The sequence below is a fragment of the Solea senegalensis genome, linkage group LG4, assembly GCF_019176455.1.
Source record: "Solea senegalensis isolate Sse05_10M linkage group LG4, IFAPA_SoseM_1, whole genome shotgun sequence".
NCBI lineage: Eukaryota > Metazoa > Chordata > Actinopteri > Pleuronectiformes > Soleidae > Solea > Solea senegalensis.
Window position 1 is genome coordinate 26,361,290 of NC_058024.1, and position 60,948 is coordinate 26,422,237.

Consider the following 60,948-nt stretch of genomic DNA (forward strand, 5'->3'; position numbering starts at 1 on the left):
TATTATCTGGAACTGAAAAATATAGCATGTCACAAATTCATCCTGCAGGCCAGATTGGACCCTCCCATGGGCCAGTTCTGGCCCACAGGCCATATGTTTGACACCCCTGGCCTAGTGGTTGTGCTTGCTTTACCTCGCATTATTAAGTATAAATTATATACGACGCAAATGAAAAGATTAGTCATGAAAGGGCCCTTGTGTCGGCTCCACACAAGTCCCAACAATAATAATAATAATAATAATATTAATAATAATAATAATAATAACAATAATAATATTAATAATAATAATAACAATAATAATTATAATAATAATAATAATAAGATAGACGTGTTGCAGGTCGGTGTCTCGTGTGACGTATGAGGTTCCGTGACAGTCGGTCAATGTACGGTGACGTTATAGGGCACTTCCTGTTTGGTGGCAAATGGTCCAAAATACGCCAAACTTCCCGATGGTTGCCATGGCCACTCCCCTTAACATTATGACTTTGATGTGTCTAGCATAAATTGGTGCAGGTTTTTTGGTATGTACAATAAACTCGCTCGTTTACGTAGCGTGCTAATCGCCAAGATGGACGCCAAATTCAATTCAAAATGGCCGACTTCCTGTTGAGTTGAGGACATAGTCCTGATTGACTTTTTTGTTCGTCTTGGGCTTTAACAATCCCACCAAGTTTTGTGAAATTTGGTGTAACTTAATCTTGGCTTGCTCCATCAGGGCGTCACCGTAGGGGGGTGCTATAGAGCCCTTGAGCAACGCAGGTTTGGGAATTATGCCAATATTGCATTTCCACTAAACCTGACCTCTGTGCAAAGTTTCAAGCGTTTTTATGCACGTTAACCCCCTCAAACACTGAACAATGATGATAATCTGAAAGCCGTTTCGGCCCCTAGCCTTCGTGCTCGGGCCCTCATTACATCCTTTCTGTCACACAAAGGCCACCATAGTTTCAGCACGAGGGGCTGCTGGGGATCAGGTCTGACACCGTGGTTTAAATGTGCTCCGCCGTGATGATCCAGCAGCAGCAGCAGCAGCAGCAGCATCATCGATGATGCTTCAATGATCAGGCTCATCATGGAGCCTCCGCTGCTCGAGCTAAACACAGACACAAACCATTAGCACTGAAACCTGAAAATGATATCTTTCTCTTTCCAGATACACAGGTGCATCCATGTCTCCTTGTTGTTTCCATTGTTTAAATGTTGTGTTGTCAGAGATGGAGCCGATTATTATCATTATTATTATTATTATGAGTGTGCAGATGAATGAGATCACAAGAATGTCATAAAAATGCTGTCATTATCTCTCGGGAAAGGAGTTTAATGAAGTGAAGTGAGAGTGAGGCAGGCTCGATGTCGCCGCCGACGTCTGAAGTGTTGGCGAATTGTCGGATTGTTGTTTGTCGCCTTCTCATTTCAGGAGGGAACAAAAACAAGCTGCTGACTCACGACGTGGGAGCACAAACCTGCCCCCACTTAACACTGCAGATGCTCCGTCTGCTCCTCACTCAGACTTTCATATATAATTGTTTTAAGTTGACAGCAAGGGAGGAACTAATCCCATTTCTTCCAGACATTTGTTATTATTCTAGATCGGGAGCATGAGTCACTTAGTGTATGTGAGGGTCTAATTGTTTGTGTTTACCACAGATATGATGTAACCTGTTTTGAAGTGTCACAAACACAGCACAGGTTAATGATTTGCTGTGTCATTTGCAGGCGTGGGTTTTAAGTTCAACTCATACTTGTAGTTGTCATTCAATAATGTACATTATTAATCATTACTCTTTGGTATAGATTACGCCCAGACTGCACCTTTGGCCTGCTGTAAAATCATACTCACCACAATACAATTAAAAGCACTATGTGAAGGAAATACAATGAAAATGTGTTCAATTTGAATAACTTTTGTTCTTTTTTAACCCTTTTTAAAAGGGTTTTATAATTTGCTTGTTTGTCTTAACCAAAGGAAAGTGAGTGGCTGTGTTGGACTATGACTATTTTATCAAGACGTGGACAGTTTTTGTTATAATTGTTTATTTGTGAATGAAATGCAATAAACTCAATTGGAAATACTCAAATGAACAAATTAAATTATCTTCATAGATCGAATGCCTTTTGTCTTTTTTCAGGGTGTATTTTCTAGTTCCACTGCTGTGACAGTCTCTGCTGAAGTCAATGATCGTGATTTACACGTTCCTTAGTCAATTATACTCAGAAACAAATGGCTCTAGTATAATTTTGTGAACTACATTCTAAGTTGTAGACGTGCATCTTTGGAACAGTAATTTTGCGAATCCTCGCGTAAAATTGCACAGGATGTAAGAAGAACCCGACTGCTTTAAGGATATTCCCCACTTGCTTGAGTTCTTATTATTATTGCATGTTATTGTCTTATCTTGTGTTGTCATCAACCAAAGTTTTCTACCAACCACTAAGTTTCTTATCACTGTCAGCAACTCAGAGGGAACAAAAGCCATGTTTTATTGCAGTCATCTATATCACCATAAAGTTTTTGGGGAGTGCTGCACTCACCGCCTGCCATCTGTCGTGACACACACACACACACACACACACACACACACACACACACACACACACACACACACACACACACACACACACACACACACACACACACACACACACACACACACACACACACACACACACACACACACACACACACACACACACACACACACACACACACACACACACACACACACACACACACACACACACACACACACACACACACACACACACACACACACACACAGAGAGAGAGAGATTACTAACCAGAGTCTTGCTAATAATAGTGAAGTTCCTGAATAGTCAAGAAAACAACGTATGAGGTAAAGGCGTTAAATATCGCCGTTATATTGGTGAGGTGACGTTAAATAGAGTAGAAACGTGGTGGAAACAACATTTGCAGGTGTTGTTGCTTTCACTTAATTCAAAGCACTCGCTGTCCTGAGGTTTGATTCGTCTCCACAGGGAAACACGTTTCTTTTAATCGCCTCTCTCTACATGAGCACCATTAATCACAAGCGATAAATGGACAGCTGCGACGATTATGGGTAACTTCAAAGGATTTATAGAGTTTCATGGAAGAGTGATGATTCTTATTTGACAAATATAAAGCAGTGGCCTCTACTGGCTGTATACGCTATGACTTTAATGAATAGATTTACATAATTATCTATTTAATTATTGGCTAATACTTCAGTACATCAGTGCTCATACACGACTCATCTTTTAGTAGTATCAGTTAATGTTAACAGAATTATTGTTATGAATCACTTCCAAGCAATAATCCCATAATCTCTGGCATGACTCCTTCAATGAGTTAAATGCATGTGAACAAATTCATTTTAGGAAGAAAAACACACCGATTCCCTGTGTTCTTTTTCCCCAAACAACTTTCCTCTCGCACGTTCTCCCTCTGTCTGTTGTTGATGCTGTGCTGAGTGGTTTCAGATGTGTTCACGGTTATTAAAAACTAACGCCATGGCGCCCTCTATTGATAGTTTATGGTACAGACGTAAATAAATCTTTTATTTATTTTATATTATTGTAAAAGGAGAGTTTATAAACGAAAGCAGTGCTGTTTTACAAGGAAAACAAAAGTAATAATTCCAAATCTTGACAAAAAAATAATATGTACAAAATGACATCCACATTTGTTTATGCATACGTTTTGTCATAAGTGGTTGAGTTAAAGTTTTCATTAAATGAATATGGAGAGAATTATATGTAAACCTCAGTCTGTATTTATTAAACACATAGCATTTTATTCTTTTTAGTTGTTTTTTTTAAAAAAAGGGAAAAAAATAGTGACTTTCAACATTCATCTATCCAAGATTTTAGGGCCAAACATAAAAAGACAGACTCATGATAGATATACTGTTGATGTATTTGGGGAGAGTTATTAGATTATGATATTTGTTATGGACTTTTATGATTTGAGATGTTTAACACGCTATTTTGTGGGCGGGCTGAAAAGTTCATAGGCTGAACTTGATGCACTAGTCGACTTTGACCAAAGTAATGTGATTTATTTTATATCTGCATTGAATGATCGTCTTATATTTTGAAAGACGTCAGCCGGAAGTGTCAAACGGTTGTTGTCGGTGTTATGCCGAGTTCTGCGCCTGCCGAGAATTGCATGCCTCTGACGAGAACGCGCACAGCTGAAACGGAAACCATAGGACTTCCGAAAACCTGGCGATACTTTTAGCGATTCATTAATGACGATACGTCATCCGAGAACAGTAGTTTCGGTACTTGCGACTATAGTAACGTTTTTTTCTGTATCCAGGAAGACATCCACATATAACACGAGCACCACCATTTCATCCCAAAATACTATCCCGTATTTGATTACACACACACACACACACACACTGACTGTAGCATACCATTCCTTTACTCATGGTTCAAAATGCATTATTGAAAACTTCATTCACTCCAAACATGTCCTTAATTTGTCATGAATACAAAAAATAAACAAAACAAAACAAAACGACTCACGTGAACATAGGAATTATCACTTTAATGCCATTTTAGACATGTACAATATTTCTAACTAACCATGTTATTTATATTTTAGTAAACACTTTAATATGGGAATACTGCAAACTGCTGAAATACTACTACTGAATGAAGTGATGCTAGCAGAATAATATTCACATGAATACTAACTGAGATTAAAAACACACAATAAAACACATACAGACCTTGTGTCCTCGTCAGCCAGGTGCTAAAACAAAAAGGAAAGTGATTAAGACTCCGTTTGCGGCCTTAATTGGCACTTTTATATCGTTTTTTCCTAATTCCCGTATTTTACCCTTTCAGAATAATAGCACCGCATTTGAACAGGATGGATGGATGGACATACATACCACAATAAAAGTAAGACAACATAATTCATTTACAAACATGTGTGGTGTGAAATGGAGTTGATTTCACGTCTAACTAAGCGTCCTGGTTAAATAAAACGAGGATGTTGAGAAATGTTCGTAACAAAACGTATCGCCTTCTTGGCCGTAGCGTACCATAAATAGCGTTAGCTTTCTCGAAGCTTCAGCTGTGCGCGTTCCCGTCAGAGGCATGCAAGTTTCGCCAGGCGCGCAGAACTCGGCGTAACACCCGTAAGCGGAAACCACGTGCTTACACACGGCGACAGCATGAGCAACTGCCGAATGAGTCCAGATTGTCCACCGTTTTGAGGCTGTTATCAGACTGTGGCTGCCCGGTGAGCTCAGCATTTACTCACACATAATCGCGTGGCAGCCGTTTCATTCATATACTGCGTCAGTAGCTTCAGTTTACGTGTGTTTTTCCTCGTCGTATCCAACTTTTTAGCTCCCGAAAGCTAACGTTAGCCAGCTGAGACCCCCGCTAGTACTCACTTGTAGCTGGCTGCGGGTTGTTTGTTGCACGCGCACTCGGGTGTAAATCACGACCAGGTTCTTCCTTAGTGTCATTAGTGATATAAATTATATCAATGATTTATTTTCCATTTCCATTAATCGTGCATCTTTCTATTTCCAATAAACAAATCCAAAACGTGAACCCGAGCACAGTAGAAAAACTGCTTGCCTCTCAATCAGCAACACCTGAGTAAAGTGACAGGTGATTTAAATAACCAAGCGTGACCCAGGGCCGGTGTCAGCCTCAGGCAGAATATAAGAAAATAAATAGAATCCCCCTAGTGGTTGGGGGGAAACTCACAAATAAAAAATGAGACACGGCTCCTACAGTAAACAGTTTCATGTCAATGTACATGAACGTGATTTACAAATGACTGTCAATGTACCAATGTACAGTATTAAAGTTTGAACACCTATCTCCCAGGTGACTGAAGCTGCCACACCCATCACCCGGTTACACGTGTTTGAAGTGAGGAGCCCACACACAAGACGCCATGTTGTCCTCGTGTGGAGACGAGGAAGCAAAACAAGGCGCTGAAACAGCCGAGTCACCACAGTGTCCCTGCACTGACGCCACCAGTGCGGACATCTTCACTGTCACCATAGGAGCCACCGTCCCCACGGGGTTCGAACCCACTGCAGCCGAGGAGGTCAAGGAGAAGATTGGAGTGGATGCAAGGATCAGCAAAGATCGTGGTCGTATATATTTTCCAGTATCAACTGACAAGCTTTTCCAGGTAAGATACAAAAGACTCAAAGCCAGGGGTTTTGACCTGTTTCGTTAGGTGCTGATCCTCAGAAATATAAGAGTTTAAACTATTCTGCCACACTTAGGTTCATCATCTGAAGTCTGTGGACAACCTGTTTGTTGTGGTAGAGGAATATGATCATTACCAGTTCAAGGAATCAAAGGTAACCAACTCATTTTTGGACCACAATAATCCAACTGTTGACCTTACTTTGGAAAAGACAACATTTAAATTGTGTTTACATGGGTTTCTAACAAAATGACTCACATGTCTGCTACTGCACTGCTACTAAAACTCAAAGAGGATGTTAGTGTTTTGATTAATACCCCACATTTGTCATCAAAGTATTGCTTATTCTATAAGAGCTTATTCATGTTAAGATAATGTCAACATGGCAGAATATATTTCAAACTTGGGTCTTAACTGGGTTAAAATCACAATGTTGCTGCCCATGGAAACATAGTCGGTGTCAGAGCTGCAAACATTGTTGTTTTCTTTTTAAATACAGGAGGAGGCATTATCTGAGTTTCAGCAGCTTGCCTCTAAGCTTCCCTGGACGAATGCCCTTGAGGTCTGGAAACTAAATGGAGCTCTAAAAAAGAAGAAAGGACACCGAAAAGGCGGGAGTGGCGCCAAAGTAAAACCCAACAGTGAGACCAGTGACGCAACCACGGCCAGCGCAGAGCAACAAGAGCTACCTGAGGCTGTGTCCGTCGCTGAAGGCCAGATAACATCTGATGGCTCACCTGACGTAGAGTCCGGCACACAAGAAGAGGCCACGCCCAAGGCCAAACTCATTAAGTTTCGTGTGACATGCAACAGGGCGGGTGACAAACACAGCTTTTCCTCTAATGAGGCGGCCAGAGACTTTGGCGGAGCCGTGCAAGATTTCTTCCAGTGGAAAGCGGATATGACAAAGTTTGACATAGAGGTATGCGTTGTTTGTTTCGAACGGGACTGACGCAAAGTGAATTCCATCGCAGCCAAAAACAACGAAGGGAAAACCTAAAGTATAGTTAAGGGAGTAACAAAACACTAAATAACGTCTCGGCTGCGTCATGTTTCCCAAAGAGTTGATCTTTTTTTGGTCCACATGTGCGTTTGTTCCCCTTAATTAAAGACTAGAGTAGATGTCAACGTTGCTGAAGTTTATCCATTATTGTTTTAGCGTTACAGTCTAACAATAGTTCATTTTTATACATTGCACTGTGTGTGCTTCTCTGCTGCAGGTTTTACTGAACATCCACAACGAGGAAGTGGTGATTGGCATCGCACTCACCGAGGAGAGTCTTCACAGGAGAAACATCAGTCACTTTGGACCCACGACTCTGCGGTCCACCCTATGTTATGGCATGCTCAGGTACCCGACTGTGTACCTGTCTGCCGACTGTGTACCTGTCTGCCTTCAGCCTCTGTTTTTGCTAAGAACTTGCTGAGTTAATACACTTCTCGCCGTGTTCCCACCTGCTCACCAGGTCAGAGCTTTAGGTTCTTCAAAAACAAACACTCCTGTTGTTCACACCTGGGCAAAGGTATGAGATAAGAATGACTTTATTCATATATCCTGTAATTTTATATTCCTGGAGTGAAGTGCACCCGAGACAAGAATTTGGAAAGCACACATTGCCCTGACTAGAGTAATACTAGAGTATCCAATAACATCGCACATGCCAAGAAAAACTGTTCTCTGTCACGCTGAAGTATTTGTTTTAGGGATTAACCAAAGGGACAAATTATCCACGTACGAAGATTTTCCATGAAGAAAAAAGCAGCAGCATGACGACTTGATTCCATAGATAATAATAGTATGAGAGATGTTTGAATTTTACTTTTTAATGTGGCAGCTCATATGCAAGCAGAAAGGGAACTTATCTTGTGACTGAAAGGTTGCCAGTTTGAGCCCCTGCCTTGTCAAGGACGATCATTTGTCTAGTACAAATTGACACGTCGTTTTTGATGACCACTTTGTACATTCACGAGCTACGGTGCTACTTCCTGATCGTCGCTTGCAAACTTCCTGTTTCGTAGCGAAATGGCAGCCAAGTTACGACGGTTGCCTTGGCCACAGCCCTTTTGATCCACAAAACCTTTGATCTCTGCTGGGGAGTCGGCTCAGCACAGGAGAGAAACATGTTCAGCATAATTGGTTGATACTGTATTCAGACATTTTCCATTGTTTTCATTCATGTTCTCGTTTCCGCTCGCAGGCTGTGTAACCCCCAACCATCCGATGTTATAGTCGATCCAATGTGTGGGACTGGAGCCATTCCTCTGGAGGTGAGACTTAACTTCTAACCATGACCAAGACTTAATAATGTACATATATATATATATATATATATATATATATATATATATATATATATATATATATATATATACACACATGCCTTGAGATAATGCATGTTATGATTTGGCGCTATACAAATAAAATTGAATTGAATTGAATTGAATTGAATGATGAGTTGTACAAATATAGGCGCACCTACCTTTCACCTTTGCTGTTGCCTGGCTAGTTTACTTGAGATAAAATGCGGAGTCACGTCTGGAAATGTCTTATCTTATATTAAATTAAAAAACAAAAACAATCTGACTCCCATCCAACATTGTATTCAGTGTTTGCCAAGCTCTTGTGCAATTTCATCCATGCACAATGCCACTGTGAAACCTTGGCCCAGCCCCTTCTGTGGATGAATAATACCCAAATACTCTGACTACTGGGTATTGCCAATTGTGACTTGTTCGTCTTCTGAGGAAGCACATTTCTTGTAGAGGCCTTTTAATAACAATAATAATAAGAATAACTAACTCCAGGCCACTAACAGTGTAATGCTTGTGTCATTTATCCAGGGTGCCATTGAATTCAACAGTGCATTCTACATCGCTGGCGACAACAACGACATGGCGGTGAAGCGCACGGTCAATAACGTGTGTCACATCCAGAAAAGGAGGGCAGAGAAGGGGAGGTGAGAATGGACAGATTAAAATCCTGTACGCCCTGTTCAGACCTGGGATAATCCAGATTGTTTTCACAGCCCACACAGAAGTTAATACCAGGTCTGAACAGGGTCATGAGAGTTTGTAACTGACGATCATCGTCATGTTTGGTATGTTTCTGGATTCTTCCAGTGTGTCTGCGTTGCCCATCGACACAGTGCAGTGGGATTTGTGCAGTTTACCCATACGGACCAGCTCTGTTGACATCATCATCACTGACATGCCCTTTGGGAAGAGGTATGTCAGGGAAGTCTCTGCTTTTGGACACGTCCATGTTTCAGCCATGATATGAGCCAAGTCTGCTGTAACCACAGCGTTGGCTGAGCAATGAAGAATGTGAAGTACGTTAAAGCTGCAGGTCCAACACAATGCATTTATTCCTGTTGTTATCTTAAAGAATTGGCTCCAGGAAGAAGAACTGGGACCTTTACCCGTCCTGTCTGAGAGAAATGGCTCGCGTGTGTCGGCCAGGCTCTGGAAAAGCCGTCCTGTTGACCCAGGACAAGAAATGCTTTGCCAAGGTAACCTTATTACAGATGGCAGGAATTTCAACAAAGGTACACAGTTTCCAGGAAAGTAAGTTTACACGGAGTTGAACATTAGTCATGTTGCCAGGACTGTTGGCATACACCGATCTATGGTCCCAGCACGCCTCGACTCGCATCGGCACGGCACATTTTAGGTTGGTTTTCCTCTACAAAAGTAGTACCCACTCAGCTTGGGCGGAGTCATCACTGCACAGCTGCACGATGAAACCGCCGCGACTTTGTTTTACACGTGACACACACACAAACGAGAGACCAGTGACTTGTAAAGCAGTTGTTTTCAGTGTAACTGAATCTTTAGAATCAAGTTTATTAACACTTTTTGTTCAGTGCACTAAATACACCAGACTCCTCTGTTAAATATGGAGATTTTACACATTTCCCTGGTAATCGTTGGAGATGAACCCATGTTTTTTAGGATTGTTAAGTCTTTTTAACTGACCTACAGTTCGGCATTGTTCGGCTTTGATTCTTGTGTCGGACGTCTCTTCCTGTGACGGCACTCTGACCAATCAGTGGCCGGTAGTCTGGCGACGTCACGCACTGAAAAAAAGTACCTGGTACCAGGTGCTATGCGAGTGGAAATGCAACAAGCCTACGCTTACCTTGTCAGGACGAGTCTTTACAACGGGCTCTATTGTTTAAAAAAGGAGACGGAGACGCTGCTGTGGCTTCACGCGCCTAAAGAGATGAGAAAACCTTTGATTGATGTGATCTGGCACATTGTCTTGTTGATGGTTAAATGTTATGAAATGAAAATGAAAAGGATGAACATGGAGATCAACATGAACACAGAGAGGTTGTATTATTTAAACGATGATTGGCTGATGTGGGCCCAGTGTATGTCACTATTCCACCACCGCAAGCACAGGTGTTACTGATCACGTTGTCAATGGCTGTGTTCACGTTAGGACAGTGAGCCAGCGTACACTCTGAAATGGAACTCATCCATCGTTCATTTGATTCTTTACACTAAAAGACACAATGACCTGTCAAAGTGGTTGCTGCACAAAGGGCCCATTGTGTCTTTTAAGAGGATTTTATAATCACCACAGTTGTGACAATGATCAAAGATGTCACGTAAAAGCATTTGTGTATGTTTACTTTACAATGGAGTGACTACATTCCTGTTCCATTCTTGAACTGGCTGAAATTCTCAACCGGTGTTTGGGGGTCATGGGTCTCAACTTATCTCGAGACAGGTTTACTAATAACCCGTGTAGAATATTTCCAAATGAGCTTTTTAACCCTTAGAACACAGAGTGTTTTGGCTGCTTTTTTTCCCCATTACTGTGTTAAAACATACATTATATACCGAGGTTATAACAATGTTCAATATAGAGTGTCTTATATCCTTTTTTCCGCACAACCTAGGCAATCTGATGACATATTTATTTAATTTTCACCTACTATATAAACACACCTGAGTGAAAAGTACTCATAATGTTTCAAATTGGATTGAATTTGTGAAATCTGCAAATACGTCACAGTTCAAAGTTCACTCGGCTCGTTTTTATGAACAAAAAGAAAAGAAAAAGGGTCTAACACACTGAATATGTGACACACCCCCAGGATGTCCATATAAGGAGTTGTGTATAGTTCCCATGGGTGCGCCTGCGGCACAGATCCATGCCGTGTGAGCGCTAAGGGTTAAAATGATAAGTTTAATTTGTGGAGTTGGAGTTTATTATGAAATGCTTTTTTTAAGTTCATGCACGCTCTATCCAGTCTTCTTTAGGCTTCTGCCAGTACGAGTTGCCACAGTTCAGCTGTAGATTAGTCGTACTGAGCAGGTTCCAACCTTCTGGTTGGCTCTGCTGATGTGCCCTTGGGCAAGACACCAAACGGCTCCTGGCAGGTGTGCCAGCAGTGCGTCAGTTCAAATGATAGACGTGGGAAAGAACAAGCGCTGCATGGATCTGCAATGTGAAGCACTTTAAGTGGTTGAGAGGACTAGATGAAAAAAGTCTGTTCAAAAGAATCAGTTTACCATTTAATCGTCTCTAAATAAAACCACTACAAGTTGAAGTAGTCAGACGACGCGTCACGGAAATGCTGTTTCACATGAAAACAGATGTCTCATTTGTTTAGTTTGACCTCACAAGAATGATGTCGTCCATAGGCTGTTTCCAGGATGGGAGGACTGTGGAGGAAGCTGTTCACTGTTTGGGTCAACGTCGGGGGTTTACACGCCGGCGTCTACCTCCTCCAGCGGACGGGGGCCGTGTTTGGCCAAACCCCCGAGGACGTCTATGAATCACGGGGGACAGTTAATACACAGGTGGACGAGAAGCAAGAAAAGGAGCGCTCCTAATTCTCACCCCAAGTTTGTTTGAGGCCGTGTGTGATCGTCAATGTTTTGTTTTTGAAGCCACCGCTCGTTCAGGTCGTCTGTAGCAGGTTTGGTTTATAACATTTTGTATTTCACGTCTGGTGTAATGTGACAAACGGCTACTCAAGAAGACGGAAGCCACGTGTTGGGCAGCAGTTTACTGGTTCTCATACTGTTCAAACCCCACTGAAGTTTTCATTTCATCCCTCAGGTCGGCCGTGATCTCTTTACAGGAAGTGCACTTTGTGCCATTTGTTCTGATTAATAAAGGTTCTAACAAAGTGTCTGTGTAAAAGTTCATTTAGTCGCCGTGTGAGCGTGACGCACTAACGTCGCAATGCCGTGAACACAAGGGAGTAAATTTCCATCTATTTGAAAGGAAAGTAGGTGAAAGTCGCCCTGTGTGAGTGTGTTCTTTATCTTTGTGTTTTTGATGCCTGTCATGCTTTCACACCTTCATATTTGCCGTGTAACCATTTCAGACCCTGGAGACGAATATCATCTGTCAAAACAGAAATACTGTACGTATGTGTGTGTGTATAAATATCAGTGACTCAATCCAAGTGTCATATTTTATGAGTATTTTGAACTTCCTGTCGCTTTAATGAGAATAAGCCCAGACACACCCAACCCAATACCACACACACACTAAGGGTATTTCCAAGCAGGAAAAAAAAGTGCAGACAGACATGCTTCCCATCACAACAACCCGTCAATTACTAAAATACTAGACACAAGCTATTATCATTGAGCTTTGTTCATGATTAAAACAAGATTTCTGACTGTTTCAGCTTCTTAAATGAGAACATTGTCTTTGTTTCTTTGCTTCATATAAACAGAACTTAATTAAAACTGAATCATTTTAGTTTGTGGACAAAACGAGTCAATCGAGAACATCATCATTTCAAGGTTTCCTGACATTTTATGGGCAAAGTGATGACTCAAGAAAATAATCGACAGATTTAGTCGATATTATTATTATTATTTGAAAATATGAATCATAAAAACATAAGTAGAGTGAATTGAGGGCAAGGTTGCGACCTTGCATGTTGTGTTTGATTTAAAATAAGAGTAATTTATTTATTTATTTATTGAATTCTCTTCCAGGTTATGTTTGCTTCTTGACTAGAGACTATTACAAAACGTGGCAAGGTGGCACTTTAGAAACAAGTTTTGTTTCGGTATCTTAACATGAGTAAAATACTAACTTTTATTTATATGAATGTACAAAGATAAATGATAAAAAGTCAACTTGAGTTAATGTGTTAAAGCTATGTTTGATCTCATATTACTGATTTTCTTTAATTACTTCTGGTGAGAGAACATAATGTTACTCATGACACAATAAGGAAACTACAGGCGACTGAAGAAGAAGAAGAAGACTGAAAAGGTGCAAGACTTGCGACTTATAATCAATTACGTACCGCGTGTCGTCGTCTACCGGAGGAGGGAGGGAGGGAAGGAGGGAGGGAGGGAGGGGGAGATCCTTTAAAAGTCCTGCGAGAGCCGAGTGGAGACAACACACACACACACACACACACCAGTCTGCGGAGCCGGAGAGAAGTCACGCGAGATGATCTGGACCGTGTTTCTGCTCGTGCACGCCGTCCTGCTTTATTTCATCCTCACACACAGAACCAGGTACGTGACCACGCACACACACACACACACACACACATTCAAGTCTTTCCCCTTTAACCAGCTCCTCAGAAATGATTTTCTGCCTCATTAGAACCAGGTTTTGGTCTCTATGTGGACTACTGTGGTTCTGAACAGTGTTTATGTTTGAAAAAGTACGCAGGAGTTAGCGCGCGCGCACACACACACACACACATACACACACTTTTATGCTAGGCACGCTGACACTTTATCACCCCAAAAAACGCTCTGTTGTGATAAGTGACGTGTTTTTATATTTGATATTTATTATGTGTCTCAGTCTTTAATGCTGTCAATGTGTCACGTGTTAAGTTATTGTGTTACCATCGATCACACACTTGTGTATTGACGTGAACAAATGTCTCGTAATATTCTGTTTTAAATAATTAAATACAAACAACAACAACAACACACACATACTCTGTGATGTTTAGTGACAAAACTTTCCTCTTCTTTGTGTTTTTGTTGTTACTGTTAAATTTGTGTCATTCAAATCTGTACACTGAATTCAACAACAATAATAATAACAGTAATAGCAGCTAATAATAGGTTATTAACTGTGCGCATGGAAGGTGCACGTTTCATATCACCACACCTGAGTGAACCTATTTTACTTCTGTCACTTTGGTGTCCTGCAGTCTGAGGAGGAATGTGGTCCAACGAGAACAGTGTGTCTTTCTCTCCGTGTGGACACTTTGAAATTAGCCTACTTTTGAAAATTAAAGCAGAAAAGTGACGTATGAGGAATCTAATGATGCACTTCTTATGACATTGTTAAAGAAGTTCACCTCCATAAACACAGGTTTGCGGTCACACGACGAACCGCAGAAGCAGGAAGAATAAAAACATCCGTACTGTAAATGACAACACAGCATGTTGTCGCTCTGTAAATTAAGATTATTAGTGTAACTGTCCGGGAACTGAGTGTTCAGTAGTATCAGTGTGTTCTTTTTAATAGCTACTGTCATGTCAGGAGGAAAACATACGATACATCAGCCACATCAACCTCTAAAGATAATGATTTGATCATTTTAAATGTATTATTATTTTTCTTTTTAGGTCAAAGAGTGAGCCGCCTCTAGACAAAGGAGTTATTCCATGGTTAGGCCATGCTCTTGAATTTGGAAAAGACGCATCCAAGTTCTTGAATCGAATGAAGCTGAAGCATGGCGACATTTTCACAGTGAGTAGAGGCAAAAAATCTGAGCAACTTTGCTGCATTTACAACTCTGAAAATATATTTACTGTATATATCCAAACGTTAAAGTTAGACAAAACTGTCTCCACTGAAAACTGACTGGGGTCACATAAACTCTTATGGATAATGTCTGACAGAAAGTGCATCAAACAACCAAAACAACACCGGGCAGACACATGTCAAGCCCCTAAACACATAAAGTAATAGAAATAAGTATTCGAATGACAAGAAAACATAATAATAATAATTGAAATAACGAAACTACAGCTGCAAAACATAAGGAATGAAAAGTCCCGTTCCTCCTTGTACTGGTGGTGCATCACAGCAGAGAGAGACACACACACACACACATACATGTAGATAAATGCAGTGATAGAGCAGCCACTGAATGGACTTTGTGTTGAGATTATGTTAAAACCAGATTATAAAAGTGAGGAGTTGGGATTGAGCCATGGTGGCTCAGTGGTAGGGCGAGGTGTCTTTCAACTGGAAGGTTGAAGGTTAAAAACCCTGGCTCAGCTAGTCTATATGTGTCCATGAGCAAGACACTTAAGCACTATATAAATACAGACCATTGCCAACTCTTCTTCTTCTGATTTTATTTGGTAGTAACGAGTAACTACGGTAGTTAGGGCTAAATGTAGTGGAGTAAAAGTACAAGTCGCTACAAATACAAATACCAGAGTAAAGTAAAGATATGTTAACAGTGATTTACACATTTATCTTATGTGATTGGAGTTTACTGTGACAATAATAAGACAATAAACCTCGTAGCAAACATGTCAGAGCTCAGAGACTGGAATGTGATATTCATGTAATGACTTGTCGAAAATCTCATTGTGAATTTGCATCAAAACACTTTGTGATTCTCAGTTGTAATAGTGACATAATAAAAATATCGAGTTCAGTCAAACGTCATCATATACATACAATAATATAATGTGAACGATTGCAGGTGCGTGCGGCTGGACGTTACGTCACTGTGCTGCTGGATCCACATTCATATGACGCAGTCATCAATGACCCCGAGTCCCTGGACTTCACACGCTACGCGCGTGTGCTCATGGAGAGAATCTTCAGCCTGCGGCTCCCGCATCACCAGCCCAATACTGCCAAAGCCATGATGAGAAAGTAAGTATTTATACTCCAAACTCAAAGATATTTTCATTTTCATTTCATGGGCAATGTGAAAGCGAAATTGGTTTGTGGAAAATCACCAACTTTCCCCATGTTTGGAAATGCATTCTTACAGCGTCATGTTGATACCGACAGTTTTTACATTATTCATTTGGGTTTTTTGAGCTGGAAAACAACATATGATGCTTCTCCCTGTGAGATCGCGACTCATTCGGGCTCAGAAAAAAGAGACATATTTGTCCTCTCTTTGTATGTGTTTGTGTGTGAGTCCGAGTCATTGGTATCAAACTTTCTGAATTACAATTCAGATTAATCAATGCTCTGAAACTGAGGACTTAAACTGAAAAATAAACAAATGTCCGTTCCGTTCGAACCATTTAATCAAATGAGTTCACAGCAAATGCTGATTAAGCCGATCAGCTCCAGAGCTGTGAATCACCCACGAAAAGATTCCTCATAATCCGGACTCTCTCAGGAAAAATCAGGAAAAGTGCTCTGTGCGCGGGAATGTAAGGAAAGACAAGGAAAAACTCCATATGAGACAAAACACACAGAGAAGGAAATAAACCAGTAATACAGTATCACTATACTTCAGTGAACAGGACTACAGTGATTTAATAAAGATTTGAAATCACTCCCCGAGGACCCGAGAGGTCAGAACCAATTAGTGATTTAAAGACAGGCTTCGTTTGAAATGACTTAAGATTGCAGCACTCGACTTCGGGTGTTTTCATTTTCTCTGTCTCACCACGTCACACCTTGTTGTCACAACAGCGACAGTCAACGTGATTTGATTTGTACGAGTACAGAATTTCACCCGTTCTTCCTGTGAAAACTTTCCTGTCCGCAGGCACTTCATGGGAGTGAATTTAACCACCCTCAACGGCACCATGAGCCGACACCTGCGGGCCCTCCTGACAGCTGAGATGCCTCCCAACCAGAAACACTGGAAAGACGAGGGACTGTTCAACTTCTCATACAGCTTACTCTTCAAGTACGGAGGAGCCCACTCACTTTTCAGCTAAACAGTTTACACGCGGCGGTCAGTTGTGACGTCGGCTGTTTGTCAACACACCGTGATAAATGTGGCGTCTATTAACCCTTAAGTTCAGAGTCGCCTTTCCGGTTTGTGCGTGCACATAAATAACCTTTTGGCAGAGCGGACGTGAACGTAACCGTCGCTGTCTCGCGCTCTCATGACGCGGCTCAATTAAACAAAGTAAAGAAATCCTGTATGACAGCGACGTGAGGACTTCTGTGTGGAAAAATACCAGCACACAGCGGATTAAATACGAGTGGGACGAGACAGAATCGGCCAGGTGTCTTTCACCAGCCGGGGAGTCCCACACATTCCCACACCTTGTCTCTGTGTGTGTGTGTGCTTTCTCTGCAGGGCGGGGTACCTGGTGCTGTTTGGGGGAGAACAGAACAACAACAACAGCCCGGATCCCTCCAGCGTCTACGAGGAGTACAAGAAGTTTGACGGACTCCTAACCAAACTGGCGAGGGGCACACTGAAGCCAGGTAACGACGCGGAATTCAATTTCTCAATTCCAAACTTTTCCATGACCCAAAAGGTCCACGAGAAGCTGAGGTCTGTCACACTGATGAAAAGTATTGTTCATCACTGATCCAAACCATGAGTCAGCAAAAGTGCTCTTACATCATCTGCTGTATGTATATGTTTGCCGTTCAGTTTGTTGTGTGGTCGCCATGGTGACGCGCACTCTCGCAGGTTGCTTACGGAGCATAAAGGAGTGAGAACATGTGCGATTCATCATCCAAACCTGATGTAATGTAGTCTTCACTGTCACAGCATGCTCCTTATGTCATGTCTCTGCTTGTGTGTCATTGTTAATCGCTGCACGCCGTTCCACCCAATGCGAGACAATGGCCGCGCTTCAATGTGCGCAGCGTTCTCCGTCATACGTGAGCTATTGTTGTGTCTCCCGTCCCAACCCAGTAATATCCAGTCTAACGTTATTTATAAAGCACTTTAAGAACAACAACAACAACAACAACAACAACCGCTGAAACAAAGTGCTGTGCATCAAAAATAAATCAATAAAACAAATAAGCATTTTGGACAAGCTGGACACGTGAGAGGGACGTACGTTAGGCGAGACGTCGTAAAGGCGTGTGTTACTGTCTCAGTGCTGCTCACCTGTCTACTTTACTTGTCTATCCTTTTTCATCATCTGTTATGTCAAGTCTTGGTCTTGTAATGTGAGGAAAAGCTCCCTCAATTCATTTATTATTTATCGTTTTTATAATTTTATTCCTGTTTTTCTTTCCAAAGCATCTCGTAATGTCTTGGCTCCAGAAGCTGCTTTATAAACAAAGTTGACGTATGTTTTGCCAGTGACTCACTCACTCACTTACTGATGTTTATCTGTGTGTCACAGAGGAGAAGAGGACGGCCCACAGGGTTCAGCAGAGACTCTGGGACCTTCTGGCTCCAGCAGGTCTGACTGAGGATTCAGGTTCAAGCCTTTGGCTTCACGGCTACAGGCAGCTCTTAAAGGAGGAGGGGGCGGACGTGGATGCGCAGATAAAAGCTCTACTGATGCAACTCTGGGCCACACAGGTGAGACGAAGCATTCCGTTTACACACAAAGAAAGAATGTTTTCAGATCATTTGCAGAGATTAGAAAGGTTTTCCCTGCTGAACTTGAGATGAACCTGATGCCACCGTCACGTATGTTTGTGCTGCACATTTTCTCACACCATACCTGAACTCCTGAAGGGACCAGGTTATAAACACACAGTCGCTGCGGTGCAGTACTGGTGTCTGGCACACGAGTGCGCTGTTCACCTCTGTTTATGAGCAGGTAACACTTTAAATGACAGCACAGTAACAAAACGACAATAACGTGGTAAGAATGTTGTTAAAGAGAGGTCATCTTGTGGTGATACCGTCTTATTAAAACCCTGTTTTAACTTTAAAATGAACTAAAAATGCAAATAGAACACAACACAGGGTGGAATAAAAAGGAGCTAGTTGATATCTAAGGTTAGTGTGTTCCAAAGTTTAGGAGCGTAAGTAACAATAAACCTCCAATAAACCAGCAGGGGACGATCGCAGTGTTCTTTGCGGTCGGCAGTTGGCGATGTAGCTTGGTCCTAGCCCATGAAATGCTTTGTATACAAGGAGGAGGAGCTTAATTAAAATCAACTCTGTAAGTTACAGGGAGCCAGTATAGAGTAGATAAGACTAATGTGCACTCACTTCCTGGTTCTGGTTCATAAACGAGCAGCAGATTATTATATTATGCCCCACACACATCTCCCTATGTTGTTTACCATCATGAATATACTGTTACCACGTGTACCATCTTTTACTGAAAGAGCCATTAGACTTTTTTATGGTGTCGGAGTTCAACGTTTTATTCAAAATGCTTTCATCCTTTGCTTTAATGTATATTTTAATATTAAATATTACTACTATAGTTTTACTGTAAGACAGAGAGAGCTTCCAGAAGTGAGGACTAACTCTCACATCTACCCGTGTACAATATTGAATCATTCAGTGTTTCTACAGCACAGCTGGGGGGTAATGTCGTACTCTGCAGAATGTTGACTCATCCTTTTTTTACCCTTGTTGCTGTGATCTGAGACATATCTTCAAGCTCTTCTGGAGCTACTTTATCAAGTTCTTTACAACACATACAAATTCACATGCACTATTACGATCGATGAGGTAACTTGTTGTGAGGCATCTTTTAATGGATACACAAGTTCAGTCATCAGCGATGCTTATGATTCAGTAAACAAAGTGCTTGCACGTTGTAGTGACTCCGTAGGCAATTTCAAGTTCATTTATTCTCCGTGTTGTGTTTCCATAGCGTTGGCTACTTTGTGTTTGTGCTGCTGGCAGACAGCGCCGCCGCGCTTCGCCATAAATCTTAATCGCTTTAGAAGTTCTGGCCTTGGATGGAGGCAGATGGCAGGTTCCTGTGGCTTTTCCTTTTTAAGTAAACCATTATCACACTGTGCGTTTGCCAGGAGTGAAACTATCCAGAGTGCGACTGCCCTCATTCCAAACACGTGGAAAGAAGCCGCTCTCCTGTGTCTCATCAGCACCGGAGATTCATTCGTCTTTTTGGTTTAACGTTCAGTGAATTACACGTTTGTGTCATTTTGTTTGTCGCCAAACAACCAGTTGCGTCGTCACTATGCAACACTGCAGTGTCAACTTTATTAGCAGCATGGTCATGGGAGTCTTTTGTTTGTTTCCAGGGTAACGTTGGTCCTGCTGCATTCTGGCTCTTGGGTTACTTGTTGACTAATCCTGAAGCTCTGATTGCCGTGAAGAAAGAATTCAGCCACGTATCACAGGCGGCGGCGGCGGCGGCGTCAGAGACTCCACTCATGGACACACCTGTCGTCACACCTGTGTTTGGTAAGGATGTAATCCCAAGTTTCAGAAAAAACACAAGCTACTCTCGTATTCACTGTGTAAATAAACAGTATTGAGCATGAAACGCTCAGCTTTAACCCTTTAACACATCATCACTTAGACACATTTTGTGGTTTTGGCTTTTAATTTCTGGAATATTTCATGCATATTGTGAAACATTTTATCCCAGGTTGTGCATTTTTGAGTATTCTCTATAACTTTTTTCACGTATTTTCTATTTTTAGTCTGTTGTAGATGACGTTAACTAAAATACTCACACTAACACACCTTACGCTCAAAAATGTCCTCATTGAAACCCATTCTAATCACTATTTGTGACGCATCATGACAAAAGCTTGGAAATTTAAGGGTTAAAAACTTTAAAAGTACATTAATGTTTGATGATGACTGATAATATATAACATCTGATAATAATTATTTATGCAATGTTTATGTGTTCATGCAAGTATTTTACCAAATATTTCACATAAATAATAATAATCAAATCTTTCACATAAATAATAATCCACATAAATAATAAGATGCAATAATCAAACCAAAAAATAATCCAGTTTGCCTTTGACAACAGACATTTCTAAGCACTACATTGTCCAAATAAAAGTGTTATTTGGACAATTAAAAGCATAAATATTTTGCTATCCTGGTGCTTATCCTTCATAGTTATTGATATTTTATTTTATTTGTCCCCTTTTGCAGATAGTGCTTTGGAGGAGGCAATGAGACTCACTGCTGCCCCCTTCATCACCAGAGAGGTGGTGCAGGACAAGACCATCCACCTGTCTGACGGCCACGAGTACCTGCTGAGGAAAGGAGACCGGGTGTGTTTGTTCCCCTTCATCAGCCCTCAAATGGACCCTGAGATTCACCGTGAGCCGCAGGTTTGTTGTGCTGACTTGTTCAAACAAGAGCTCCCATGTTACCAACCTTTCCACCCCCACAGTGCTGCCAGTATTAACAGGAGTAATTGTCCTAGGGACTAGCTGGAGGCAGACTTGAGTGTAATTAGCATTGGGGGATATTTATATAAGGCGGGATCAACGCCTACACACAGCTGACCCTGCATTACCCAGTGAAAGGTCAAACCCAGAGCTGTAGACCAATGAGGGATTAGCCAAGCAGAGGGAACAGAACCACAGATAATCGCCGTGGGAAGGACATTGTAAGGCTCCTTGAAAATAAAGTCTGTCCAACAGACAGTTAAACAGTTATTGCTTTCATTTGTTAATAAAGATGCGTTTCCTTTCACAGACGTTCAAGTACGACCGCTTCCTGAACGACGACGGATCGGCGAAGAGCGCTTTTTATAAAAGAGGGAGACGGGTGAAATATTCCTCCATGCCGTTTGGCGCGGGGACCAATGGCTGCGTGGGGAAGAAGTTTGCCATCCACACCATCCGAGAGTGAGTGTCCGAGAAACGTGTTCCACAGTGTTCTTCAGTGTTCCTCAGTGTTCCACAGTGTTCCACAGTGTTCCACAGTGTTCCACAGGAAGTTGCTTTGTTCTAATGCGTTTCACCTGTGTGCTCACAGGTTTGTTTACCTGATGTTGACTCACTACGACTTGCAGCTGTGTGACCCAAACGCTCAAATGCCCGAGGTGAATGCCAGTCGTTATGGATTCGGGATGCTTCAGCCGGAGGGAGACCTGCGTTTCCGATATAAACCGAGGCTCACGCACAAAAGCTTTTCTTAAAAAGAAGCAAAAAAAAAAAACATCTCTATTTTTGTACATTTCACCACTTACATGTTGTTAATATGCCCCATTTGTACTTTTATATTCTGTATTTATATTTTACAGTATGTAGTATTTATGAAAATGTGTAAATAGTGCATTTTGTGATGATGTTAATATCTTGGTGTTTGGTGGTTTAAGTACACGACGGCCACAGACACGGTGTTTTGTGAGTAAAACTGACTTATTGTGACTACGATGATCAGAGTGTGTTTCTGTTTGTTGAAAACGAGCGAGAGCATAATGAGGAGGGGACGACATGTACTGTAAACAGAGCCGGCCACAAATCTGTTGCACTGACACACACACACACACACACACACGCACGCACGCCTGCTGTTTGCAGAGTTTACTGTATGTTTATCATATGGAGATCAGCTGATCCCTGATGATGAGCACGAGTGAATTCACCACAGGTTTTGCAGGTTTTTTTAGGAGAAACATCAACTTACTTTTAATTCCAATCACATTTTAACCCTTAGAACACAGAGCATTTTGGCTTTTTTCATCACAATGTTTCAACATACAGTACATACAGAGGCTATAAGAATATAGAGTGTCTTATATCCTTTTTTCAGCACAATCTAGGCCAGGGGTGTCAAACTCATTTTTGTTCAGGGGCCACATACAGCACAATTTAATCTTAAGTGGGCCGGACCAGTAAAAATAGTAAAATAATAGCATAATAACCTATGACCAACAAGAACTCCTTTGTTTTTTCTCCTTTGTTTTACATTTAATGAGGGATATTTTTACAAAACATGAAATTTCTTGAGAAATATGAGTGCAATTTCAACAATATCATGCCTAAATTTACTATTTACGCATCTTCTATAAAGGCATGAACATTTAGTCACAGGTATCTGGAATTTGACCCTACGTTTAGATTGTAATCATAGTGAGAAATTTTGACAAATTCATCCTTTGGGCCAGATTGGACCCTCTGGCGGGCCGGTTCTGGCCCCCGGGCCGTTTGTTTGACACCCCTGATCTAGGCAATCAACTTCATTTTCACAAATTATATAAAAACACCTGAGCAAAAAGTACTCAAAATGTTTAAAATCAGATAGAATTTGTAAAATACGTCACAGTTCAAAGTTTACTTGGCTAATTTTTATAAAGAAAGTGTAATTTTGTGATTCCCACACAATTATTGCTACTTTATATTGCAACTAAAAATGTGATATAAAATGAATCATAACTTTGACTCAACAACACTGTTTAAAGACTGAATATGTGACCTATAAACACACAGCCCCAGGTTGTCCACATGAGAAGTTGTGTATTATTTAATCCACAGTAAATTTACTGTGGGTAAACCTGTGGCACAGATCATATTATCTATTATTTTGAACATGTAATGAATACAAAGGACAAGAAAACAACAGGTAGTGCAAAGGGAATCAGGCTGAACTGACAACGCTCAACAACAGACTCAGTTTGAACAGAAAAAACACCTTTTACTGGTCCTGAACAAAAACAGGTTTCTAAAAAGCACAAGGCAAAAAAACAAACCAAAGAGGTCAAAAAGCTCATGAGTAACTGGTTTTAAATACGGGTCAGGACGCTCACTGGTCAACAGACAAGACGAACTAGCAGGAAACACGCAGGCTAAATACACAGGTGAACAGGTAACAACTAACAGGTGAAACACATCAGGGCGGGGCAAGTAATCACAGAGGAGGGAAAGTCTACAGGAAGCAGACACTGAAATGAGAGGTGGCTGTAATTGTTTCAAAATAAAATGGGAAACAGAACACAAGAATACTCAGGATGTTACAAAGGGAGAAAAAAGGACCATATTTCACACTCGAAAAGGGGTAAAAACTTATTTAATCCGACCCCTTGAACTGTATTATGTTCTGTCTTTGACCCCAATATCTATCTTTTATTAGGTGTAGGATATTCACAGCTGATATAATGATGAATTGTTGTCCATATGATATTATTAACATATTACAAATATGGACTCTTCATAAATAATGATCTATATTATCTTATTAACATATTAGAAATATAGAAGGCTATTAACGGCAACTATAATATCATCTATATGAGATTATTACAGATAGAACTGTCAAAACTAAAATATAGAACATCTTTAGACAAAGTATTTCCCAGTTTAATAAGCACTCAGAGGATTTATTTAGGACACATCTGATATTTGTAGTGTTGCAGAGACATTCACAGATGTTTCCTTCGGTCATGTTGCTTATGAGTGTTTATTGAGCACTTTTAAAACAGATTTGCATGAATTACAGTAACATTTGAAATGGATTGGAATGGATTCCTGTGATGCAGTGGGTGCTGTTGAGAGCTGTGCGGCTCTGTGAGGGTTAAACCCACACAGGCTGCAGCTCGAGGAGCCTCAGTGAAATCAGCTCCTCCAGGATCCCGCTCACACTCACACTCACAGGCTCAGACTCAGGCCAGCACGCATCCACTCACACACACACACACACTGACTGACTGCAGGTGGAAGAAGAAGAAGAAGAAGAAGAAGAAGAAGAAGAAAGAAACCGAGAGCATCTCAGAAGAAGTGTGTACTTGTTGATTCACCGCGGGGGGGCTGGACACTGAACATTCCCAACATGTCGGTGTAGGAAGCTCATGATCATGAGCCTCCATCAGCGGACCGGAGACTGACGCGGACCGAACAAGTTATGTTGCTGCTGCGCGTCCATGAGGTGAACCTGGAGACGCGGGAGACGCGTATGTATCACATTTATTCAGCGTGTCATGATCGGACGTGTTGGATGTGTCTTCTCTCTGTCTGTCTTTGGTGTGTCCGGACACCGCTCCACGATATATCTATGCCCAAATGTACTATTCAGTGTTTTTATTTTACTTAGTCAACACGTTCTCGTGATGAGCGATGTGACGAGTAATGAGTTGATAATCGGTGGTTTTAGCTCCGTAAAGTCAAAAACTCTACATGATAGTCTTCAAAGTCCATGGATCGATGGCTGTCCCACACGAGCTGAGGGAGACGTTTCAGCACCGGAGTCCGTGGACAGCGACAGAGCCCGGGCTGCAGGGTGACTGACAGACAGACAGGCAGGCAGAGATGGACAGCGTTTCAGCACCGGACAGCGCTCACCATCAGTGCAGTCCACGCAATTAATCTTTCTGTTAAATTCAAATTCAAAAAAGTCTTTATTGTCAATGGAAACATTGTGTTTCCATTGACAAAGCAGATGTGACGTACAACAAAAAAAATACACATGTGCACGAATTAAAAGAATAGAAAATGTGCTTTTATTATAAACATGTAGCTTCAGTTTAACGTGAACACATGAACAGAAGAGAAAAAAGTAACAGATAAATATATAAGTGGTTTGCTGGTGGTTTTAGAGAGTTGGACTCCCTTTCTCTCTCCCTCTCTCTCTCTCTCTCTCTCCCTCATCCCGGTCAGCAAGAAAAGCGGCTGTGCCTCTTTAAAGCTGATTAAAATATCTATTTGCTTCTCTGATGAGTGGATAAACCACCTGACATTGCTGCTGTAGGACAACGGCCGTGCTGTTCCAACAACAACAACAGCATCCATCCATAGTTGACTCCTTATATTTATTATATAGTTATTATATCTGTCTCACAGTGTGGATATAGTCCACGTGGGCTAGTAGTTCTTAGTTAGCACCTTTTTCCAGGATTCCTGGTTACTAAGTAGGAACTTAAGTGGGCTTGAAGTGGGCAAATTATGCAGGTCCCTTAAGGGCGGGGCCACCATGGAAACTACGGACAAACCCACCAGGGACCCATACTGCTCGAGCCCAAATAAAGCTCACATTAACTGCTGACTGGGAAGTGTTACCATACTACTATTGCTAACTGCTAACTACTACTAAGAATGAAACTAACTGACTGACTATTTTTACTATTATTAATATATTATCACATTTCTGACGTAATAATTGGATTCTACTTGACTGTATTATGTGTACACACGGAATGATGGCGCATATAATTTATAATCACTGTTTTCACCTTTTTTATTTTGCACTTTAAGACATTTCTTAAACATTTTTTTCTTTGCCTCAGTTTCAGCCACAGAGACGGTGCTGGGACCCTGACGTGGTCGTCTCCAGGGTCATGTCTTCTTAATCTTCTTCTCAAGCGACCCCGTGACTTCAGGAAAGATGATCAAAACAGGATTTCGCTCAACAAACGCGCTGCCACCGGACACGGTGGACATCATCCGCACCAAGACCCACTCTCGCCGAGTGAGGCTGAACGTCGGGGGCCTCATCCATGAAGTCCTGTGGAGGACGCTGGACAGGCTGCCCCGCACCAGACTGGGCAAACTGAGAGACTGCAACACGCACGACTCCATCATGGAGATATGCGACGACTACAGCCTGGATAGCAACGAGTACTTCTTCGACAGACACCCGGGAGCCTTCACCTCCATCCTGAACTTCTACCGCACCGGGAAGCTCCACATGATGGAGGAGATGTGCGCCCTGTCCTTCAGCCAAGAGCTGGACTTCTGGGGCATCGACGAGATCTACCTGGAGTCCTGCTGCCAGGCCAGGTATCACCAGAAGAAGGAGCAGATGAACGAGGAGCTCAAAAGGGAGGCGGAGAACATGAGGGAGAGGGACGGAGAGGAGTTTACCACCACGTGTTGCTCCGAGAAGAGGATGAAACTCTGGGACCTCTTGGAGAAGCCAAGCTCATCGTTTGCTGCCAAGGTAGAGTCACCTATGGGTTAACGTCCTGGGCTGTGGGTTAGACACGTGTTACACAGGTCCACTCATCATCACTGATGTAGTAGGAAGTTATAGAAGAAGAGAAAATGAGAGAAATTAGAATGTAAATATATATATTCATCTTATTGCCCCTATGTATACACACAAATTAACCAATAGAATATACCGTATGCAGTATATATTTAGCATATTCAACAATCTCAATGCACAGGTTTAATTCAAAAATACGTAAATAAATACATAAATAGATGAGAATAAAAACAGTAATCAGTAAAAACAATAAAACATAAAAATGTGCATTTGCTCATTTATAAATCATGTATCATGTCAAATTCAATAACAGAGGGGGTTGACATCATATTGTCTTCTCCTCAGTAGAACAGCACAAACAGTCCTGTTTGGCCAAGATGGAGAGGAAGCCAAATACAAATAACCCCCCCTCTGGATCCGGCTCTGCGTTTTCAAAGTCCACATTTCATTTGTTTATATATTTTACTGGCAGGGTAACTTGGTACTAATCAGTCACAGAAAACAAAGATGGAAAGACGTAGCCGATTGTGTCGCGGGCCGAATTTGCCTTGAGTTTGACGCCTGTGCCCTATAGGGTCTGAGAGGGTCTCAAAAAGACCCCATCACCTCTAGACTTAAGTCTGGTTTTTAGGAACCTTCAGCAGCAGTTGGTCAGAGGACCTTAAGGCTCTGGTTGGGGTGTGGTGACGAGGGGCCAGACCATTGAGGGCTCCATTAATCAAAGTTTAAAATCGATACAGAAACAGACCGGGAGCCAGTGGAGGGAAGCTAAGACCGGCTCTGACTGATGTGGCCGCGCTTTTTCTCGCAAGAGAAAAGTCGAGCGGCAGCACAGCAATAACAACACGTGATCATAAACTCCATTCTAGAATAGTATCACACAACTTAATATGCAATACAAATGAATATGACGACAATAATCATGGGGAGAAAACAACTTTACATAGTTTCCGTTTTTTGGCCTGTTTTCGGACATTGAGACAAAAACTCAAACAAATGCTACTCTAAATATGTTTTATACTGTTCACATTTCAAATTTAACATGCAAAATCTGGTGTTCATGTGCAACTACCGTGTTGTTTCTAAACTTTTTGTTTTTCCTTCATTTTAAATTGTTCAAACACCATTTTAACATGCAGTAAATTGTAAACAACTGCCAGATATTGAAAGCTAATCTGGAAAAATGGGACATTGTCTGGCCCTTTTATGATTAAATTAAGCAACAACAACAAAAGTCCAGACTGACATTTTGAGGCTCATGTGTTAAAGGGTTAAGGTTTGAAATTCATGGAGTCTGACTGAAACAAAAACAAGAGAACAACACGAGAAACTCAGTTTATCTTTCTTTTTAGCCTGTCTCGATCTGATGCTTGACTTTTATTTTAGCTAGAAGCCATGCTTTTAATCTGTCACTTTCAGCAGCAGGAGTAAAGGAGGGGGAGGAGGAAGGAGATTCACCCAGAGGTGAATGTCAGAACTTTTCCGCTGATGTTTTGCTGAGTCATCAGCGATCAGAACAAAGTACGACTTTGGGAAAACTACTCTTTTTGAGTTAAGGCGTGCGTACCTTTCCAGAGAGGAAAGGATTAGACAGCAGCTGTGCGTGAATGAAAATATTTCTTTTTCAGTGTAAATCCATGACAGTCTTCACTGTCTCTCTCTGTCAGATCAGTTTTCCCCGAGCTTGTTACTGTCTGCAACACAAGTCTCCCTGGAGTAAATGAATGTTTGTTTTTCATCGCGGCACACGTCAGAGAGGGTTAAGGAGTGCGACACCTATGGTTTGACTTGAATCCATTTCTTCCTATGCACTCTGTTTTTGGACTGTCCACTGCTCTATTCAATCATCCAGCTCATTAACAGGCTCACGGCTCACACATCCAGGAACATGAAATACTTCACTTTGCTGAATCAATGGATACATCGTCATTTTTCTTAATGAACTAACTTTGCAAATGGGTTAATATTCAACTCAAAGCAAACTGCAGTTCACAAAAACAACGCCTCCTTCAGTGGGGAGTCCTTCATAACTTATTCAACTCATCTATTCCTCGCTGACTCTGAGTAAGTGAGGCACTTTATTGTTTTTCTCTTAAATATTCCGTCTCATTGACTTAATTACACACTCCTCAAGTCCACGAGTTGTTTGAAAAAGCTTTATCTATATCTCTGTTCTGGATATGGTGACAGTGAGTCGCTCATTCTACCATAAATGAGCAGATGCAACAGTTTATGAGGAGAGTGATTTAAAAAACCTTCACAATCACCTTCATCATTTTTTCTGTTAGTTACTGTTAGAAGTAAATGAATAGTGTGACAGCTCACAGCTCTGATGACACACTAGTTAGTATTAGAAGAAGAAAAATGAGAAAAAAAAATGTGAATGGCAAAACTGCAGTGTGAAGCAGTTTTGAGTGGTCATTAACCCTTAGACCACATTACTACATACTACATACAGTATATACAGAGGCGAAAAAATGTGTAAATGTGCAATACAGAGTGTATTCTATCCCTTTTTTTCAGCACAACCTCTGCAATCTGATGAACCAAAAAAATGGCTCGTTTTTATGAACAAAAAGAAAAGAAAAACGGTCTAATTTGGTGACTTCTGCACAATTATTGCTACTTACATCACAACTAAAAATGCAATATAAAATGAATCATAACTTTGACTCAACAACACATAAGAAGACTTTTTCATGTCCAATTAAGGAGTTGCGTATTATTCCCATGGCAAATTTACCATGGGTGCATCTGTGTTAAAACTCGAAAAGTGCTATATAAATACAGACCACTTAAATGCACAGTATGTGATTTCTGCAGCTCGGTGGTCTCTCAATCAAAACAATAACAAAAGACCTCGTTTTCAGACGTCAGGAAGCAACGTGGCATCGTGGGAATTGTAGCTGTGCTGCAGCAGCAGCTCTCACACAGACTGTGCATCCATTAGTGACAAATACACACAGTAAAATGGAAAAAAAACAAAAGGCAACACACTGGTTCACTAGTAGTGCTTAATAATTCCTTTCATGGGTTTTCTCCCCCTTGGAAGTTAGAGCAGAAACAGTAAAGTGGACGATGTCATTGCAAGGTGATTAAAATGAAAATACAACCAAATTACTGTATGTAAAATGTTACAAAAGTGCTTAACTGATTTCATACAATTGAGTTATTTTTGAATGTAAACAATTACTCAGCTCAGCTGCTCCTCACTGCACTTACATAAGTTAATTTATGCTGGCGCAGCAACATTTTAGTCATATTTATGATATTAATATTTATTTACATTCATCTCTGCTCCTCTGCACTTGTGCCATTGAACTTGAATACACAGTCAAAACAGAGACGGCGGAGCACGATTCATGGCCTTCTGCCGTGGCCATTCTAGCACGCAAACACTGGAGCTCTGTGTACAATTAAGAGAGAAAAGAATCCCGGAATGAAAGAGAAGGGGAGGGAGTCAGGCTTTGTTTGACAAATCCCCACACTGTTTATTTTCCCCGCGCATGACATAGAGAAGAGTAGAAATGTCAGACTGATGTTAAATGGGAGCCTGCTTCTGAAGTTTAATTAAAGCATCGCATCTGTGAGAACGCTTGTTCCCCAAAAACATATTCCGCCTCATTTATATTTCAGCGCTGATGAAACTTTAATTGCGCGTTAATGATGCTCGGAGAGAAGGTGTGACACGGAGTATCTATAGCTCCACGCGTCACCTCATTCTGGACGTTGTGGAGTTATAACCTTCCCCAAAAATACACGCTGGCACCAGTGCTCGTCTCTCGAGCAGCAGCAAGTCATCTTTCATGTCAGAGCAGCAGTGAAGGACACACCATGCATTGAGGGTGTTGCTGGATAATTTCAAACCCACTTGAGTCTGTGCGTTTCCACTGTGGGCTTGTTCACTAAATTATTTAGCTCAACAATATGGACACTCCAGGAAACACAGGAAAAAGCTGCAGGTAATCATCGCATCAATAAAAGATCAGCGGCGATTGATACAGAAGAGCACACGCTGAATTTGCTGAATGGCCATGTTGGCCTTTAAGTAAGCGGCCGGTGAATGAAGCCAGACTATGTGCAGTAATGCAATAATCAACTCTCTATACCTCTGTATTCACTGAAGCTTTTGGACACTCAGCTGTAGAAAGTGGCACATCGCTGCTTTGCCTTGGCAGAGGCTCTTTGGACTAATTGCATGGAAACGTCTCGTCTCAGTGAGACAGCCGTGACTGGAGGCCGTTAGCTGTGCCTCTTACCACACCATCAGATTTGCCCTGTTGATTTTTCTGTGAGCACTTTGCTTTGTTGCTTGTGAAGAGTCTGAGATCCACTGTGTCCTGTTCACTCGCTGCACATTCACTGTGTGCGGCCTGAGAGGCGGACCTGACCTGGTTTTTACTGAGAGTGTGAGGAAATCATTAACCCATAGAACACAGAGCACTTTGGCTCAACCCTTTAACACCTAAGCCTAAAAATGTTTGCGTATTTTAATTGTCAATATCTGGCAGTTAGTTGCAATTTACTGCACGTTAAAATAGTCTATTAACAATTTAATATGAAGAAAAACACGCTGCAACGCACCAAGTGCAGTGTGAACCAGAACTAACCTTAACTTGACCACAATTCAAAACTTAACCCTTGTACATCTAAGCCTCAAAATGTAGCTTCTGGACTTTCTTTTTTTGCTTATTTTAACCAGAAAATGGCCAGAAAATGTTCAGAGTAAGTGTTTTTGCCCATTTTTCAAGAATAACTGTCAATATCTGGTTGTTATTTTCAATTTAATGTGTGTTAAAATAGTGTTTTAACAATTTAAAATGAAGAAAACCATAAAAAACATCAGATTTCGACATGTGAACAGTATAAAACATATTTAAAATAGCATTTGTTTGACTTTTTGTCTCAATGTCCAAAAACAGGCCAAAACAATGGAAACTATGTACAGGCATTTTTCCAACTCTCTCCTCTCTGGTGACAAAGACACTGATTCACCGGCTTCCTGCAACAGCGCAAGTGAAATTACTGTAATGACGCTCAGTGTTAAAGGTTTAAAATATACAGAATTTTAACTGTATACTCAATATAGAGTGTCTATGTATCTATGAGTGTATATCCTTTTTTTTAAATTAAAAATGCAATACAAATGAATCATAACTTTGACTCATCAACATGTAAGAAGAAAGCCTGGATATATGACCTATAAACACACACACCCAGGATGTCCATATAAGGAGTTGTGTATTATTCCCACAGCAATTTACCAAAGCTCCATGCCACGTGAGCACTAAGGGTTAAGAATGTTTGGGCTGAGTGAGGACACAGCCTGAGCAGCCATTAGAGAGGAAGAGTGTTTGTGTGACTTCCTCCTGAGGACAGAGTACAGTCACTCATGCTAATACAGTACAGTGATGTTGCAGGGAGTGCAGTATAGGAGGATGTGGCAGTGCATTAGCTATGATTTTATGGTCTGTGTTGTTATTTACAGTGCATAGATTCCCCTGCGTCAGTCTTCACTCCACTCCCCATTCCTTTTATTACTTGCCCTTGTGTGTGTGCTGTGTTTTTCAGGACCAGTAGTCCTCATACAGAGCAAAACCTGGTCCTAATGAGGCAGATTCTCACCTCTGAAGCAGTTGTTGGACTGTGATGTGTTTCCAAAATTTCACAAATTCAATCCGATTTTAAACATTTGGAGTACTTTTTGCTCAGGTGTGTTTATATAAGTGGGAGGATTTTTTTTTTATTATTAGATTGCCTAGGTTGTTTTCAAAAAAAGGATACAAGACACTCTACAAAGCACATTCTTATAGCCTCTGTATATACTGTATATTGAACCATAGTGTTCTAAGGGTTAAACTCAACCCCCTGATTATGACAAACAAATAACCCAGTCACCATGTAAGCATTCATTGTACAAATTACTGTTGAGGATACAAATATTTACTACTTGTTTTATAGTACTGAACTTGAAAGACCAGCGTCACAGCTCGACAAAAACATTAGACAGAAAAACCCGAACATTAGCATTTCCGTGGCTAATAGCACCACTGAGTAAGCTAGGAGACACAAAAGTGCAAATAGCTAGCCATTAAATAAAAGACACAAAACAATATTTACCTTATTGCCACTCCTGACTGGTGCTAATACTCTGTTAACTGTTATCTGCTAAATGCGTGATCTATTTATTCTCTGTCACCGCTTTCTTCTAACTTTTCCGCTGTTAAGTTGCATAAAACACAAACTTCCGGTTAAACCGGAAATAATGAACTGTCACGTCGACGATAGCTAAACACAGTTGCTAACTTGACATATTAACACTGCTGATGGTCCTTTGCAGTAAAATAACAATCTTCATATCACATAAAACCTTATATAAACATTAACATTTCATTTTAAAACTCGTATCAGTGGGTCTAGAAGTACAGTACTGCAGTATATACTGTACATGGATTCCTTAGTTACAGCCACACAGCTTTGGCTGGACAAGCAAAAGTCTTTCAGTCGTTAGTTTCATATTTCATCATTTTTGCTGCTTCACATTGTACAAAGGCAACCGCACAGACTCTGATAAGACACCGCCTCCCCAAACTGAGACAGAAACATTAGCATTATGGATTTAAAACAAGCCTTTGATGCTGTTTGATCAGCGAGCGTGCAACATGTGAATGGAAACGCACCCCAGGAAGCGGCGTGTCCCTTCAGAGAGGCAACTAATCAATAGAGGAAAATCTGCCCATCTGTGAAGAGCAGCACACACGAGGATTAAATTGTTTCGTGTAACGGTTATAGAGCGTTTTTCCACAAATCCATCTGGCTCAGCATTTAAAGTGATTTCTCAGAGACTTCAAAAGATTTACACTCCAATAAGACTGTCCATTTTACATTCATCATGTTTTCTCCTAATGAAAAATGTGGCACGGCTCATCCAGTCTGTTGAGATTCTGATGAAATGCACTGGTGCACGGGGACTGGAGCAACATCATTTACATTTCTATCAGAAAACATTAAGAAGAATTTACCAATAAAAACTATTTTCTGAAAGCAGGATGTATTTCCTGTGCTTCATGGAAGTGCTTAATTATATTATATAATACATGTTATGATTATTTAGCTCTGTGTTCTAAGGGTTAAATCATAATATCTACCTTTCTGTCCATCAATCTTCCTACAAATAACTACATATGTAAAGAACCACAGCTAAACTAACACTAGACTCCTGTCAACTCCTCCAAACATACAGTATATTTCAGGTTTTATTCCCTTGGTCCACCTTTTTTCTCATGTTTACTTTACTCTCACTGCTCTCCCTGGCAGCACCTTTTCAGTGTGAGAATCCCAGCGTCTCTGCTCAGCCACATATGGCAATAAGTTTGAGACTTTTTCAGTGAAAGAACAAAAAAATACTGCCTCGAGAGTGAGTTTGGTGAAGGAGAGGATAAGAAAATCTTTTAGTACGTACAGTATATATTATTATATTAGTTGAATGTATATTGGTTTGGTTTTGTAGTGAAACAGGAAAAACATGAAATTCACGACTAATATTGCTGCTCGCACGCAAAATACAGTATGACCCGTGAGGCACATAATATATCTGAGATAACATGAGTTGACAGTGCATTTATCACATTCTGGTGCGGAGATTTGAGCCGATGGAAATTTACATATCATGAAAACACATCAATTTCACCAGAATAAAAATGGGCTCACCAGTCCAAATCTGTTTAAACGTACACAGGCTATAAGAATGTGCAATACACAGTGTCACAGTGTTATATACTTTTTTACAGCAATCTGATGCAAAAAATATATAATAATCATTTTCACCAGCTATATAAAAACACAAAATGTTCAAGTGGCTTGTTTGTATATATTGTGACTTCTGCACAATTATCACTACTTTATATCACGACTAAAAATAACTTTGACTCAACAACACATAAGGAGACGGATAAAACGCGCATTTTTAAAGCCTGAATATGTGACCTATAAACACAAGGAGTTACCATGAGTGTTAAAGCTGCAGTGTAGGATCTCTGTCGCTCCCATAAGGAATTACATAAAAACACCAAATGTATTTTTCCTATAGTTTCTCTGCGGTTACGCTCTAAAGTTCAAGCGCACACACACCATGGTTTCCATGGCGATCTAATATGCGACATTAGCTCATCAAACCTGTCAGCTGGGCCAATAATCATATTACACATGTGCACACACACACACACACACACACACACTGTGTCTGACAGAGCGATAAATGCTTTATTTTTAGTGACTTCTCTCACTGTGAGGTGTGTGGCTGTGTGGAGGCCTTCACTGACACTGACATTTAAAAGGGGTCAGAGTTCACTCACAGGGGAGATAAAGACATGGCTACTTTACCGCAGAAGCTCATTCATTATTCAAAGAAGCCTGTCAGAAAGTGGAGAGAGCATCACTCACTGTAGAGTGGTGAGTGTGTGTGTGGTCACTGGAAGTTTCTGGAGAGTTAGACACTTGAATCCGAACGCTGACGTATTTCATCATCGCTGACTGATAATAGAGCAGTGAGTAAAGCAGCGAGCGCTACTGTGCGTCATCCGTGTCCGCATCACCTCTTTGAAACTGTAGTGTGTAACGTTTAAATGTAAACACAAGCAGACACATAAACACACAAGCTCCACATGACTCTCTGTAATGTGTCTCTAATACTTTGGGATTTTTCATTAGTTTTAGTTTTTATTTCGTTTTGACTTTGTGTTTTTAAAGTGAGTTAGTTTTCATTCTTTTTAGAGCAAGTTTGCGAGGTTTTATTAGTTTTTATTTTTGTAAATGCTTAGTTTTAGTCTAGTTCTGATTAGTTTTAGTGTTAGTTCTCAGTCTCAAATAAAACACACTTCATATGAACCCAGATATGAAAGATTATGTATGAAATGAATGTACAAAGACGAAAACGAAGCACATTTTATAAACAAACTAACAATTCAGTTTCAGTTAGTTTAATGTAAAACTCTATTTTTTTATTTTTTTTATTTCAGTTAACGAAAATGTTTTTTTCAATTTTAGTTTCCGTTGTTTTGTTGGTTTACGTTAACTATAATAACCTCGATTGCTCTAATGCTCAGACAAATCATGGTCGCTCTGCAGTTTGCTAAACACTTCCCACCCGCCCCTGCGCTGCTGCTGTATACGCACAAACGCTCCCTCAGTCACGGCGGCTTGTGTAAGGAAAATGTAGGAAAACTAAAACATGGTTTAATCTTAATATACTGTAATCACTATGATGGTGAGCAGAGTGTGTGTGTGCTCTGAATAATCCCACTCATGCTTCTTATTTGAGATGAGGTTGGTCACATGACACACGGTGGCCGATAATACGGTTCAGGACACAAATTCAACTCAGCCTGTCTGTGTCCGTCTCAGTCCGTGAGCTTATTGTCGAGCATTTCTGCTCCGTCAGGAGGTTTTCTGAAAAGACCATTTTACAATACATGAGGCAGCAAAAAAAAACAGTTTTCCAACCACACAATGGTCATTGTCTGACAAACCTGAAGAGGTTCGAACACAACATTGTCTCGGATTAAATTCACAGCTGCTGTCACACTGAGGAACTGTAATTACCTGAACCTGATACAGAACCCAGCACCTGAAAGCTCCATTGACAAACAGTCCACAAGAGTGTGCAATTAAAGGTCTAAGATCACCGTCAGTCACTCACTGTGGGGCATCACGTCTGTCACGGAGGCCAGACTGGATTAAAGAATGCTTCAGGTTACGGGCGTGTCGAGCACATATCACCTTGCATCATTCTCATGCCCGCTGACACGTTAACTGTAGATTGTTTACAAGCAAATGAGTTCACTCTCCAGTGAGTCCGTGCACCTGAGAGAGAAGCTGCGCCAAAGAAAGGTGTGTCAATAATGAATAAACCCGCCCATTGTGCGAGTGAAATAAAATGTCAGCAGGAATCGAGGCAGATGGGAGGTGCATTGTTCGCCTGACACATTTCATTCAGCTGCCGCTGCTCTTGAGCAAACAGAGCGCGGACACAAAGCAAACAGCAGTGATGTCATGTGCGCCTTCTCATTTTACTTTGCTCGTGTTCAGGCCCGAGTGAGAGGAAAGCCTCGCGTCCGTTTGAAAGAAGTATTATTCCCTGCAGCGCGAGGAAGTGGAGTTCATGTCGGTCCAACACTAACGCTATATACAGTATATGGAATATGTAATGCCTGGTTCCATGAGGCAAGGCAGTCCCTGCGCTCAGATAATGCAGCAGCCCTCAGGGCATGAGGTTTGGTTTGAGAGGTTTTTGTGCACCCACCTCTAATGATTGTCATAGATTAGTCCTGCACAGGAGGGGAGAGGAGGTTCTTCTCTTTGCTTTGTGTGTAACCTTCTCAAGGGAGAATCTGGATCAATGTATCCGCCCACTCCCTTTAATTCTAATGGAACACAAAGACTCATTCTAACCAACCAATCAATTCCAAAGAGAGTACAATAAACCAAGACTATGATTATTCTTTTTTTTGTTTGTTTTTCAAATTCTGTTCAAACTGCTTCTGAATGTTAGCAGCCAATCACACGTGGTTAGCACTCTTGGCTCTGCAGCAAAGAAAAGTGGGGTCGCGACACGGTCAGAGCGAGGGTCTTTCTGCATGGAGTTTGCATGTTCTCCCCGTGTGTGCGTGGGTTTTCTCCGGCTTCTCCAGTTTCCTCCCACAGTCCAAAAACATGCAGATTTGGGGATTAGCTCAACTGGATACTCTAAATTGACCGTAGATGTGAGAGTGGATGGTTGTTTGTCTCTATATGTGGCCTTGTATGTGTGAAGACATGTGAACGATGAGGACAGGTGAATGACGAGGACAGGTGAATGATAAGGACAGGTGAAAGTGAGGACATGATGAGGACAGGTGAATGATGAGGACAGGTGAATGATGAGGACAGGTGAATGATGAGGACAGGCGAATTGGCGCCAATTAAGGTCCCTGAGTGAGTGACCTTTGACCCATTTTGACCCATATTATGAGTTTACATATTTTATTTTGTCAGGTTTGCCTTTAATTAGCAACTAAGAGATTTGTGTTCCCTTGTCCTCTTTGCACGACACAAGCTTGTTAAAAAAAAGTAACTAAGTAACCTTTACTCTTTTTTTTACTTTAACTTGAGTACATTTTCAGACCAGTACTTTTACTTGTACTTAAGTTCTTAAAGTAGAATGTTTCGGTACTCTCCACCTCTGGTGTCTAGTGTACTTTAATAAAGAGGCTACGAGGGGATTTTCAACAGCCACCATGCTCTGAGGATTTGTGTTGTTTTTATATTATATCTATGTGGTTTGCACAATGACAGGACAGGAGGAAGAAGAGGTGTGGTTGTTAATATTACACAGAGTGTTGCTCGTCCTAATGAGACACAGCCTGCGAGGAGTGATGACGCCGCCTCGGTGTGACATACAGCGCCACACCACCAGATTGTCTTCCTTAGTGCAGTAATGGCATTCCTCTCCCAAGAGGTTTCTATAAATAAACCTGCCACATATATACTGTATATATATATATATATATATATATGTATGTATACATATATACATGCACAAACACAGGTGCTTGCACATTTCACCATCCAGTCTCTTTCAAACATGTTTTTCCCAGATTGTTATTTTTTCCATTCATGAAGCTCACACACACACACACACACACACACACACACACACACACAGATATTGTAATTTATTAGCTTGTTTGTGATTAAGCACATTGGCAGTAATCTAATTTAACTTACCCAACAGTCAACCACAGGTGTGTCTTTCTTCTAAATCATCAGAAGGTGTGGCACAAGGACAGGAGAGGGTGGGGGAGTCAGTTTAGTGTTTAACCCTTAAACACGTCACTTAGACACATTTGTGTTGCGTTTTTGGCTTCTCATTTCTAGAATATTTTTTCTTTTTTTCATGTATATTGTTCAAAATTGATGCCAGGTTGTGTTCTCAATTTTTTTTCATGTATTTTCAATTTTTAGTCCATTTGTAAACAACGTGAACTAAAATACTCACACTAACACACTTTATGCCCAAATATGTCCTAATTGAAACCCATTCAATTCACTATTTTTTGGCACTTTAAGGGTTAAAAACTTTAAAAATGCATTAATATTTGATATGTATGATGAGGATTGATGGTGGATTAAAACATTTAAAAAAAAATACACATTTATTTATATAATTTCTAGGTGTGTTAACGTGAGTATTTTATGATAAATAAATAAAAATTATAATGCATAAAAACAAAAGTTGCTGCTAATCTTTCACATATACCAGGCTGCAACAATCAAACCAAAAATAATCCAGTTTGTATGAAGTCTTTTATAATAATTCCTTTATTGTGTTCATAAAATGAAGGTGCTTCATGACAAAAACTTCAATTAATCATTAATATTTGATACAGGGCTGAAAGGACTGATGTTGGTTGAAAACATTTTAAAAAAATGTTTGAATAAAAATGTATATAATTTAGTGTAAAACAGGTTGATGTGAGAGCAGCAGGTGTGGTAGGAAGTTTCAGTCAGTCTGGCAACATACAGTGATATTTCTATGTAAAGTAGAGTCATTTCCATATATTTTGTGCAACACACTTATTTTCTTTGTTGTTATGATCTAATTTGTTTCTTGTGAAGTACATGAGTTTGTGTATTTCTTTAAAACTCACTCCTACAGTCAGTATAAGTCAGCGGGATCCTCCTGTGTACAGAAGAACAGTGGCTTGTTTGTGCTTGTTTGTTGCTGAACAACTTGTGTAATTACTTTAATCTGTGTTTCATTTACACTTCATGGCACAGAATAAAAAGAACTCAGGAGAAATCCCCAAAGTCTCTGGTGGGACAGAGTGAAGAGATTATTTAAAGACCATTAAAGGTCCAGTGTATCACAATTATATCCCATTCTCTCTGTTTTTAACAGATTTAAACATTTTTAAATTTGTATTCAAACTATATGGGTCTCCGAGTGAGTGTGAATGAGACAGAGATTTAGACTTTATGTGCAAGAGAGAAACTTTTCTGGGTCTTCTATTTAAAACTGAATATAAAGGACATACTTTCCCTTTTTTCCCCATTGTCTTTTTGTTTTTTTATGTGTTGGAGAAGTAAAGCAAGTCTTGGTTCTGCTGCCAATCAGCTGTGTAGTATGATGCAAATGGGGTCAGCCACGCAGCAATGATCTTATACGTTAAAGAGAAAGTCTGCTTTAATTATGTGTGTTTATTGCGCCGTGATAGAGGATTAAATGGCATTTCCCTGCAGTGTTTGCATCCAGAGTATGAGATGGTGTTGTTTTCATGTGTTCATGAGCTACATGAGACGATGGATGGATCACCTTTGTTGTACTTGACTCTCTGCACCCGAAACCTACGACTGCTCCCGGGATATTCCAGTGTTCTTGTTTTTAAATTTAAATCTTGTCCACATTGTGTAACTCTAGCGCAGAGTGAGTTTCACTTCCACTGTCCCATTAATATCTTGACAGTCTTAGTCCCAGGAGTCACTGTTTCCCCCCCAGTTTACTGTCATCGCTTCCTCAGCCTATACTCACTCGCTGCTCTCATTTCCTCTCCCTATACAAACATCGCCTTACCTTTGTCTGGTGTGATATATAGGCCACGGAGATGCAGCATTTAGGAGAGGGAGAGGAGAGGAGAGGAGAGGAGGCGTGGGTCACAGGTTGAAGGGTATATGGACAGATAATAGACTCTAAGTGCTATTAATATCAGCCGTGGAAACAGCACACCACTCTCCATCCATTCCGATGTAAGAACTTCTCCTTTAAAGAACTTCTCCTGCACACGCAGTCACATGCACGCATGCAAAGCCAGTAATTACTGGTAATTCACCGTCCGGCTGCCTCATGCGTCCCTCATACTCCACCAGACAGTGTCTGTCTCCCAGTGAGGAGGAGGAAGCGGAGAGTACAGGGTCCTAATGTAAACTGAGCAGCGCCATGTAAATTGAAAAGGTTAGTGATCTGTGGGAAACTGGACACCCTGGTTTTAACATATCTGTGATTCCCGCCCTCCGAGGACGGAGGACACAGACTCACCTGGCACGGAAGTCGAACTGTACGCATGTGCTTTGAGTAAACCTGAGGAGAGAGTGATTATAGAACTGATATGTCTGCTGCCTGCATGGATAATTTAATTTACTGATTGAACCGGTGGGACACACGTTGGTGTAGTGGTTAGCGCTCTTGCCTTTGTAGTAAGAAGACCCGGCTTTGTGACCCAGTTGGAACAAGCTCCTTTCTGCGTGGAGTTTGCATGTTCTCCCTGTGTGTGTGTGTGTGGGTTTCTCTGGTTCTGCCGGCTTCCTCCCACAGTCCAAAAACATGCAGATTTGAGGATTATTGAGGTAAATTGAACACTCTAAATTGATCGTGAGAGTCAGAGTGGATGGTTGTTTGTCTCTACTGTCCAGGGTGTGACTTCGCCTATGTCAGCTGAGATTGGAAAATAGATCATTCTGTGTGGCGCTCAGGGTTTGACAAGCTGGTATCAAACAGAGTCTGGCTGCAGGTGACATCTGTGCACAACCTCAATACGGCACTGGACCAATCACAAATCTCAAGACTTGGTTCAGAGTTGCCACTGTTTTACAGTACACACACACACACACACACACACACAGCCTTTGCTTAATTAATAATGAAGTCCCTAGTAATCAAAAATCCAGAGGATTAGAGCAGAACAACAGTAGACACTTCCACGAGGTGCAAGCATGTCAACGTTCTTGCATCACCGAGAGAGGAGAAAAGTTTGTCTCTGTGTGACTGTCAGAAAAAGCTGCAGCCTCTTTATTTTTGAATACATGGACCAATACTGTCGCTGGCTGCTGCAGCACAAGAGGCAGAAAAGTGGAAAGGAGAACTCCTCCCTGATAGTTCTCTGGACTGTCCATTAGAGGAGCAAGACAGCGCTTTTCCATGAGGCCCGGCACGGTTATTTTGCTTTTCTATTAGCGATAGTACCTGGTACTTTTTTAGCACCTGCTCAGGCTCCAGGTTCCATGCGAGCTGAGCCGAGGAAGAGGTTCAAGAATCAAAGTGAACAATGTCTAAAACCTCTGAGTCTGGTGTGTTTAGCGACAGCACTGCTGAAAGCGAGTCCAATCACAACCTCTGCCGCTGTGTTGAGTCCGTGCTCGGGTCACGGAGGAAGTGCCAAACAAAACGTGGTTCTAATGATTCAGTGACACTGAAAACAACTGCTTTACAAAGTCACGAGTCACTCGTTTGTGTGTGTGTGTGTGTGTCACGGCAGTTTCATGCAGCCGTGCTGTGATGGCTCCGCCCACATTGTAGTGGAAAACCAACCAAACCGGAGCCGGGTTGGATGAGCTGAACCCGGTCAGTACTGGTGGTAAATTACCAGCACATGTGCTGAAACTGTTGGTCTGATGAGAACGTGCACAGAGCAGTTCATCGTGGGTCAGAATCTCCATGTATGGCAGCGATTGGCTGCGGCCGCATGCTTGACTGTCGGCCCGTTTACAGCAGGCTGGATGGATACAGGAAGTGTGTGAAGCGTCAGCCTCCAGTGTGACATGTGTTTGGTGTTTTTGTTTGTTCATGTCAGGGAAACTGGGAATTATGAGCATTGTGAGTCTTTCTCTGTGCCTGGTGTCTCAGCAGCGTTAAACACATCCTTTCACAATTTAGAGTTTTCTTCCACTTGCAAATCATGACTATTGTCCCCACACACACACACACACACACACACACTTTATACAGCGACCGTATATAAACTGAGCCGTCTGCTACTGTTGATGTGGGATGTGGGATTAGTGCCAGCTGCTGACACTTTCACCTGGTACACTTCCACACGCGCCGCAGTGCACGACGCATTTGGCGTCAAATATCACAGACCGGGGCTTAATACTCCCCGCTCACCTTATACTCCACCTACTCGCGGGGCGGAACTTCCGTTTGCACACGTTCCACACGTGTTTTGCACAAAAGTGTGCCAGGGCTTTAACCCAAACTCAGTAGTTTTCCCCTGTGTGCTTCAGGATGATGGCACATTCCCCTGCCTTTCTGTATCCGTTATGCAAATGTCAAAAAAGCCCAACGTCACCATGGAAACTCTCAGCTGAGCTGTGCACCGCGGTGCTGCAGTGTGACGACTGTCTGTGTGTTCGCTCGCGCTCTCTCTGCTGCTGTCTGTCACTTCATGTATGTGAAAGAAACGATGTGTGAGGAAGAAAACAGAGAGAGAGAGAGAGAGGCCTGTGTTTTCTCCGCTCTCATTATACTATGACAGTTAATCCCGTCTGCAGATCCCGGTTCACTCGCATCACGTGTCGTCCGTCGACACGCTTTTTCAGTATCACGCGATGATCTGTCCACTTGTTTTCCACCGCGACTGAAAGGCCACGCCGCGTTCACGCGTCGACGTAAATACAGACACTCAGAATGTTGCATGCAGTCTGGTTCTGACGTCTTATTCTTTAAAGCTTTATCACAAATCAGTTGTACAGATTAAAGGATTGTGTGCAAGAATTAGTGACATCATCTAATGGTGAGACACGGTGTCCACACAAATCTGGATAATTGGACAGATTTGGGTCCCGTTCCGGCACTTCCGACAACCGTGGGCGCCTCCCGATCACAGGCTGATTTGAACAGATTATCTGTAAATGTGAGGGATTAACAGGCACAATTTTAACACGTATTAAACACGTTTGACATTTACAACTGAACAGAGATTGGGGGTCGTGAGCAGATAACACAGCAATAACCAATGAGAGAGAGTTGCTGCGGATGAAAGCGTCAACTTACAAAAGAGGAATAAACTACATAGAATAAGAATAAAATCCACTAGAGGGTGAGAGTGCAGAAGTGGATCCAAGTGCAGGAGAGTGAGGGTTCAAGTAAGTGCTAGGACAGAAGATGCTCTTGGAAGAGCTGGGTCTTCAAGAGCAGGACTTCCCTGTTCTGGTAGCACTCGGTAGGTCATTCCACCAGCGTGGAGCGACGCACGAAAAGAGTCTGGATTGTCTTGTGCGGGGTGTTTGCACCGCCAGACCACAATCCTGTGATGAACGGAGCAGTTGAGGGGCAACAAAAGCCTTTAGGAGAGCATTTAAGTAGCTGCGAGCAGACCTGTGAAGCACTTTGTACGCTAGCATCAGTGATTTTAATTTGAGGTGGAGTGGCTAACGGTAGCCAGTGGAGCTCAGTGAACAGACGGGTGACATGTGGACCTTTGAGGCGTGCCGCCGTGTTCTGGCCCATATGTAGCGGGTTGATTCCATCTTCTCAGCCATGAGATTTTCCGGTGTTTCTCAGTCCCCCTGCCCCCCCCCCATGTCTGTTTATATTCTGAAGTCACGGTAAATCACGCGAGTTCCTGCGAGATCCAAAAATCCCTGGAATCTCCTCCCTGGAATCGCTTGATTAAAGGTGAAAGTGTGTGGTCCTGCGTCTTGTCTCCAGTCTGTGCTTTCTCAGGATCAAGACGTTGAAAATCGCCTTGTGGTCGCCCACGTTTTGAAGGTTGGGGCAGGTTTAGTGCGTCAGGGATTAATGGTGGTCGTTGCACATCAGACGAGCTCTTCTCACAACACACTCTTCTCTTCCTCGATGGTTCATGCACTGGGTTAATGTGTGTGAAACGCTACACAACTCTGTCACAGCACTTTATTTTGTCTGTTGTTTCCTTCCTTCTCTCCCGTTGGCCTCAGGTGTCGTTGTGTACTCGACATCTCGGCTGCACTACAAACGTTTCTTTTCCTCTAAATTATGAATCTCTGGCCTCACTGCACCACTAAGGTCCATTCGCCCATGACTTCACCTCTTGTGTTGATTACACGCCGTTTCACTGTGTGTTTAATTACTCACTTCACTATGGTCCTTCAGCCTCTCAGATTTCTTTGATTCCCTGTACTGACCGTTCCATTCTGGACCGAGTAAAGAGTTTTGCTTCATGCATTTGAGTCGTGAGTCAGTATTTACCGCTGGACAGAAACGAGCAGGACACAGAGACACAGAGACACAGAGACATGCAGTTGTCAGACACTGGTGTAGCAGAGTTTGTGATGGTGCAGGTTCAGTGTTCCCAGTCTTCCCAAAGCTGATGTTTCTACAGAGTAAAAATAGACGCGTCGCACGTATCATCTGTGTTACTGGTGTAGACTACTGGTGAGAGTATAATTATTTAGACACTCAGCTCATAGTACAGTTGGTGACACACAGGATAATGAATAAAGGAACTTTGGGACACTTTTATTTACAAAGATAAACAACATAAGGTGGAGGAAACTGGAGGTGCAAGTATCTGCAATAACATGCTTTTAACCCTTTAACACAGAGCGTATTTTAAATATGTTTTATACTGTTCACATTTCAAAATCTGATGTTTTTTAATTGTTTTAACACGCATTAAACACGCATTTTCTGGCCCTTTTTATGGTTAAAATAAGCTAAATAAATCTTTTCTTTTCCTGTATATTCAATTTCCACATCACAGATCCCTTTTTATATGTATCAGACAGAGTTATATATATATATATATATATATATGAATATTTGTTATTCATCCACATCTTAAAGAGTAATATCTGCACACTCAAGAACATGAACACACACACACGTATGGTGAAGGAGAAGAAGAGGGTGGTGATGCTGGACAAAGAAAATAGATTTTGTCAGACGTTCACGAGCGCAGCACTTTCTATAATTGCAATCTGGTAAATTTGTTGTCATGGTTACCCTGAGCAGTGGCCCTGTCGCACTGGGACCAGGTGGGATCATGTGATGCATTAGCAGCTTCACAGGCACACAGAGAGGTGAGATGTTTGTCTGCCACTGCTGAGGTCACTCGCTCCAAGGAATGGAATTTCAGCTCTGAGAGCGTCGTTAAAGCAAATGCAGAGATTCTTTTCACATTTATACCGTATGTTAGAAAATAGTGAGGAGTAAAGACAGAACACTGTTTCTATCTAATCCTCTGCTCAAATTCATTAAGGAGTTTTTAAGGTGGTTCAAACTGTTCACTCATGCAGCTGCAGCTGACTCTGTCCTGGAAATGCAAAAACCACACAGAAAGGCTCTCACTGAGGATGAGGAAGTGAAGTATAGAAGACAACAAACAGAAAGAAGAGCAGAGTCCTGCTGTGAGGCTGCAGGTACAGCTTATAAAAGACAGAGAGAGAGGGAGGGAGGGAGGGACTGGAGCTAAACCAGCTCTACAGTCTGTCGTTAAACTGCGAGCAAAATTGTGAAAATGACGCTTCTCCTCATTTTTATTAACCCTTCAACACGAGCGTTCATTATTTGTGTTACTGTAATTACTTGACGGTTCAATTTCAGGTTCAGTGCCATCAGTTTCTGAAAGCTGCGAGGAGAGAGTTGGAAAAACACCTGTTTCTATTACTTTAAATATGTTTTATAATGTATAAATAATAAAACCTTTTGTTTTTATTAGTTTGAAATGGTCAGTACACTAATTTAACATGCAGTAAAGTGCAAATAACTGCCAGATATTGAAAGTTGTGCTGGAAAAATTGGCAAAAGTACATTTTCTGGCCCTTTTATGGTAAAAATAAGCAAAGCTGCCCGTGTTAAAGGATCAGTCAATCAAAGCGTTTATTACTGGAGTGTTTATATTCTGTACACATGCTGACAAACAGCATGTGAGCACACTTTAAATATGACCAAAGCAGGTGAACAACACGTTAGTTAAACAGGTCGTTTGATACCGAGTGCTTTTACGTTCATTCTCCTGCGAGGTGACAAAACACAAATCATTGTTTTACAAAACAAAAAACAAAAATTGTTCAAGCAACCCATTTGTTGAATCTACTGAAAGATGCTTTTGTTATTTCACACATCAATTTTTAAAAAGACACATGAATAAATCAGCCGTTCCCCTTGTTTTAAAGCTGACATAGACGTTTGTCAAACACTTGTTTTGAATTCAGAAAAATGAATTCACAGCACATGTCATTTACAAACACCAGCGTGCATTATTCCATATTTAAAAGAAGATAATGGAGTTGATCCAGTACACAGAAGTGCTTATTATGACACATCTGCTCTGACAAAAGGTTTTCTGTGCTTCTTTAAAGTCTCAACGCTAAATTAAACCAACAGTCTCTTGTTTGGAGCTTCATATTTAATACATGAGAGAGAGGTATTCTTTCAACTGTCAACATACTGTACAAGCCCCTCCTTCAAATACAGCCATACCTTTTAATTTAGCGCACCAGTCTTGAATGTCATCAAGTGTCTGTGCTAAAGCCGTTGTGTAAAACTGATATGGCATCATGTAGGATTACAGGCGGCGGGCGGGGCCTCTCCTGTTTCAGGTGGTAAGCAAAAACCAGGTCGTTCCCTGCGCTCAGTGTTGACACTGGAACCAGATGACCTGGACTTTTTATGGTAAACACCGCTGCGTCGCAGAGGGAAGTCACTGGAGACGAAAATGAGGGAAGATTAATTATCTCTCAGCAGACCCCAGACCCATAAAAGGTGTCTCATTGGTGTTCGTGTCCACTCTGTGGTGTGTGACGGACACAGGCGTCCAGTCTGATGTTGGAACGTGTGATGTTGTAATCATGGAGATGAACATTTGTTTAAAGCCTGAATATGTGACCTAGATGACCATATAAGGAGTTGAGTATCATTCCCACGGCAAATTTACCATGGGTGCACCTGCGGCACAGATCCGAGCCCCGTGAGCACTAAGGGTTACGTTAAATAAAGGTTAAATTAGGTGCATTTTGTAATACACAGAAAACTTATACAAGAGAGAAGCAGACGCTTTATGGCTCAAAAGAGTCCGTTTGCACTGACGCTGGTTCTTCACGCCCCAAAAATATCTTTAAAAACATCACTAACAGGATGCAGGTGATTACTAGAGGTTTACTGCCATGAGTGCAGCTCCTGTCGGGTTTTTAATCACGTAATAATCTCCGATCAGTCGTTCATTTCATGCTTAATTATGAAATCGCTCTCTGGCAGATGTGTCTGCAGCAGCACGAGACACTTTTGCTCTTAGACTCTTGAAAGCGTCTTTAATAATCTGCACATTCAGGGAGAGACAGAAGGTTTGAGATGAGATGAGATCACACGCCGGACCACAGTGCCTCGGCCTCGAGGGAGACATCTCTCACCCACTCTCTCTCCCACTCTCTCACTCTGTCACTCTCTTTTTTTGCCTTCATTTTTCACAGTCTGCACCTTTACTCCACCTCTGTCAAAAGCGTCTCCACAGACACCGGCCCATGACGATGACCTTGTATGTGAGAAACATGTTGTACGTTAACCTGAAAACACTAGTTTCACTGATAACAATGATACAGTCAGTTTATTTTATTCATTTAAATCTGTTTTTGTTTTGTTGTGGAGAAGGGGAATCTTTTTATTTTGGTTCATTTTTGTTGGATTTATTTACTTTGCGTCAACCTCAAGTCCAAACCTCCTCTGGATCACTTTCTAATTCTCTGGAGAAATGATTTCCTCTAAGTGTGTGTGATTCTTTCATTTGAAACAGACTCAGTTTCTGAGTTTCTCTTTTCATCGGAGCGTGACGGTCGTGCGTGTCGGATTCACAGGAACTCAAATAGATTTTGAAAAACCTCCCATTCGCAGACAGACAGACACTCTTATGTTTGTGTGTCTCACCATTTTAGCACCACCTTCACACTTCTAAAAGGACACGTCCTGTGCGAGCGCGCCGCCGCAAGCTCGGCTATCCGTCTCCCTGTCACGTCCTCGGCACATGGCACAGGGTTGGCACAGGGTTGGCACAGGCTCCAGTGCTACAGGCTCAAAAAAGGCGGAGCAGAAAAAAGGTTGCGAGGCAAGGTGAAACGGGGCAGATGAGGCACATCTGCTCCACGCGCAGGAGGCCTTGTTAATTTGTGAGATGCTGAATGTAGTCACCTATGTGGTCCAGACACAGATGGTTAATTAGTAACTGTCTGAGCTGAATGTGACGTTAAATGTAATTAAGAGTATTAATAATTATAATTATCATTATTATTATTATGAGCAAAGCCTGTGTGAGGAGCTGAGTAGCCTGTTGAGTTAGGTGCAGGCCTGATTTTTCTTATATGAAGAGTGCAAAGCTAAGCTGTTAGCTCCATACGAGCCTCTCTGTGTTTCAATAGCAAGTCAAGACCGACGGAGGCAACAGCAACACTGCTGACTGCAAACAGGTGGGATTATGAGTGAATTCTACTGTATACAAACAAAAGCTCCCTCAGTCTGGTCCGTTTTCAGCATTGAAATAATGTTCTGTTGTTGAATAATAACATTAACAACAACGTACACCATGTAAAAAAAAAAAAAGCACGAGTGAGTGTCAGGTGACGTCTCCATGCTCTTATTCCTGCTGCTTTGTTTTTATAAAACCCTCAACAAGCAGCAGCCTGTAAAAATGACTCAAAAGAAAGGTATGACACATGAGCATTGTTCAAAACCACAGAACCACAAAACATAAATGTCAGGTGTTATTTATAGAGAGCGACGCGACATTTTGAAGATTTTGAGAATTCTTGGATGCAGCGTGTGCAGAGGACACTCTTTGTTTCTCCTTTCACAATTAACACGTCCTATAACAGTATCTGTGCAGCCAAACCTCATTATTATCCGTGTAAAAAGAATTAGATTAAAACACACCACTGAGAGAAATATCCCTTTGTTAAGATAAACGTTACTGCTGCTCGATGTGGAACGTTTCAAGACGATTGTGTGTTTGCTGCTGCACACAAGCTTCCACTGTTGTTTCATGACTGGCTACTTCCATCAATTCATTCTATTAAAGATGATCGAAAAATAAAAAATAATAACCCACAGAGGGAACAACAGCGGAAGCACGACAGTGTTTTGGCAAGTCATGGTACAAAAGGAGAATTAGACCAAGAGAAAATAAAGTGAGTGAGACACCGTCGGACATAATCCCTCCATTGATTTAGCTCATGTGACGACAGGGGCAAACCCACTGGTGATAAAGACAAGCCAGAGGAACCTGAAGTGAATCAACATTTCACACTGCAGCAGCTCTAAAATGTCAGCGTGGTGACTACAGGACAATGCCACTTGTTCTCTAAATGTCATTCCTGTGTCATATTTCTGTCGTTCCCTCAAGTCTTTGTCCAACTCTGTGCTCTGTTGCAGTCGCACTCTCTTCTGTTTATGTTCATTCCTACTTTTGTCTCATTCTAAATATCTTGAATCGCATGGAGAAGTGCTCTCATTCTCCCATAATTACTAAGTATCTGTTAACCCTTTAACACCAAACTCATTTTAGTTCACGGGTCACATAAAAAATAATAGCTTCATAACCTTTAGACAACGAGATCTCCACATGTTTCCCTTTGTTTTACATTTAATGAAGTATCTTTTTACAAAAATATGAAATGTCAACAATATGATGCAAAAGTTTAGCATTTACACATGTGCATAACAACGGACACATCACAGTGGCACAACTTTTAGTCTCAAACTGACAATGATTAATCAGAATGTGGACATGGGTTGGACCCTAAAGTGGGCCAGTTCTGGCCCACAGGCCGTATGTTTGACACCCCTGCTTTAACACCTCAGTCTCAATATGTCTGCCCAGACTTTTTCCCTGCTTATTTTAACCATAAAAAGGGCCAGAATATGTCCCTGTAACTAAGTGCTTTTGCTCATTTTTCCAGAATAACTTATTATTTATTATTTATAATTTACTGCAGTGTGGAAACCATGTCCAGGTGTTTTTCCAAGTCTCTCCTCCCTGGTGACAAAGACTCTGATTCACTGTCTTCCTGCGTCAGCGCGAATGACCAGATGTTGACCTTTGATGTGGCAACGTCTCAGCTTTCAGAAACCGTTGGAATTTTTCGGATAGCACCAAACATAATTTACGGTGATGCAAAAAGTCTGCTGGTGAAAAACAACTCCTGGACTGTGTGGTGAGATTATTTTACAGAACCAGTGATCACAATGTGTCACATTATTATTCACAGATTGGACGACTGGTGCTTTATTGCTCATGGAAGTTGTGACAGGGTGGAACAGACACTCGTGTATTTATTCACATTTAGACCAAGTTTGGACATGTGAAGTTTCAGGCTTGGGTCTGGACCCAACAATATGGACATGGAGACGAGTCAAACGTCAGCATCTTATCTGACAAGTAAAAGATTTGAAATCTTTAGGTCATCAGGGCAGAGGAGGCGACAACAGGTGAATCAAAGCAAACACACCAGAGGTAAAAAAAAAGTTTGGCTGTAACATCACAACTCTGGGCTCAACAACAATGTGAGGGGAAGGGGTGGCGGTGAAGACTGAAGAGTATTTATGGTGAAGCAACTGATGACCTGCAGGTGTGACGACGATCAACTGCAGAGGGCGGGGACTTCAGCCACACCCACCCAGCAGCAGGACCAACAGACACAGGAGAGGCCGCCTCCCTGCTCCAACACACCTGACTCAAATGAACTGAGTGTCAGAGCTGGATGACGAGCTGACAGTTGACTCAGGTGTGATGGAGCCGGGGAAAACATCTAAAACATCCAGGACCAGGACTGAGAAACCGTGTCGTTGTAGATCACAAAAACATTTCGATCTAATAAACTTGTTGAAGACACATTTTTACATTTAGTACTTAATTAAACATATCTCTTCATACATTACATGTCATTTAGCAGACACATTTATCCAAAGTAACTTACAATTTATACAATTTACACAATATTTAATCATTTGCTCTCAGGTAATTGATCTCAGTATCACACTTCACATTTGTTTTGGTCGTCTGAGATGAATAAATTAAAAAATCCTGGTGAATTAAAATAGTTTCCTGTTGGTCAAAACCACAGTTATACTAAATATATGCACTTGGACTTATGGCACTTGATGTTTTGCACTTCTGAATAAGATAACTGTTGGCCTTATGTTCCTGTTCATATGCTTTGATGCTAAAAGTGGACAGACAACATTTAATTGCCAATAATATGTAATGTTTAAAATGAACCAGACAGGTTTTTCTTCATGTTATATAATAATGGTCTTCAGATATCAATTCAATTCTATTTTATTTGTATAGCACCAAATCACAGCATACATTATCTCAGGGCACTGTACATAGTTAGGGGGGAAGAAAATTACAAAGAGAGACCCAACAATTTTTTGACAGAACCAGAATCAAATATGTGCAGCATCTGCCAGGACAGGTTGGGGTGAAAGGAAAAATGGGGCAATAGAGGAAAGAGAGGTGGGGGACAGAAAAGGAAAGAGGGAGACAAGTTATATAGAAACAGATGAGCAGGTTTAGGTTTAGTCAAGACAGTTCTGAATCAGTTATGACAAGTTTATACAACTACAGTGTCATTTATACAAGCATTAGCATAGTGTTGATGTAAAAATAAACTGATATCAATTTTAATCATGGCATGATATGTATTCTGGAAACTGTCTATAATGTACATTATACATTCTATTTTAACTTTTTTAATATCGTTATATATTGTACTCTTTTGGTAATGCATGTTTAATATTTATTATCTTTATCTGTCTTTGCTGATGTAACAAGGTAGATTTCCCCACTGTGGGACTAATAAAGGACAACCTTATCTTATCTTATAATAATAAGGACAATACTACAAATGCTAATATAATATAACTACTAAAATAATAATAGTCTCAAAACTGGATCTGGATCCTGCAGCCCAGGAGTCACCTGCAAGATGAGGACAGAAAGAGACAGAGGACAGGAAGGAAAGACACAAGCTAGGAAGAGAAATGTAATAAAGTCATATTCATACCCTGAGAATATATCCCATCAGTCTAAGTCTATAGCAGCATAACTAAGTGATGGTTCAGGGAGCTGGTTCTACAGGCGAGGAGCCTGGTAACTGAAGGCTCTGCCTCCCATTCTGCTCTTATAGACTTATCGTAAGCCTGCACTTGGGACCAAAGCCATCTGTTGGGATGATAAGGAAAAACAAGTTATTTGAGGTATGATGGGACCTGATCATTAAGTGATTTTTATGTGAGGAGAAGGATTTTGTCTAAGTCAGCGCAAAATCATGTACTTTTACAAGAAGGAAAGGAGTTTTAAAATATAACTCTTACTCATGGACCACTGTACAATTTTGATCAATTCGTGGTTGCTGTAATCAAAGAATATGCGCTAAGTTGTGTGAGATTCATTTATACACCGCTTATTCTTTGAGGGTTTGTGGGAACGCTGGAGCAAATCCCATCAAAGTAGATCTTTGACGGTCAGGTGAGGCAACCAATGGCGGAACCGCTGTGTACTGAAGACGGCTCAGAAGATCCAAGGAGAACTGAGACAATGACAGGTCTGATACATAGAGTTAGTGAGACTTGAGATAGTGGATCCAGTCCAGATGCCTGGCGCCTTGGTATCTAGTGAAGGAACATTGAAAGGCGCCTATAGTTTGTGTCTTATCCTAAGTTATGTCTATTGTACAAACAAAATTAGGATGGCCCATCGAGTGTTTTGGTAAATCATGGTTGGAGAACCTTCCAAAAGTCACGAGCAGGCAATATTTCAACTTCTCTGACAAACGTGCAGCAGTGTTTACAGAGAATCTGTGTCTCTGTGCGGCGCTGTTTTGATCCAGCGTGAAGCAGAGCGATGGAGCTTTGTGTGGTGAAAGCAGCGTGAAAAAATAGGCTAACTCTCTGTACTGTGCACTCTGAGCACCCCCCATTCACACACACACACACACACACCTTGCACTTCAGGAGGAGGAGGATATTAAATATTCAGTCTCCTGCCTCCTGGCCCCGGGGGGAAGGTTGGTTTGGGGCTAATTACTGAGCTGGGAGTAAATATATAATGTGTGTGTGTGTGTGTGTGCAGACATAGAGCAGCAGCCTGGAGAAGACTCATCTCCACTGTTTGAGTTTATGCACACACACAGGAAGTGAGGCATATACCGCCCCCATGACCTCACTGCTTGTCATTAAGAGCTAATGAGGTAATACAACTCTAACAATAACCCTCTTAAGCTGTGTCTTAATGTCCTCATTGCTTATATTCACCTGAAGCCGCCTCACACTTTACTCAAATTCTCTCTCTGGCTTTATTGCACCACCCCTGCTTACACATCATCATCATGTTGCCTAAGCGAGGAAAATCACAACTTCCTGTTTGGACTGCGTTTGCAACACTTCCTCTGTCTCAGAGGTTTGTCCACAGATGGCACTTCCTCCTCTCACTGTGTCTGTGTCACATCCACGTAATCTCCTTCTCTTTTGGCTGAGCTCAGGTTTGGGGCGTAGGGGGGGAAAGGTGGAAGTGTTTTGTGTTCAGCGTGATCAATTATCCGCGCTCAGGTCTGGTCAGTGCGTCACGCTACATTAGTTCTGATCTGATGAGAGTGACTTCCATCGGGCATCCAATTTTGAAAACGGCCCTCGGTCGTCATCGTTGCGTCTTGTTTCTTCTCGTTTTAAATGTCACTGCGGAAACAATTATGTTTATAAAGTTGTGTAACTTTCTCAACCGCTCCCGGATTTGGGTCTCCTGGCAACCTAAATCAGACCTCCGTGTCCTCGTAAAGACTAAAAATAGCAGCTGGAACTTCAACCTGTTACTATTACAAGGACCATCTTGTGTCACTTTGACATTAATTGTGATTATTCTGTTGGGGGTGATTATTTTTGTAATAAATCTGCCTTTAATGGGCTGCAATTGAGCGTTTTCATCCATCACTAGTGTCTCTCGGGATCCAGAGCAGAAGGCAGGCTATTTTACTCCGTTAATGTCTGCCTTTTAATTCACTCTCACGGCCCAACTGTTCGGCTGTTAAAGTCAAAATGTCGTTCCTCCTTTCTTTCCCTTTCCCCACAGCAGGGTTTCTCTGCTTTTAGTCTCTCTCCTCAAAGGCCAAGACAGGAGGACAAGCAGTCTCCTGTCAAGATTAATAAAAGCTTATGGTCGCTGATTGATACCAGGGAATAATCCTGCTCACGACTGGCTCGGGACACGGCCTCCACAGTGACCTTGTATTGGATTGTACACCGACTCTGGGGCAGGTATAATAGGTGTGGCACACCTGCACATCCCCAACTATACGCAGCACTCTTAATCCTTCAGAATATGACCAGACCCTGTTGTACTCAGCAGATTATGTCATTAGTAGGCTGCTCAGCGCTTTACAGGTTTCCAGGACTGTCTTTAAAGCTCACTGACCATGTCGGTTGTGCTTCGTAACGCGAGTAATACACTGATTCTCTTGTAGCCTCAGGCGCTGGCGGTTTGAAGCATACAAAGCATTAAAATGGAGAGATGAACGGGTCCGGCACTGGTTTTTAAAACAATCCCAAAGTCTGTGTGGATCATCCACCTCCACCTCCTCCTCCGTCTCGCTCTCAGTTTTGTGACCGCAGGGAAAACATCACATTATCTCTGACCCAATCTCTCTTGTATTTGCTGAGGTTACATTTCATCAGTGGCGCTTGTGAAGAAAAGTAGCTTGAAAATCAAAAATGGGCCGTGAACCTACATGAACTGAAAATGTGGGGTCGGGGCATTTTTGGTTCAGTCAGGAAAAGCAGTTTGAAAACAAATTGGACGCATTGAGTGAGTGTCTGATGGGACGATCTGATTCCTATGACTTTCATTTTATGTAGATCAGCACTTTTACTTTGAAATTCAGTGAAATATCAGCATGAATATCTTTATTATGACATCATGATGGAATAGTGTGTTATAATTTGTTGTTATATAAGAGTTGTTTTTATAAACAGCTGCTATTTTTTCCGGCCCCCTCTTGACCAGACGGGATGCTCATTGGCCCCCAGGTCATTTGAGTTAGACACCCCTGGTCGAGAAAACCAATCAACTGATAAAGCAATCCTACACAAAATGGCATTAGATTGGGCTGCAACACTGGGATCTTAAGTTTTTCTTTTTTCCTTCTGTGTTTTCCAGATCCTGGCGATCATCTCCATCCTCTTCATTGTGCTGTCCACCATCGCGTTGTCTCTGAACACTCTTCCAGAGCTGCAGGACACAGACGAGTTTGGACAGCCCACGGACAACCCACAGCTGGCTCACGTGGAAGCCGTGTGTATCGCCTGGTTCACCATGGAGTACTTGCTCCGTTTCCTCTCCTCCCCCAACAAGTGGAAGTTCTTCAAGGGTCCTCTGAATGTCATCGATCTGCTGGCCATCCTGCCGTACTATGTCACCATCTTCCTCACAGAGTCCAACAAGAGTGTGCTGCAGTTTCAGAACGTCCGACGTGTCGTCCAGATTTTCCGCATCATGCGGATCCTGCGTATTCTGAAGTTGGCCCGTCACTCCACAGGTCTTCAGTCGCTTGGCTTCACTCTCAGGAGGAGCTATAATGAGCTGGGCCTGCTTATCCTTTTCTTGGCCATGGGCATCATGATCTTCTCCAGCCTGGTGTTCTTTGCGGAGAAGGACGAAGAGGACACCAAGTTCAAAAGCATCCCAGCTTCTTTCTGGTGGGCGACCATCACGATGACCACAGTGGGCTACGGCGATATCTACCCCAAAACCTTACTGGGAAAGATAGTTGGTGGTTTGTGCTGCATTGCTGGAGTACTGGTGATAGCCCTGCCCATCCCCATCATTGTGAATAACTTCTCTGAATTCTACAAGGAGCAAAAAAGGCAAGAGAAAGCTATTAAAAGAAGAGAGGCCCTAGAGCGGGCAAAGAGAAATGGCAGCATCGTCTCCATGAACATTAAAGACACATTTGGCCACAATTTAGAGCTCTTGGACGTAATGGTGGAAAAATCTGAGGAAAAAAAGGAGAAGCTGCACGACAATCATGTATCTCCTAGTCTGCAGAAAGGGACACCCAAACTCAAGTCGCACACCAACTCCGGCAGCCCTGTGAAGACTCTTGAGTCCAGCTACCAGGAGCAGGCCAAGCCCTTGAGCAGCCCTCAGCATCTCAGTGTGCAGAAACTGGAGGAGATGTACAACAAAATCACTCAGTCACAGCCCGACGTCAACGGCAAGGAAAAAGGTCCGCCCTCCAAAGCGGTCTGGCAGAAAGCCGAGTTTGAGATGGGAAACATTGCAGCCGAAGCCGTCTCGGGCAAAGCAGAGGTTGTGACGGATATGAGAAGCATCTCCAGCCTGGACAGCTTCATCAGCTGCACCACGGATTTCCCTGAGAGTTCTCGCTTTTCCCACAGCCCCATCAGCAACATACCAGGGAAAGTCAGCACCAACCCGAGTCTGGAGCCCACGCTGGAGAACGAGCATGAAGGACTCCACGGCACGAGCACACCGCAGACAGGAAGAGGCACCAGACCCACTCCGTGTTCCGACAACAACCCACACAAAAGCCACTTGCTCAAGGTCAACTTCAGAGAAGGTGAAGATACAGGAACGGGGCCCCTCTCAGACAGCTCTGTCTACACAACTGCGAGCAGCGGGACACCCACCAAGAGCCCGGAGAACTTACTACCCAGCATTTTCACATTTCACGACACGTCCGTCAATAAGTTCATCGACGCTGACACAGATGAGGAGGAGCACCTGCACGATGGTTCAGGCACCAACCCGTCCCAGAGACTCCTGGAGAAGGCCAGCCCCAGGTTTGGCCATCCCTCCAGCTTCCAAAGGGGGGGATCCAACCACATGGAGGGCCCGCGGAGGAAGCTGGGCAACAGCACACTGCCGATAGAGGGCCAGGAGAACCATGTGGCTCAGGAACTTCAGCCACTTCAGGGAGACGAGAGTCACTCCAATGCTTGAAGTTACAATACGTGAGAGACGACAACGGGAGGGAAGTGGAGATGAAAAGCACTGAAAACACTTCAAAAGAAGTAGAAAATAAAACATTTGTGTAAGATGGGAGAAAGACAAACAATACTCGTACCTGATCGTTTTTAGTATTTATACATTTGTTTGAAGCCAGATTATCTCTAAAACTGCAGCCTAGTGATGGAAGATAGAATATTGTGGGTTTTTGTTCATATATATATATATACATATACATATTATATATACATACATATATATATATAATAATTGAAACACCTATTTTTCTGATATTCCTGGATAAAGCCACGAGCAAAGACAGTCCAGTCAGTAGCACGGAGGGCAATGAAAACACGGCAAACACATTCAGCTGATTTTACTTCAAATAAGTATGTTGTGGTGCAACAATGGGATGGGGGGGTATTTATTTTTCTTAAAGTGGTGACTATAAATACATGGTATAATTGTGAGATAACAAACATGGTCGGGAAAAAAAAAGGTGTATATTTTTGCTTCCTTCCTCAAAACTGGCCTTAGTTCAAGTCGTCTCCTGTGTTTAAGTTTGTGTTTTTGACACAGAGCACAGAGTTCGTCTCTTTGTCTTAAATATGAAGTTTGACATCTTTCTCGTTGATGTTTTTTTTTAAACTGCACAGACACAGAGAGACACTGTGAGGCCGCGTCCGTCCATCCGTCCGTCCGTTTTCCCTCTTGTCCCGCCCTTTGTGTCCAGCCGCTGACAAGAGAAAGCACCTTAACTTGAGAAGTATTTTTATTATGAGCACAGACAAAAAAGGAAACCGTAACTATGTGTCCGTCTGTCTGTTTACTTATTTTGTTTGTTTCAAATGTCTGCGTGTGTGTGTGTGTGTGTGTCCGTCAGTCCAGAACATGGTGTCTCACTCGCGTCGTCTGTAGCTGATGAAATGACGCAGTATCAACACATTACGAGCGTCAGTGTAGCTGAAAGAGTGAATATCGTACACGTAAAACTACAAAAGTAGAAAACAACATGCAGATACACGTTTATTGTACCAGGTGCAGAATCAGAATTCTTTATATTTTCTAAGTATTTTCTAACAGAATGAACTTGTAGACGTTAAAAGACGCTGGGCTAACTCCTAATTCCTAGTCAACAGTTGCTGTTGTTATGTTATTAAGACACCGCAGAGTAGATAATAACTTTGTAATGTTTGCTACCGTCATCGTGAAGAACCAAAGAACTGTTCTTTTACCGATAAACGTATGTTTCGACGTTTAAGCTCAACATGTTTCCTCCGTAGCAGAATCTGATATTTTTCAGGGAACCGTGTAACCGCTCATTACACGCGTGAGATGGACTGACATGGAAAAAACAAAGCTGTGGACAGACAGAGGATCCTGAAGAAGGAAGATAATAAAAAAAACAAAACCGCTTCATTTACATCCGTTTTGCTTTGCTGTGGATCTCGGCAGGTAAAGGAATCCCGTGACATTGCTGATAGGAAGATAAAACCGCCTCACAGCTACTCAGGCACACAAAACAGCACGGAGGTAACGTTGTGTATCCGTGTGATAAATCTTTATGCTTGGAAATATTATGAGGCCATGAAGTGACAGAGCTCATGTCTCCATGTGCTGAATGTTTACATGAAAAAAGAAAACATGTGCAGACTCAGAACAGTGGATATGGCCCCCCCCCCCTTGTTTCCATGGTGATTGTTGCGATGGCACGATGGTTCACATTCCATGCAAGAGAGTCACATCTTATATGTCGAGTCCCTAAAGTCCCAAAGTAACATGTTGTGGACGAGTTTGTTCACGCGTTCATTCATCTCGTCATTGAAGGCTTTATATAAGATGAACTAATGTTACATGAGAGAAAACTGCAGTGAACACTTCAGCTACTCGCTCCCAGTGAGAGTGCGTGTGAACGGAATAGGAAGAAGCGGTGTTTGACAGAGCGGTGCAGCAGAGCTGTCAGCCTGATTACAACTGACATCTCTAATGATGGTGGCAACGCTCTGCTCCCATCTCATGTCCAGCTTCACACACACACACACACACACACACACACACACACACACACACACAGCTCTTTAGAGCAGAGAAGATGGTCATTACAGAAATTGTTTCCGAGCACATCTTCAGCTATTTTGAGAGGGCAGAGCATTTTTTCACCTCACCAACGGGTCAATGAGAAATTACATTTGCTGTTAGATACACTTTTTTTTCTAATGGAAATCAAACGTTCCACTCCCTTTTTCTTTTAATCACACATGGGAGTTGTTGATCAACTGCTGCCTCCGTCTGTGAGTTCAAATGTGTTTATTTTGCGCGACTTGTGACTTTGACTTAAAGGTCGGGGTTTGAGATCCTGGGAAAAACAGTTGGAGCAGGCTACAATACGTTAAATTCAAAAGTCCACGCCCCTTTCTTCAGACTTCCCTCCAAAGCCACGCCTCAGGAAGCACGGGAACGCACAACAAACGCGGATTCACGAGCGCCACGCAGCATCGCTAACTTTCTGTAACTTTTTTGGATACTTCAAAAAACAACAAATACTGAAATAATAAGTTTACAAAGACAAACAGTTAACCTGCAGGTCCAGTAGAAACAGCCACCATATCATTACTTTGTAGCCCTTTCTGGGCTTTCAGGTGTCGCCACCTGAGGCCTTGGCCCTGGGCCTTGGCGGCCAGTTCAGTAACCAATCCTTGACCTTAAAGGTAGAGCTTGGAGATCCTGGAAAAACAGTTAGAGCAGGCTACATTTTGAATTCAAACATCCACGCCCCTTTCTTCAGACTTCCCTCCGAAGCCACGCCTCCAGAGTACGGGAACGTGCAACGAACACAGATTCATGAGCGCCGCGCAGCATCGGTAACTTTCAGCACTTTTGGGTGAAGTTTTTTGGATGCTTTGAACGTGATGATGAAAAACAACAAATACTCCAAAAAGTCAAATTAGTGCACAAAGAGGGGGTTACGCGCATGTGGGGGGGATCAGATGGTGTTTTACAGACCTGTCCGTTCCACAGCTGACTGACATTTTTCATTTTTGTGTCATTATTTCATTGGTTACAATCGGGTTATGAAGAGGATTTTAAGCAATAAAAGCAGTAAATGATCTTAAGCATTTTATAAGGTGAGCCCTGTGTTTTCTTGCATTCCTGCTGGCTGTGATGTTTTCAGGTCGAGTCTCAGGTGAACTCTTGGTGACAGGGAAAGACAGTTGAATGCTGAGTTTCATCCTCAGGTTGTTACTCATATTATGGAATCA

General features: G+C 41.9%; 3 protein-coding genes across 5 annotated transcripts; all 3 read left to right on the plus strand.

Moving 5' to 3' along the window:
* The first annotated feature begins 5,138 nt into the window (after positions 1 to 5,138).
* On the plus strand, positions 5,139 to 12,342 carry thumpd3 (THUMP domain containing 3). The gene is made up of 10 exons (XM_044024385.1): positions 5,139 to 5,259; positions 5,862 to 6,174; positions 6,272 to 6,349; positions 6,695 to 7,117; positions 7,416 to 7,546; positions 8,394 to 8,463; positions 9,037 to 9,152; positions 9,316 to 9,420; positions 9,581 to 9,704; positions 11,851 to 12,342. Exons 2-10 carry the CDS (start codon positions 5,932 to 5,934, stop codon positions 12,040 to 12,042), a joined length of 1,482 nt encoding a protein of 493 aa, XP_043880320.1. The 5' UTR covers positions 5,139 to 5,259; positions 5,862 to 5,931; the 3' UTR covers positions 12,043 to 12,342.
* A 1,229-nt stretch (positions 12,343 to 13,571) lies between these two features.
* Positions 13,572 to 22,405, plus strand: LOC122768404 (prostacyclin synthase-like). Its single transcript, XM_044024383.1, has 10 exons — positions 13,572 to 13,701; positions 14,779 to 14,902; positions 15,873 to 16,048; positions 16,905 to 17,048; positions 17,448 to 17,578; positions 18,460 to 18,641; positions 20,294 to 20,456; positions 21,171 to 21,352; positions 21,723 to 21,874; positions 22,005 to 22,405. The coding sequence occupies exons 1-10, from the start codon at positions 13,634 to 13,636 to the stop codon at positions 22,165 to 22,167; spliced, it is 1,485 nt and encodes a 494-aa protein (XP_043880318.1). The 5' UTR covers positions 13,572 to 13,633; the 3' UTR covers positions 22,168 to 22,405.
* A 2,163-nt stretch (positions 22,406 to 24,568) lies between these two features.
* Positions 24,569 to 58,501, plus strand: LOC122768501 (potassium voltage-gated channel subfamily B member 1-like). 3 transcript variants are annotated; one of them, XM_044024552.1, is made up of 3 exons: positions 24,569 to 24,918; positions 26,248 to 26,900; positions 55,877 to 58,501. In XM_044024552.1, exons 2-3 carry the CDS (start codon positions 26,346 to 26,348, stop codon positions 57,680 to 57,682), a joined length of 2,361 nt encoding a protein of 786 aa, XP_043880487.1. In that variant the 5' UTR covers positions 24,569 to 24,918; positions 26,248 to 26,345; the 3' UTR covers positions 57,683 to 58,501. The 3 variants fall into 3 exon arrangements, with proteins under 3 accessions (XP_043880487.1, XP_043880489.1, XP_043880488.1); XM_044024554.1 differs by having other exon boundaries at positions 24,569 to 24,893; XM_044024553.1 differs by lacking the exon at positions 24,569 to 24,918 and having other exon boundaries at positions 25,554 to 26,900.
* The last annotated feature ends 2,447 nt before the right edge of the window (positions 58,502 to 60,948 follow it).

Bases quoted from the DNA above. Each gene is read 5' to 3' on its own strand.
- LOC122768501 (XM_044024552.1), top strand. From the start codon at position 26,346: ATGATCAAAACAGGATTTCGCTCAACAAACGCGCTGCCACCGGACACG. The intron at 26,901-55,876 runs GTAGAGTCACCT...TGTGTTTTCCAG, and splicing joins GCTCATCGTTTGCTGCCAAG to ATCCTGGCGATCATCTCCAT.
- LOC122768404 (XM_044024383.1), top strand. From the start codon at position 13,634: ATGATCTGGACCGTGTTTCTGCTCGTGCACGCCGTCCTGCTTTATTTC. The intron at 13,702-14,778 runs GTACGTGACCAC...TTTTCTTTTTAG, and splicing joins ATCCTCACACACAGAACCAG to GTCAAAGAGTGAGCCGCCTC. The intron at 18,642-20,293 runs GTGAGACGAAGC...GTTTGTTTCCAG, and splicing joins TGCAACTCTGGGCCACACAG to GGTAACGTTGGTCCTGCTGC.
- thumpd3 (XM_044024385.1), top strand. From the start codon at position 5,932: ATGTTGTCCTCGTGTGGAGACGAGGAAGCAAAACAAGGCGCTGAAACA. The intron at 8,464-9,036 runs GTGAGACTTAAC...TCATTTATCCAG, and splicing joins CTGGAGCCATTCCTCTGGAG to GGTGCCATTGAATTCAACAG. The intron at 9,421-9,580 runs GTATGTCAGGGA...GTTATCTTAAAG, and splicing joins GACATGCCCTTTGGGAAGAG to AATTGGCTCCAGGAAGAAGA.